Source organism: Amaranthus tricolor, chromosome 12, assembly GCF_026212465.1.
Source record: "Amaranthus tricolor cultivar Red isolate AtriRed21 chromosome 12, ASM2621246v1, whole genome shotgun sequence".
Lineage (NCBI taxonomy): Eukaryota > Viridiplantae > Streptophyta > Magnoliopsida > Caryophyllales > Amaranthaceae > Amaranthus > Amaranthus tricolor.
The window spans coordinates 9,965,304-10,037,392 of NC_080058.1; the positions used below are offsets into that span (position 1 = coordinate 9,965,304).

General features: G+C 32.8%; 5 protein-coding genes across 8 annotated transcripts in view; 3 read left to right on the forward strand and 2 right to left on the reverse strand.

Moving 5' to 3' along the window:
* The first annotated feature begins 8,275 nt into the window (after positions 1-8,275).
* LOC130828549 (uncharacterized) lies at positions 8,276-9,277 on the forward strand. The gene has a single exon (XM_057694515.1). The coding sequence runs from the start codon at positions 8,276-8,278 to the stop codon at positions 9,275-9,277; it is 1,002 nt and encodes a 333-aa protein (XP_057550498.1).
* Positions 9,278-11,441: 2,164 nt separating this feature from the next.
* On the forward strand, positions 11,442-17,586 carry LOC130828550 (uncharacterized). Its single transcript, XM_057694516.1, has 6 exons — positions 11,442-11,661; positions 13,453-13,656; positions 15,123-15,296; positions 15,676-15,782; positions 16,448-16,641; positions 17,073-17,586. The coding sequence occupies exons 1-6, from the start codon at positions 11,488-11,490 to the stop codon at positions 17,381-17,383; spliced, it is 1,164 nt and encodes a 387-aa protein (XP_057550499.1). The 5' UTR covers positions 11,442-11,487; the 3' UTR covers positions 17,384-17,586.
* Positions 17,587-19,608: 2,022 nt separating this feature from the next.
* LOC130828165 (protein PIR) lies at positions 19,609-59,921 on the forward strand. Of its 2 annotated transcripts, XM_057693999.1 has the most exons (31): positions 19,609-19,807; positions 19,928-20,011; positions 24,282-24,354; positions 26,609-26,673; positions 27,151-27,228; positions 27,491-27,610; positions 27,722-27,792; positions 32,868-32,960; positions 36,310-36,379; positions 36,514-36,578; positions 36,717-36,912; positions 37,028-37,176; positions 37,686-37,779; positions 37,914-38,129; positions 38,447-38,658; positions 39,754-39,904; positions 42,136-42,304; positions 42,501-42,577; positions 45,503-45,673; positions 46,467-46,543; positions 46,649-46,751; positions 48,120-48,239; positions 48,327-48,470; positions 50,403-50,552; positions 50,941-51,084; positions 51,337-51,424; positions 51,617-51,744; positions 53,983-54,190; positions 55,603-55,775; positions 58,019-58,222; positions 59,365-59,921. In XM_057693999.1, exons 2-31 carry the CDS (start codon positions 19,958-19,960, stop codon positions 59,557-59,559), a joined length of 3,858 nt encoding a protein of 1,285 aa, XP_057549982.1. In that variant the 5' UTR covers positions 19,609-19,807; positions 19,928-19,957; the 3' UTR covers positions 59,560-59,921. The 2 variants fall into 2 exon arrangements, with proteins under 2 accessions (XP_057549982.1, XP_057549983.1); XM_057694000.1 differs by lacking the exons at positions 55,603-55,775; positions 58,019-58,222; positions 59,365-59,921 and having other exon boundaries at positions 53,968-54,107.
* A 2,051-nt stretch (positions 59,922-61,972) lies between these two features.
* LOC130828168 (uncharacterized) lies at positions 61,973-69,693 on the reverse strand. The gene is made up of 2 exons (XM_057694004.1): positions 67,891-69,693; positions 61,973-62,609 (listed from the first exon to the last, which is right to left on the reverse strand). Exon 1 carries the CDS (start codon positions 69,352-69,354, stop codon positions 67,990-67,992), a length of 1,365 nt encoding a protein of 454 aa, XP_057549987.1. The 5' UTR covers positions 69,355-69,693; the 3' UTR covers positions 61,973-62,609; positions 67,891-67,989.
* A 634-nt stretch (positions 69,694-70,327) lies between these two features.
* LOC130828166 (aldehyde dehydrogenase family 3 member I1, chloroplastic-like) overlaps positions 70,328-72,089 on the reverse strand; it is a 12,056-nt gene continuing 10,294 nt past the window's right edge. For all 3 annotated transcript variants that reach the window (XM_057694001.1, XM_057694002.1, XM_057694003.1), the window contains exons 9-11: positions 71,881-71,971; positions 71,466-71,615; positions 70,328-70,820 (exon numbers count right to left, since the gene is read on the reverse strand). In XM_057694001.1, coding sequence (XP_057549984.1) covers positions 70,581-70,820; positions 71,466-71,615; positions 71,881-71,971 — 481 coding nt within the window. In that variant the 3' untranslated portion in view covers positions 70,328-70,580. The remainder of the gene's footprint in view (positions 70,821-71,465; positions 71,616-71,880; positions 71,972-72,089) is intronic.

Below are 72,089 nucleotides of genomic sequence, written 5' to 3' on the forward strand. Positions count from 1 at the left end.
TTTAATTGTCTCTTTTCTTATTCAGGCAATTCACTCTTATTGTCTCATTTTCATTCTAAGACATACATTTATTGATGACCTTCTCATTTTCTTAATATTAAAAATACTCAATATTGCACATGGGTCTACTATTTTAAATGGTCTCCACCAATTCTTAATATTAAAAATACTCAATTTTACACATAAGTGTACTATTTTAGATGGTCCCTTTATTTTTTTAATATATGTGTCAAAACTAAAAGGAACAACTAAATTAAATTGTAGCGACTAATAATTAATGGAAATGTAAGGCAAATGCATAGTAAAAAAAGGGTTTGTTGCTATTGAGGAAGCTAAAGAGCGAAGATATGATGGGACCAAATTTATGTCATAATTCCACCAAAGCTAAAAATATGAAAGTAACATGTAACTTTGTACCTGATTTAGAAAAGAATAGTAAGCATAAATAAAGCAAATAAAAGAGGGAAAAAATTATGTAGATTTAGTCCATACTATTTTAACGTAAATCTATATAAAAAATAGTAAGTGTTTAACTTGTACTAATAATTATGTTTAATTGTACTCATTCAGTAGAAATGCTTATTATTTTTATAGAAATAGTGCGTTTAAATATTAACTCACGCTAAAATAATGTAAATTAAATTCATACCATATTTTCTCGTAAATAAAAATATATACTAATCCACATGCTAAAAGTTTCCCCTATTTCATCATTACAAGGATATGTTACTTTCGTCAATTCATCACATAAATGATTGGGAGATGTAGATTGGATTGGACTGGATTTTCAAACTGTAAACCACTTTTACTATTCACAAACATTCATTCCATTTTTATTTATTCCTTCTCGCTACTTTATGCGCTTATATATATCATCTTTAATTATTTGTCGACTTTAATATTTCTACACAAAAATTGAAATTAACCTAATTCGATATACTTTCTCTAATTCTTTGAAATTGTTTTATTTGAGTTGGGCACGAATATTAAGAAAGTAAAGAGGACCACCTTGAATAGTATACCCATGTGATATAGTAGATATTTGGGGATTAAACAGAAAAAAAAGGTATTTTATTAATTATATGAATTTTATAAGGATAATTTAGTCTAAAAATTATATTCTAAAATAAAAATAAGACAATTAAATTCAAATAAAAAAATAGAACAATTTCAAAAAATTAAAGAAAATATTATAATTAAAACTCGTCCAAACATCAAAATATGAAGTACACCTCAAATTATAATGATCGTGGATCACTAGTCGCACTCACACGACTATTGTGACTCAGTGTGAATACCAGAAAAAGTGATGGCACGTCGGAGATCTTGAAATAAACTTGAATGGGGGACCCCACTTTATCTTAGTATCTAAATCTGATCTTCTACACGAGTTCTTATTATTTTTATTTAATCTAATGCATTTACACGTTATATATTCTTGTTCTAAGTGATGCTTTATGCATTGATTATCAGATTAGTTTTAATTAATATGGAAAAGCATCTTACGTCACATAACTACTTGTGATAATACAATTACAAGTATGTGTGCATTTAATCCAATCTCAATAATAAGGTATATAGTTTTTTTACTACTGACAAATTTTGAGGAGGTTCAAATTATTTTATGGACTTTTACTAGTAACTCATATTTAAATTAAATAAATTATATATTTTAGATATCCGATTTAATAAAATTGTATTCAATTTGAATATTTAAATTTAATTGAGTATTTGATTTGAAGAATCTAAATTTCAAAATTCAAATTAAGTATTTTGTTTGATTTTCTAAATCAGATTTTTATGCATAAGGTCATCTTAATATCTCATCTATGCGAAGAAAGTGAGATTTTGAAACTTGCATAGTTAAAGGTCAACTAATACTCCCTCCATTGATGATCATTTGGTTTTTATCATTATTTTTTCAATAACTTTAATTTGTATTTGTCTTTAATTTATATGTTAGAACAATGTCAAATGGATTAAATTGATTCGTCTCAATTTGAATTATATTAATATCAAATGTTTTTGTATGAAACGAGGAATACAAAGTCTGAAGTGGAAAATAAATGTTAACCTGATGACTTTGAATAATAATTATGAGTGAGAACAGACCAATGCGAGAAACAACAGTTAAAGAGTTTGTATTGTAGATGAAAATAATGTGTTGAACCAAATGAGATATTTATAGAAAAACAAATATCTTTTAAAGGTTTCATATTTAAGTATTTATCTTTCAAAGGTGCTACCTTTCAAAAATAACCACCTAAAGCCTAATCTCTCATATATCCTAAAAAGGCCGCATCTAAAGGTGAGACCTTTAGAATTAAATGTTTTCTAGGGGGTGTTTGTATTGAAGGTGAGAATGAGACTTTGAGGTTTGAGATTGCTAAAAAGTCTCTTACTCCCTCAGTCTTTCTGTAATAGTATTATTTGACTCAAATATATAAGAACTTTTAAAATTAAATTGCACTATTTCATAGGAATAGAGTGAGTATTCATTTAAAGGGAATGACACTTTTAGAAAGTTGAAGAAAAGGACTTTGGAGAGCTGAAGTCCCACAAAAAATATCTCTAAGAGAGGGTGTGACATATGAGGTTGAAAGTTAAAAGTTACGTATTGACATATTTGCCTTTAATGAAAGCAAAGGAGAAAAGAATGAGTAAAATTAAATTCATAATTTTTAATATTATGTTCAACTTTTTATTTTATTCTCATTTTTACCAAACAAAGACATAAAATATGAAGTATGTTTTTATTAAAGTCTCACGTATTACATTTTATAAAGGTTCTATTTATTTGCTTATTTCCTTAAAACAATCAACTCACTATTACATTTTATAAAGGCTTTGATTTATTTTTCTTAAGTCTTTTAACTATTTTTGCTTTGTATAATTTACAGACTATATCCCTTAAAAGAAGTTTCGTTCCCGAAACTACAACATAAAAGACTCAAAACAAGAAAATTTTCTATCCAATCCTCTCAAGTTGGCACCATTTGGCACACTATGCCGACGACCAATAAGATAACTTTAATTGTCATTAAAACATACACATATGACTTCTTTTTCATTGTTTTCTAAAAGCTAACTTCATTAGCCACATAAAATTGCATTCAAATGCGTAATAGAACTCACATTTTCAATAGCAAGCTTGCTTTAATTGCAATAATACACAATATGAACAACAAAACGCGTAAAAACGCGCAAAATTTTATCGCATTCTATCCCCCTTAAAAGAAAAGTTACGACCCGGTAACTAAACTAACCTCAGTTAATAGGTATGAATGGAATATCTCCCGCATATGAACTTTAACCACATTACTAATTTTTTTTTTTCCAGTACTCACTTTAGTATTCTAGGGCTCGCTAGTTTCTCCTCATATGACAAGTTTTTGTCAAGATTTAACAGTTCTAGATCTAGTAAATGTGAGTTATCAGGATTATATACATTTAATTTGTAAATATGAAATATATCAGGAACTTTCTGCTTTCACTGTGACTTTATACGATTCTATAAACCTTAAGCTCAAGTTATCGTTCTTGCTAAATCTCATAATTAGTTCAATGAGTGAAACCATCAATAGTACATATTAACCCAGATCAAAACTCATATGATCTTCTCTTAGAATCTGCATTAAAATTTCATCGATGTTGGGTTGCCGTAAGCTTTTTACAAATTATTTTCACTATGTTTAGTAATCTCCAATAGCATAGTCGATCTAAAGTGAGAACTCACTAAAATCATCCCAGCATACAAGACTATAATATCAACAGGGTCTCAAAATTGTTTGCTCTACCTCTATAATTAAGTAGTTTCAATATATTGATGATTAATTTCCATTATATTAATTGTGATACTTTCAAAATAGGAGTATATAATAACAAAATAGTTGTTGTTAGACTCCAACAGCTTTAAATAGTAATTCACTCATATAATGATTAAATGAAAAATAAAGTAAAAACCATGAATCGATCAATAAATAGAGAGAACGTATAATAATTAAATTTTAAAAATCATCGTATAACCTTATAACAATTTTAAACTCGTCCAACTAATCAAATTTAAACTCACTTTTAGAATGCAGTCTTACACACCAAGCCGATAATTAATTAATTGCATGTCATTGTTGACTGCCACTTGCTTAAAGCTATCATCATCATCTGATACAAGCATATGATTGAACAAGGTAAAGCTAAGAAATGAAATGATCGATGCTCTCTAACGTTTCATAAAGGTAACAAGGTGTTGATTTTTTAGCATTTTATACGCATAAATCGAAACAATTCGAATTAAATCAGTACTTATTCACCGATTTTCCAAGTGAAATATTTAATGTTTTATAGACGTTGTGATGATTTTTCAGGCATACGAACTTAGAATATATATATAAATATATAAATATATATATATATATATATATATATATATATATATATATATATATATATATATATATATATATATATATATATATATATATATATATATATTTAACGTCATTTTTACATTACCCATGAGATCGTCGCGATCATCCTTATAGAACATGTAGTTTGAAAATTCAGTCGATATATATACTTATTTGCCTATAATTTCGAAAAGCAAATTAGAAAAAATTTGACATTACCCATTGCAACAAATTTTTTGAAAAAAAAGGGTCAATGAGATCGTCATTTAGAAACACAAAGTTAAACAATTCGGTCAAATTTTCAAATTATGTGATCTAAATATCTTCTCAATTTAAATTATTTAAAAATTGAATTTACAATAAATCAAGAAATTCAAAAATTAGATTAAAAAATTAAATACATGAGTTATTTAAAACGTAAATTCTAAATAATGTAAAGTAATAAGAAAACATGAAATAGAAGTAGTTGTGGACACTAGATACATGTACGTGAGTCTCATTAGTTTCTTTTGGCCTTTTATTTATTTAATTTTTAGTGTTGTCTTAATTGTTTTTATCGGCTTATAGTTTGTCTAGTTGTGTTTTTTTGGATCGTGTTGTGTTTGTTTGTCTTTGTGTTTTCTGTCTTCTGTTTTTTGTTCTCTTTTGCAGGATTTTCTTTAATAAGGGTCTTATATTTCAAGCGTTATTTAAGTTAAGGGGCTCTTTTCGAATGCGACCTCCTCATAATGAGGGTATTGTCTGCCTTCTTTCTCATTCGCCCCAAACTCTTCCTCTAGCTGGATATATTGGGATAATAATGATGATGATGATGAAAGTAATAAGTAATCTTAAAATTAATTTAGGGATATCAAAATAAAATTAATATTAAAATAAATAAGTATATATATCAAAATTAAATATAAAATTTAAAAATTTTCATTTAAAAGAATTAATTAAATGACTAATTTAAAAACTCAATTTAAAATAAAATTAAGTGAGCAAGTAATTTTAAAACTAATTTTAAAATGAAATAAAAGGAATAAGAACTTAAAACTTTTACCTTATTAAGGTTGTAGGTTGGGGGAGGCTGATTTTAGTTGAGGTCAATTTCGGATCAGATTAGTTCGGGTTGAGACTTTGCGTTGTATCGGGTTTAGTTCAACCCAACGGGTATAAGGAGTTCCAAATACCTTTTTCTTTCAATTAAATTAAGAAAATATACATCAATTTTTTTGTTCTTATGGTTTAGGGTTACGTTATATAAAGAAATGTTCACTCAAAATTTTAAAAAATGAAAAGAAATAGTGTGGTCCAAATTAAATAAAAACATGGAACTAAAAATGTTGATACGAAGCTGAAATTATAATGCGTCAAAAAGGTCGAATTTGAATTTTGATTTGGTTCAACTTAGTTTTTTCTAGTATTTTTTGATGTCGGATCATTTTCAAATCACATGTCAAAATTTGCGTGTTATTAATTTTCAAAATAATTTTGGAACGCGTTAAAATCTCACATGTGTGTAATTGCAGGTAAAAGAACATATTAAATGAAACTAGTTTAATACTCCCTCCGAATCAATATAGATGTCCCATTTGCTTGGGCACGGTTATTAAGGATGGTGTGGGGTCCATTAAAAAGGGTAAGTAGTAAAAGGTAAGTAGTGAAGGGTAAGTAGTGAAGGGTAGTTAGGTAAGTAAGGTATATGGGGGTATATTTTTTTGTAATTACTTGTATGAACTAAAAAAGATTGACAAAAATAGAAATGAGACAACTAAAAAGACTTTGCCAAATAAAAAAATGGAACAACTAAATTGGTTCGGAGGGACTATTACCATTTGTATCTATTGGATTTTAGCCTAAAGGAGTTTGAGGCAAAACAAATATTGGACCTAGTAAAAATAAATGGAAAACTCTCAAGGATTTAACCATGAGGTGTTTTTTCTGCAAATTTTGCAATTAATATTTTCTCACCTAATTATATTTTTTTGTAAAAATATATCATACAATTGATCTTATTTGGTATATATTTCTCTATGTATATAATATAAAATATAATCAAATAGAATTTTATTTGATTCGTCTTAATACGCATTTTCATAATATTATCTTTTTAAAATTTTTTATCATATAAAATTAAAGATATTAAAACTTAAAATTATACATTATATAACGTAAAAAATAAAAATATAACAAGTATTAAAAATCAGAAAAAACCAGAGAAAGTACTTGAATACGTGTATTTCAAAATAGAAAGTATAAAAGTATTTGTTAGGGATTGGTGCACGAGGTTGACAGCTGCTGTTTGACAGAAGAATGAGTGAATGTGAAGTGATTGTCAGCCGTCATATAGATGGCCAAAAACCCAGCTTCTCCGACTTTCGTGGCTTTGGCTTTGGCTTTATTTTTTGCGTCATTTCTAGTTTTCACTTTGTACTAATACCATTACTCATTCATAGCCAGATGATCTCTATCATTATTACTACTCCAACATTCAACCATGCTAATCATTACCACATATTCATTTGACAACCCATCAATTTTTTGACTGATCAATGACTTTAAAATTGTTTCATTATTGAAAATAAATACTCCCTCCGATCTTATGATATAGTCCCATTTCCTTGGGCACGCATATTAAGGGTTGTGTGGGGTCCATGTAAAAGGTGGTAGTTGTGTATTTTTAAGTAAGTCGATTAATTGTTAATGATTCCCTCTTTTTGATTAATAAAGTATATAGAATGAATTTTGGAGGGAAAATTGGGTTTGACATTGTTTGAGCTTTAATTGAAATTAATACATTTCCGAATTTTTTATAATTAAACAACCATTAAACTAGTTAATTTAAATTACATAAAATTACATCATAAATTACAAAAACCGTCAAAATCATAAAATAAGCTAAGCCTTCAATACTTCCTTGATTTCTTCAACGTTTTTTGAACGGCAATTGAAAACGAGCAACCCTCTCGCCACATGCGCATACGGATATTAAATCTTTCGTTGACTTTAGATTTATAAAAAACAAACACGGCATGCATTTAGTGTTGAAAATTAATTAAATAACTACAAAAAATCTAAATGTTTCATTTTGAAAGGAAGCCATCAATGACACTGGAACAAAAATAAGCTGATCAAAGGAAAACAATGATACTGGAAGATTGCAAAAAATGAAAAGAAGCCAGACATGATTAGAAGATAAATACAGCAAAGGGAAATGGAGACATGATGGATCAAATGAGTTGACAATTAGTAACACAGTGAAGGGAAACCAAAAAATTAATGTCAATGGCGCCAAAAATGAAAAAAATTGCCACCAAAACAGATGAAAATTATGTATATAAGACAGCATTAAGTGAAGATATCAGACACTTCATTTAATTTCCACCAACTTCAACACAGTATATACAATGGGAAAACAAAAGATGTAGATAATTTTACTAAGACTCAAGTAATGCATGAGCTTTTAACGTCAGCAAACAGTAATGGGAAGCTACAACACGGGGTCATCAATGAAATTGCGAAGAAGTACGATTTGCATAGGAGGACAATCGGAAGAATATGGAGACAGATTCGTGATAAAAAAAAAAAAGTTCCAATTAATGTCAACAATAAGAAGTCAGTGAGCAACGGTAAAGCTCCAATCGCCTTTGATGAAAATAAATTCAAATCAATTGAAAAAGCGAAGAAGACAACTTTAAGATCACTTTCAAGGGCCATGGAAGTTAGCTACAGCACAGTATGCAGATGGAAAAAAAAAGAGGTACTTTCGAAAGCACACCAACGCAATCAAACCGTTACTTACAGACAAAAATAAACTCGACAGGTTAATTTGTTGTCTTAGTAGTTGCATTTTAGATGAGCAAACAAACAACTTCACATTTAATGAAATGACAAATGTAGTCCACATTGATGAAAAATTGTTTTACATTACAAGGACACAACAAACATTTTATCTAACTCAAGATGAAATAGAGCCTCATAGAGAAATCCATTTTATCCCCAAGATCATGTTTATGTGTGCCGTTGCAAGACCGATCTTTTCTATTGAAGGTGAGATGATTTTTGATGGAAAGATAGGCATTTTTCCTTTCACACATGAAGTGGCAGCACAAAGGAATTCAAAAAACAGAAAGAGAGGAGAGCCAGAGACCAAACCAATACAATCAATCACTAAAGAACACACAAGAGACATGATTGTGCACAAGATACTACCAGCAATTAGAATTAAATGGCCATCACATTTAAGCAAAACAATTTTCATTCAACAAGACAATGCTAAACCACACATTTTAGATGATGATGAGATGTTTAGAGAGGTGGCTACACTTGATGGATTTAACTTCCACTTAGTGCAACAACCTCCTAACTCACCTGATATGAATGTGCTTGACTTAGGGTTCTTCAGGTCAATACAATCTTTACAACATCAAAAATCACCATACAACTACTCACAATTAGTTAAGGCAGTAACTACAGCATTTGACAATCTGACACCAAATGCACTGAAGAATGTATGGATCACATTGCAAGCATGTAAAATTGAAGTCATTAAGAAACTAGGTGGTATGGATTATGCAATTCCACACATGAGCAAAGCAAAACTTGAAAGGGAAGGGAGACTCCCACATTGTTTGGGGGTACAGCAGGAAACAATTTACCAGACACTAAGATATCTGGAAACAAAGGTGGATAAAACTACATTGGAGGGCATTTTATTTTACTTGGGGATCACAGACGAATCAGTTTTCCATCAACTTCATGAGTATATTCCAGCAACAACAGAAGCAACATCACAAGCAACACCAGAAGCAACAACAGAAGCAACAATAGAAGCAACAGCGTATATTCCAGCAAGAACAGAAGCAACAACAGAAGCAACACCAGCATGAACACCAGAACCATGTAAATATGACACACATGAGTATACTTTTGGGTTACCTTTTGTACTCACTTTTGGGTTACAGTGTAAGGTAAATGTTTAGGTCTAAACATGATGTAGAAATTAAATAGGGGAGATGTTTAGCCGTAAACATTTAGAAGGAAATGTCATGTAACAATTTATTGATGGCTTCAAAAACAAAATGGAAAACAAATTCATCTCAGAGATACAATTTGAACTCATCACAGATAACCCAAATCCCATACTAATTGCCTCCTACATCTGGTAAGAACGTAGCCTCCTAAACATAATGTTTGGTGGCTTATGAACTGAAAACCCTAGATTGGTGGCAAAATGAATGGATTTAGGGATTTTGTAGCTATAATCAATTGTTTACCCTCAAAAAAAAAAATCATAGGGCAACAAAAACAGAACACAAAAGACATGCATACCATCACCAGCACATAAACAAAATCATCATTAGTCATAGAGGAAAGATGTATCCATACGAGAAAATGGGCCTCGAACATCAAAATCAGAAACCAAATCATCATCATCCAACGATTCTTCATCTGAGGAAGGGAACAAGTTCTCAATGTATAGATCTTGAAGATCCAGTTGTAAATCAAACATTCCCTGTATTTCTTCATCTTCAGAAGTTATACTTCTTCCCCAGTTAGGATCCGTTTCATCAGAAGTCGTAGGTAGGCGATTGTAGAAATCGAACCATGGGTTAGGAGATCCAATCGTAGGATCACTTTCTTGGGACGAAGACAAACAAGAAAGACAAGACGTTGGTGAGGCCATGTTCGAAAAATCCCAGAAAAGATGGGTAAAAACCCAGATTTACAAAACCCCTTAAAGCATTAGGGTTTCAAAGAAGACGAAGATGGTGGAAAAAAAATGAAGATGAAGATAATAAACCGTAAACCAAGGTATTCTTGGGGATGAAGATGAAGATTAGTGAAGAACACGAACACAGGATGAAGATGAGAGAGAGGGAGAGAGGGGGAGGGATGGGAAGGGATTCAGAGTAGGTGAGGTTATAAAAGGGAGGGAATGATTAAGGTGAGGTTAGAGTGTTAATTATTTTAGGTTAGTAGGGTTAACGGGGGTAAAATCGTAATTACGTGTGTGAACTAAGGGTATTTGAGTAAAAAAGGATTGCCAAAAATAGAAATGGGACTAATTTAAAGGTTTTGCCAAATAAGGAAATGGGATTAATTCATAAGATCGGAGGGAGTAAAAATTAATACCAATATTTATGTTTTGTTCCTATTCTATTCTTGATATCATATTACTCCCTTTATTTTTTTTCATTTAGAATATTTCATTTTAAGAGAGATTATCTTTATCATTATCTTTAACTTAACATTCTATACAGGTTTAGATGAGGAAAGGTGATAGACACTTTATACCCATCCTCTCTTTAGGAGAGATATTTTAAAAATAATTGAAAGATATATATAGAAACTAACAGATATTCATATGAGAACATGTTAGATATTCATCTTAATATACATTTATTACACACTTTTTTAATGATTTTTTATGATATGTACTTAAAATATTAATGCAGAAAATCGTTTCATAAATGTGTAAAAGGTAAATTAAAAAGAAAAAAGAACAGAGTTGAGAGTATAAAATTTGACTAAAAGAAGTCGATTTTTCTCTACTAATTATAGAAATCAAATAATTTTAAGAAGTACTTCATCCGTTTTGAAATATTAACTACAGTATAGTTTTCGATACTATTAATCATTTTAATTTATTTTATATATTACGGCTAATATATAAAATATATATATATATATAATTAAGTAATTTTTTTAAATTATCCAATTACATAATTTCATAATATTAATTTTTTTTTTATTTTTAGATGTATATAAATTAATCAATATGAGAAAGTATAACACACTCCATTTATTTATGATGTCCCTAATTGTGTACAGTTTATTTTTGGTTTGTTACTGTAAAGAGGATAGAGATACTCAAATCCTATTCAACCACATAACAAAAATACCAAAATCAAAAAAACTAAAAAAACAAAACTTCTTTTAAAAAAAAAACATGCGCCAGCGCCGCAAGGTGATTATAAAAGAAGCAAGTGAATGAACAAAGTCAAGTCATAACTTAGCTTCATATCTATTCTTTATATCTCCTCCCATTGATCAGATCAGACTGTTCTTCGTCATTATAATTATATTATACTTGAAAATGAGTTCAAGTGATAATTGGTATTACTCATCATCTGATCAAACATATCCTTATTTTAATCATGATAATATTATGAGCATTAACACCCAATTATTCCCTTCTTCTGCTCCTATTTTCTCTGATAATATTACTTCCTCTGAACCTCAATCTTATTCGCACCATCATGCTCTTCCGGTATTTTTTTTTTCTTCTTTTTTCTGTGTCTTCATTTCTTTATTTTAATTCGACCGTTTTTTTTTAAATTTTAAGTACTTTGTGTCAATTTTATATTTGTTTTGTAATTTATTGTTTTGTCGATCGCTTAGCATATGGCGGCAGGCATGCAAAAGGCCTCTGTCCCTAAGTTTGGCGATCTAAAAAGTTATAAAAAGCCTGTGTTGCCAATTATCTCTAGTTTCCAACGTTTGCGACAAAAAAATTTTAAAAATTTTTGTCGCCAATGTTGCTATGCAGAAAAAAAAAAGTTCAGTATTAATCCTTATAGAGGTTTTGTATAAAATTTCATTTCAACTTTTGGTAAAAGAATTGCAAATAATATTAAAACAACAATTCTCTTAAATCTATTGTTAAATATAAAATACATGTTATAATAAAAAATATTATTTTCAGTAGCAAATTTAAAATTACAAATAATAAGAGTACCAATATGCTAAGGTTGGAAGACCGAGAGTACAATTAAGGTCCGAAGATCTTGTTTTTTGGATTTATTAAAAGATGGGGAATTAATGATACGACATTTTTGTATTTAATTAATTTATCCTATTATAAGGAAGGACATGCACGAGTGTTTTAAACTTTATTATTATTGTTTAATTTTTGTAAAGTTATTTCTTGATTTGGACTACTTTTTGCTTGATTGGATTACACTAAAGAGATTTTCTTTTGAATTACATCATCAAAAGCAGATTAAAGAACTATATATTTTAATTAAATCTATGATGGTGGCGATGTTTTTCATTTCAATATCACGTCTGCATGGAATCCTTAGCATATACAAAACCTCACCCCCTAAAATGCTCTATCTTATCTTTTGCAAAATAGTTATTCCTTTTAACTTGGTTTTTAAACTTTTAACAGCCCATTTTGTAGATAGTAATAAACGGTGATAATGGAAGTGAAAAACTAGTGTAATTTTAGTTGAAAAATCTCTTAGTTACCTTGATGGCCATGTTTGTCCCATTTCAATTATCTCATTTTCTTTATAAAATTCATTCAAATGCATTACCATTGGAAGAGGTGGTATTAGGTGGTAATAGAAATTTGTAAACAAAAAATTTTTTTTTATTAAAGTTTTATTATCATGGAAATGATATAAAACTTTTGATGAAATTTTACATTATAAATCATTCTCATTACCACAATTTAATACCACTAACCAAACAGGCCGTAAGATTAGTAATTATTCTCTTCATCCCTTTGGAAAAGTACTATTTCATTTAAATATATAAGAGTTTTTAAAATTTATATTATTTTTCATTTTTTCTAGTCATAAAAGGAGAATATGCTCAATAGCTCATATTTATATTCTCATATTCACTTTATAGAATAAGGAAAATAAAGAATGTATAATTCAATTAAAAGTTTATGTTATTAATGAGTGAAGTTCTACAATATTTTATATACTCTATTACACCCCTTTAAAGTTTAAACTAGAATTAGAAAGAAGTATAAACTCTCACATAGTTGACGCATAATATTTTATTTGGAATGAAAAGTTGATTAGATTTAAATCGTGACCTACTATCTTGTTTGCTTTGATACCATATCATGAAAAATCAACTCAACCAAAACTTAATACTAATGATTAAAGTTGGGGTGTATGTTTCATATTACTGATCTATCTCTTGATATTTTTCTAGATTCGCCACTGAATATATCACATGTGTTTTTACATAAGAAGATTATACACAACGAGAAAAAAATTAATGTATTTTGTTTTTTTGATTTTTTGTTGGTTGTTGTTAGGATCTTGACATAGAGACAGTCGAAAAAGGTGAAAGCAGTAAGCTTGGTTTGAAGCTAACAAAAACACCATCACTGATGAATTTATTTAGTAAGAGTAGTAGTAGCATCAGTAATACTAATGTATCAAATGATCGGTTCGGATCTCCAGAAAAGCTCAAGGCAGTTAACTTCCATGCTTTGTCTCTGCAAATTGGCTCTTGGATGGTAATTCTTCTGTTGGGATGATTTATTCCACATCGATAAATTGAATATGGTGTGCACACTTTATAAGTTATTGGAATCTTTCTTCCCATTACCATATGATTTTGGGTGGTATATATCTCCTTGGCTTATGAAGTGTGTGCACCTTGTGTTTACTCGTTGATATTTTGGCATTCACAATAAGTCCAGCCTAATTTAACATAGCATCAGAGCCGATGGTTCGATCAAAAACTAAAAATGGTAGGTTCGAAAAGAATGGCGTTCCTACCCCAATTGATTACTCCCACATACGAACTTGACGGAGGTTTGCATGTGAAAGGGGTGTTGGAATAATTTATCCCGCATCGGCAAATTGAACATGGTGTGCATACTTGATAAGTTACTGGAGTTTTTCTTCCCATTGCCATATGGTTTTGGATGGTATATATATCTCCTTGGCTTATGAAATGGGTGCACCTCGTGTTTACCTGTCGATATGCTGGCATTCACAATAAGTCCAGCCTAATTTAACATCTTCTATATTGTATTTGGACTAAATTTATGATTTCTTAATTTCAAAATTACTCACATTTTTAAAATTAAATATTATCCCCTTTGTTTTTTTAATCACTTTTTAAATAGTTTTCAAAATAATTTTTAAATCTCAATATATATATATATATATATATATATATATATATATATATATATATATATATATATATATATATATATGTATATATATATATATATATGTAATAAATTAAAAGAGTATAAATTAAGACGAATTAAACGAGATCCCATACTGATATATTCAATTTATTATATATCTCCTAAAAACCTTTTAATCACATTTTCGCTCCTTAAAGTGGAATATTCAAAATGAGCATTAGAGAACAAAGAGGGTGTAATGTTTGGTAAATGAAATTCATGTTCACTCTTTGGTTGACTTTGACTTTTATCTTATTAGTTGATCAAAAAAGAAAAAAAAATTGCTAATTAAATAGCGTTAGTACTTTAAAGCCAAAATGAAAAAAAATATTATGATTAACTTTTGATTTTCTAATATGTTTTTTAGCTTGTTTGTCCGCTTTTTCTGGAAGAAACATTCAACGGCCAATATTTGTTTTTACTAAGTGATTTAGCTAGCTAACTTAAAGCTTAACAAAATCGTCCAACACTTATAGCTGGTCATAAATAAGCTGACAAAAAGCTATACATTCTTTGGTACATATAATTAGCTGCTACACTTCTTGTTTATACATTATCTATTACACTATTTGGACCCGACCCATATACCCTTAATTTCACGTTATTAAAAGTACTATCGTAAAATATACATTAAGAAAAATCAATAAAAGTCTTGATTAATTTTTTTTCGTATGCATAAATAATACTAGGAATTAAAATAACATTAATTAATAAATAATAGTTACTATAAGTTGTAGCAACAACTAATTTGAACTCAAATTAATAATTTAATTTGATAGAGAGAATCAAGGCATGAAGGAGATTTGGTAGCAAAGTGTTACTTCAAAAAAAGGCAACTAGTTTGGGAAGTTCTAAATGGGAACCTCAAGAACAAGATTGAGTTTTCATGGTCCAATATTTCAGCCATTAAAGCTAATTTTCACACTAATGGGCCTGGTGTTCTTCATATCTTGGTTAGTATAATTTATTTTCATCTACAATTATATTATTAATTATTAATACTTTATCTGTTTTTATATGTTTTTGTTAAATAGAATTTACGAATTTTAGTATCAAACTTTGACTATAATTTTTCATCGATCTATATATATAAAAAAACATAATCATGTAGGATTTTGTTAGATTCGTCTCAATGTATACTTTCTAAATATCAACTTTTTAGAATTTAAAAAAAACTCACAATTAAAATTATTTGATTTTAAAATTTACATTGAGATCTGTGAAAAAAGTAAATAGAAAGATATTTGAAAATACAGGGAGTATAAACTAGCTATCACTATTATGATTAATAATAATAATAATTTATGTATTGATTTACTTGTTCTTTCATAGTTGGAAAAACCTCCGTTGTTCTACCAAGAAGTTAACCCACAACCTCGGAAGCATACTAATTGGGAACAATCTGGGGATTTCACTAATCAACAAGCTTCCTTGATAAGGTATGTCTATAATACTAGAAGTATATTATTACTTGAAATTTCATCTGATCTATCAGACTATTTCTAAGGTTCGATTTTCATTGCTACTGAAACGATAGCTACTGAAATAATTAACTCTTTGTTTTTTTCCGTAGAGATTCTCTAACTTTACCTGATAAAAAGAATTTCACATGAACAAATTTGTTAATGATACTCTTGCCTCTTTTATGGGTTTTGCTATATTTTTCCCTTTTAATTCGTCCTATAAATACTGCTATTTTATTTTTGGCTATGATTTCATCCATACATATAATTTATTTTTTTTAATCTATCCACCCTCTTTGCAATAAATCACATTTACAACTTTTAACCTTTTCTATTTGTACAAAGATTACTACTTGTAACAAAAGCCATGCATGAGACAAAGAATTAACACAAATTTTTATATATGATGATCTCACGGTGAAACCATTATTATTATCGTGTAGTTTAACATACACTCGTTTTAAAATGACTACTTTTTATAGTATTAGAATGATGATCAGTTACAATCGTAAAGTGATCTAGTTTATATATTAGTCCAATATACTCATTCTAGCTCACTTCAAAACAAAAATAATAACTACACTGATATTCTTTAATTCCTTGATTCGTTTTGACTAATTTCTGTGGATATATATATGCAGGAAACACAGGATAACATTTGGGCCAGGAGTGTTGGAGAAGCATTATAACAAAATAATACAGGCCGATTCCAAGCTGCATCACTTGAGTGAACAACCTTTCCCAGATCAAGCTTCCATCTACTTCCCTGAAATTCATTTTTCCAACCAATTCTGTTTCCAAAATCTTGCTCCCACTCTGCCTACACAATTTCCAGGTATTTTAGATCATCCATAATAACTTCATTTTCGTAAAACGCTATTCTTGTGAGAGACCGTCTCTCAAAGAGATGATCTCAAAAGTCAAAATAAAAAGCCCACATTCTTATTTTTTCTTTAATTTTATCTCTCGATGCGGGGAGTTATTTACGAAATGAAGGCTCTTTTAGATAGCTAACTCCTTGTAATAAGGGTATAATTGATCTATCTACCCACTCTCTAGAGTTTTTTGAGGTTGTGCGAGGTGACTGACCGCATAGGACTCTCTCTTTCTCCTATATATGAAAAAGTTAGTAACAAAAGAAATATATTAAGTTTATTAATTAAATAAATTATTTACTATAAATAAGACGCACAATAAAGGGCCTTAAATTTTTCAAGACGGCTCTGCCACCCTTTCTAAACCCTGACCATTTTGTGAATTTTGCAGGCCATAGTATGAGCTACTCAGAAAACTATTTCCCTACAAGTGGAAATGAAGCAATTAATGAAGATGTTTCAACGGTTAATTATGATTATCAACAATATTATGTGGATAATCAATCGTACTCCAACGTAACAAGTGTTCCAATACCAATGTCAACAAATGCAGGAATTGAAACGACGACGTTAGGCTATGAAGATGATTATATACAACAGCAGATGGCAGCAATGATCAGTACTGGTCTTCCTTCCCACCAATTAAGTTATGATTATCAAAATCAGCATAGTTATGATGTAGCAGGAAATCAATGGCTATGATTTCATTATCTTCTTAGGATCGATCACTGTTAATTTTCATGTAAATAATTTGGTGAAGCCAAGAAAATATTTTAGCTTAATTCCCAACTTCAATGAGTTCATTAGTGTATGAAGTTGTATATTGTATGTTGTTGGGTTTCATTCAATGAATGGCACTGTTATCATTTGGTCTGTTTGGTAATCAATATTAAATGGTAAAAATAATAATGAAAAGTTAGCGTAATTTTAATAGGACTATATCTCTTCACAAGTTCTATATGACGCTCATAATTCTTTCAAAATAGAACATAGCAACGAGTTGTTACTTTTGTCCCTTCGCAAGCAACGAGTTGTTGCAAATCTATGGAAAAAGTCAAACCTCCACAGTCAACATTTGACCCTTGATTCCTCAATACCATGACTTAGACTCAATTTGAGTCACCCAATCATCAACAAATTTTTTCTTTGGGTATAAGAAATAGAGTGTCAATAGGCAAGAGAATTTTCACTTTCCAACCTAATTCAACAAGCGAGATCGTTATCTTAAAAAGATAAACCATGATTAATAGCATTAAAAGGTCTATTAGTATGTATATTCAATTATGTTTTTTAGTTATTTTGAATTTTACTAGATATATTTGAGAGATGTACGACATTTTAAATTTTTATACCATATTTGTATGAGATAACAAAAACTTTCAACAAATAAAGCATACATTGTAGTTATATTTCCTTTCACGTTACAAAGTCATATATATTGTATTATGTTTTTCATTTTTCAATTGATTGAGAAAGTTCATGTCAAATATTTCATAACAAATGACTAAAAATATGATTATATTGATATGTTGAATTATTTGCACTTATCTACATGATTTATTGTTCGTGATTTTGTGCTTATTTTGGAAGATTTAAGTTACTTTACTCATTTGATTATTTATACTGATTTTGAGTGGTTCTAATCGTTTTAGGCATAATTTTTATGATTTTAATGATGATGAAATTTAGCAAGGTGATTGGCTCGGTTGAATAAGTTTGTCAAAGACGAGAAACAAAAGAGTTGAAAAGTGTACATATAGAATTTGAGATGAAATTTGATAGATATTCACGTTTTTTAGCATAAATTTTGATAAGATCATATTCATGTAAGACAAGCGGCATTGGAAACTAGATTTTAAGATCTTTCCAACGGTATATTTAGCAAATGAGTTTGTCTTCTTACCTTTCCAGTTTTGTTGCTTCCGTTTGAATGAAGTAACGTGTGGCTTATGTAGCTTGTCAACTTTGAGGACAATAGTCATGTCCTCGAACATTTAGACCTTGTTTGGATGGAGGAAAATTGAGGGAAAAGATAAGAAAAGTTTTAGAGGGATAGAGATCTCCTTATTTGGATAATAAAAAAGAAAGGAGAGGATTTGGACGCAAGGAATTTGGAGGGATGAAGTCCCCTTCATTCTATTGACATCCAAATCTCTATAAGAGGAAAGATTTAGAAGGAAAATAAATTTTTTTCCCCTTTTCTTCCTTCCTATACAAACAATATAGCCTTTTCGCTTTTTTTCCCTTTCCTTCTCTTCCCCTTCCATTCCTTTCTTTTCTCTCCTAATTTGCTATCCAAACATAATGTTAAGCATCTCCAAAGCATTGTTAAATGTTTGTCCAAAAAGGTTAGGGTTGTATACACCAGTCAAATTTCAATAAGAATTTGGAAATGAACCCTATCTAATCGATCCGACCAGTTTTACTATGTATTTTTGAGTTTTACATTAGTATTTTGAGTTAAAGTGACAATTTTTTCCACAATATTTATATTTTGAGTCATTATTCTATAAATAACCGTAAATATCTTTAAAAAGTTATTTTAATGAAAAAACTATGACATTTATATACTATTGAATAACATTAATAAAAATGGAGTAAATCAATGACCCGTTGGGTCGAATCCGATCGAGTCTAGGGTTTGAAATTGGGACCAAGGTGAACATGAAATTTATTTTAATAAAATTGTCAAATACCACATCAAAAAAGCATATTTTTTGTAGAAATTAAGAAAGGAAAATAGTAGATAAAAACGTGTAATTTATATAAAAGCAAGTAAAATATGTAGATTAAATAAAAAGATAAATCAATTATATGAATAAAAATCTATAAATAGAAATATAACAAATCCTTTTTTTTTTTTTTTTACTACTAAGATGAAAAATGTATCAAAAACTACCATATGAGAAATAGAATAGAATTGTAGAAAATGTATACTAATTTGGAAGGGAGAGGAGCAAGGCGGAAACCGGTTCAAGTGAAGTTGAAGTTACGGAAGCTCAACTAACTTCACCTTACCCAATCCCACCACTTCAAAACCTTCCTAATTCTCTCATTCCTCCCCCCTTTTCTCTATACTACTGTAGATCTTATTTCCTTCACTGCCATTTTGTCGCAATCTTCAAGGTATAGCTTCGATTTTTACTCATTTTCATGTTGACTTCGTTGAATTTAGCTTATTCTCCATTTTTGTGCCAATTCTTCGTTTTGTTTCTTCCAATTATAATGATGATTTTGTAATTGCAGATTGTATAGATATTTTGCAGTACTGATACCATGGCTGTTCCAGTTGAAGAAGCCATTGCTGCTTTATCTACATTTTCACTTGAGGTTCTTATTCTTGCCATGAATTTTTGCTTTATTTATCTATATATCTATTTTTTTAAATTTTGACTACTTGTCAAAGGTAAGTTCAAAACGTATGTATGAGCCAGACAGATCAAGGAGATCATGCTTAATAGTCTTTGAATGAGAAAATGAGGGAAAAAGAAATAAATTAAAGAGGTCATGCTTAATTGGTCTTTCGAGGTTATTCAACAAGATTATGAACTCTTTAATTAGTACTTAGTTTCATTGGTATGTATATTGCATTGTAATATAAAGTAAAATGTATTAAAAGATTAGTATAGTGATATTGTGATTGTGGATTGTGGAATTGTGGGTTGGGAAACTGGGAGTCTGGGAGTATGTATTAAGTGAATATTCTATTTTCTAGCTTTGCGTATTCCTTGTACTTATCTTTTTTTTAATTAGTTTAGATTGTGTACATAACCAATTATTTAGTATCTCATGTACTATGAAAGTCAATTAGAATATCTTGTATTTAGAATAGCAACCTTTAGGTGATTGTGATTTGCATATCACACGAAAGTTTTGTATTCCTATGAATGCTGTAACATTGTTAATGAAAGTAAACAAGTATCAAAATTCTTATATGGTATTAGACTTCCATTTCTCTCCCAATTTTCTTCTCTACCTCCTATTGTAGCTCTTATTTCTTGTCAATCTTTTCACTTATTTTTCCAACTCTTGTGTCCTCTAGTATGGCTCACACAAATGGAACCACTTTTTCTACTCCACGAGCATATACCACGAGCGTTTATTTGCAGTTCACCATGATTGGCTACTAGACAGTGGTGCTTCCCATCATGTAACTAGTGATTTTAATGCTTTGTCTTTCCTTACGTCGGTTATAAAGAGTTGGTGATCGACGATGGTACTTCTCTTCCCATAACTCATATTGGATCTATGTTTTTACACACTCCTTTATTTTCCTTCAAATTATCAAATGTCTTATGTGTTCCCAATATTTCGAGAAATATCATATCTCTCTCTCACTTATGTATGGATAATAATATTTTAATAACATTCTTCTCTTCTTTCTTTATTATTAAGGAACTCTCCACTCACAAAATTATCCTATAGGGCCTTGCTAATAATGGGGTCTATGATAGTCAATTCTCTTCTCCTAGTGCATGTGTTGCTATCAAACTCAATCCCTTGACTTGACACCACAGACTCGGTCACCCTTTAACGCAAATTACACAATTAGTGTCTCATTTTATATCACATTCGCATAAATCTTCACCCCTTTTAGAATCAAGCAATTCCTGCAACATTAATAAAATTCACAAACTCCCTTTTTCTACATCTACTCTCACATTCTTATTTTCTCTGATGTATGGTCATCTCCATTGCTCTCTTATGATGGTTATAAATATTACATTCTGTTTGTTGATCATTTCACAAAGTACACGTGGCTTTATCCCATTAAACACAAATTAGATTCTTTACAAGTTTTTATTCGATTTTAAAATTTAGTTGAAAAATATTCTAACACACCAGTCAAACAACTATACTCTGATAATGGTGGGGAATATATTAAATTGGGGCTCTTAATGTGGTGTTTCATATCTTACCTCCGCTCCCCACACACCTGAACATAATAGATATACCAAACGTCGACATCGTCATATTGTTGAGACTGGACTCACTTTGCTATCCCATGCCAGCATGCTTCTTATTTTTTGGCCACTTGCTTTTTGTACTGCTACTTATCTTATTAATCGGCTTCCTACTCCTACACTACGGAACCAATCCCTTTTTCATATTCTCTTCAATTGCCCCCCTAATTATGCTAAACTTCGGAGTTTTGATTGTTTATGTTACCCTTGGTTACGTCCATATAATAGTCATAAACTCCAACCTAAATCCACCCCTTGTGTTTTTGTGGGCTACTCAGCTACTCAAAGTGCTTATTATTGTCTTGTTCCCTCTACCAACAAAGTTTATGTTTCACGTCATGTATGTCTCTTTGAAAATGAATTCCCATACAATAAACTTCATCTCGATGCTGTTAAATTAGGCTGGACTTATTATGAATGCCAGCATATTAACGGGGGGACACAAGTGCACACACTTCATAAGCCAAGGAGATATATACCATCCCAAAACCATATGGCTATGGGAAGAAGGTCTCTAATAGCTTATAAAGCGTGCACACCATTTTCAATTTATCGATGTGGGATAACTCATCCCAACACCCCCCCTCACATGCGAACCCCCGTCAAGTTCGCATGTGGGAGTAATCAATTAGGGTAGGAATGCCATTTAAATTAGACTGGACTTATTGTGAATGCCAGCATATTAACGGGAAGACACAAGTGCACACACTTCATAAGCTAAGGAGATATATACCATCCCAAAACCATATGGCAATGGGAAGAAGGTCTCTAATAGCTTATAAAGTGTGCACACCAATTTTAATTTATCGATGTGGGATAACTCATCCCAACACCCCCCCTCACATGCGAACCCCCGTCAAGTTCGCATGTGGGAGTAATCAATTAGGGTAGGAACGCCATTCTTTTCGAACCTACCATTTTTAATTTGTTGATCGAACCATTGGCTCGGATACCATGTTAAATTAGGCTGGACTTATTGTGAATGCCAGCATATTAACGGGAAGATACAAGTGCACACCATTTTCAATTTATCGATGTGGGATAACTCAAATAACTTCAATATCCATCTTCTAAAATGCATAATCCTGACTCTTGGATTTCAATATCCATCCCTATATCATCCACCTCGGTACCCCATTCTAACTCAAATAACTCTAATGACACTACAATGCCACTTTCTCTTTCTAATCCTGTTACTCCATCTTCTCATGCTAACATACATAATATAAATGCTAGTAGTTCTCCTCCCACTACAACATCTCATGATAATTTAAATTCTAGTAATTCACCTCCTACCACTTCGACATTTCCTCCATCTACAGGCAATTCATCTCTCTCACAACCTCTTTCATTACATGCTTTTTCTAATGCTGATTGGGTTGGAGACAAGGATAGTTGTCGTAGCACTTCTTGTTATATTGTTTACTTGGGTACGAATCCAATAGCATGGTGCTCAAAACAACAAAAGACTCAAGCTTGATCATCCACTGAGGCTGAGTTCCGAGTTGTCCTTTCTGCTACTACTGAAATTGATTGGATATCTTCTCTACTTTTGGAACTTGGTTATACTTTTACCACTACACCCACTATCTTCTGTGATAATCTCAGTACTAATTATATTGTGAATCCCGTTTTTTACTCACGAATAAAACATCTTGCAATAGATTTTCATTATGTTCGTGACAAAGTACAAAAAGGTTCCTTAAGAGTTATTCATATCTCTGGTGGCGATGAACTAGTCGATGTACTCACTAAGCCACTATCTTGTGCTCGATTCTCGTTCTTGATCTCCAAGATTGGCCTTGTCATTGGACCGTCTATCTTGCGGGGGCGTATTAAGTGAATATTCTATTTTCTATCTTTGCATATTCCTTGTACTTATCTTTTCTTTAATTAGTTTAGATTGTGTACATAACTAATTATTTAGTATCTCATGTATTATGAGTGTCAATATGAATATCTTGTATTTAGAATAGAAATCTTTAGGTGATTGTGATTTGCATATCACACGAAAGTTTTGTATTCCTATAAATTCCGTAACATTGTTAATGAAAGTAATCAAGTATCAAAATTCTTATAGTATGCTAGTAATTCAACATTTCATTATTTCAATTCCATTAATTGACTCTCACCTATGCGAGTTTTGAGGTTACAATGTATGCAACCTTACGTTTTAAATTTTATGATGATAAAAATGTTGTTAGCCCTTGATAGCAAACATCATATGCAGATTCACATAACAAGAAGTGCACTTGATATAGTAAGTCATTTTACTATATTCCAATACATTTTGTAACCAAAATCTTTAAATCTTGGCCTATCGAGAATGTACGAAGAATGTGCCATGTTTTTCTGGGTTCTGTAGGGTGGTTTGAGCAACCTAAAATTGATTTTAAATATTCCTTGTTTAAAATTGATGTGGATGAGTCTCTATTAAAAGCAATATTACTAGTGTTTGTCTTTATTTTCCTATTTCAATGATAAGCAAATAAATGTATCGGTGAATTCCAATTTCCTGTGTGTATCTCTCTTGCATAATGTTTAAGTATTGTAAATTCATAACTTCTGTTTGATTTGTGTTAGCAACTTATCTTCATTTGTGAGTTTGGGTTTATTAGTAATGGTATTATTTTCAGGATGAGCAACCTGAGGTGCAAGGGCCAGCTATATGGGTATCATCTGATAGAGGGGCAACTTCCAGTCCGATTGGTAAGGCTTCGTTCGACATTTTTTTTTATTTACAATTTTGATTCTTGATATATTGAAATCTTGTTTTAATTTTTGTTCTTAGAACTATTAAAACCAACAAAAAATAGCTCATATGTATAAAACAATTTATAATCATCCTAGCTTTCAATTATAAAACATCAATCTAAGAATCAATCCTGCACAAGAATAGTCAATTGTTGTAGAATGCCAAAATTGTAATCACCATTCATCCGATAAAGGACTGAAATATTAGTTCTCAAATTTCAATCAAAAATAATTTAGTTTGAAATGAAAAGAAGAAAATGGTTAAAATGACAACTTTGAGTAGCCACCTTTGCGTATGTATTGAAGGCAAATAATGGAAAATTGACTTACCAACAATCTACTAAGCTGCAAAAACAACTGGACAATGTTATTGATCCATGCCTTATTGACAAATTAACACGCAACAAGATATAAAATGGATTATAAATGATAATGATGAGGGAGAATGAGTGATAAGAAAATAATTAGATTATAAAATTATAAAGTAGAAATGGCTTAAGTCAGATAGCACTTCAATGTAGGCTAGGAAAACTCTTTGTTGGCAGAAATGCAAGATAAAGAAAAGATTGCTTGAAGGATTTTTTCCAAAAATAAAACTCAAAAACCAGAACCATTATGAGTAATTTTCGCTATTCCGCTGTTTTTGACAATAATTAAGAAAATCTAATAAAAAAACAATCAAAAGTTGAAAGTCAAAATCAGGGAGAGGTTTCTCTTGTCTTGGCGCCAACTAGAAAACTTGCGTCATCTACATGAGTATTCTTTGGACTGGGTTTTATCTTCGACTCAGGCTAACCGACTAATATTGAACTAATAATGAAGTTGAATCCATTATGATTGCGCTTGAAAGATCATCGGACAAAACTATCATAATTGGGTCTTGGATAAGATCTTATGACTATTTGGCCTTTTCCCCAAGTTGGATCTTCTTGGATTAAATTTCAATCTTGAGGTTATGTCTTTCTTCTGTGATGTTGTTTGTCTTTTGTGGCCTCTTTCTTCGTACCCCATCTACTTTCACTTTCGGTACAAGAATCTTTCCAAAAGTAGAAAGTTACACTTCTACTTTAATGGGCTTTTAGCCCATGTGGCTTTATTGTAATAACAAATAAATAAAGCTCCCACGAATAAAATGAATAAAAATAAACAGTTAGACTTAATTACGGGATATAAAAATTCTTGAACGTCAAGAACAGCGTTCTCTATGGATGAGAAGATCCTTCTACTTGAGCAGGATCATCATTGTTAGGGCCAAATTACTATCATGAGATGTAGGAAGCATGGAAAAAAATCGCGGACGCGGATGCGTTTGCAAAAACTGTCGTGATGCCGTGGAAAATGGCTATAATGGAGAAATAACGCGAATCGCGGCTGATGCAGTGTGATTTTTGAAAAAGAAATCACATAAGGAGAGTTTTGAATTTATAATTGCATTTTTGTTGTTGAAATACTATTATTATGCAATAATATGCAACTAGCTATTATAATTGTAATATTTAAGATTCTTTAGTGTATCGTTAATTAACTTATTAGCAATTAGTTAATTATTTTGTTTATCAACTATAGTTATGAGTAACTATAATTTAAGTAATTGTAATTTTTAAAGGTAATGGGTATTATGAAATTTTAATAGGAAGATAAATAATGTTGTAATGGTGAAATATTGTTATTACGGTAAAATAACGGGCATTACACGTTACGTAACGGTCAATGCGGCGTTTTGACCATAAAATTTCATGGACTGTTATATAATGGGATTTAACTCGCGGCAACTTTCAAATAGGTTATATAGCGGGCGTTTCGTAAAGTAAGGCGGGAGTTTTTATTTCATGGTAGGATGTGTAGCACGTCACTGAGCTGGGAAGGAGGACGCCTCCACGAGAAATAAACTTTTGTTTCATGATCATGGGATGTGACTAGATTGTAGTGAGGTGGTTGTCACAAACCTTCCGTTCACATGCCTTCTTTTTTTGGGTTTGGGACTTGCAATGAGCAACAAGCATTCCAGGTGGAGTTTATAATTTTCAAAATATGAAGATTTATTGCTAAAGCATAGATTTTACCCAGGTTTTTTAGTTCTATGTTTCAAATTGTGGTCAGAAGTGTTACGTGATGAAAGTTTCTATTGTGCGAAATAATTAAATAGAGGATGTCTTTTCTTCTGTGTGATTTCTCTTTTGATACGAAGTATAATTTGTGTTTTATGCAGAATACAGTGATGTTGCTGCTTATCGCCTGTCTCTATCAGAAGATACCAAAGCTCTCAATCAGCTGGTAGGTATTTTGTCCGCCATCCTCTACTCCTAGGTTTATGAAACATGTAGACTCTAGAGTCTAGATTTACTATTTAGCTTTTTTTAGTATGAATACTCTTTTCAATTCACTATGTTGTATATTTGTGTTGTGTCCCTGTTTGTACATTTAACTAGTCCTGTTGTGATGTATTAATCTAACATATCTTCGCTTTGGAACCTACACACAGAATGTAGAAAATCATAATGCGGAATTCGGTTTGAGTTTAGTCCGGTGAATACTGGATTTGTATTAATTTATTAGTGAGAGGAACACCTCTATTTATACATGAGATTAGGACTAAAAATAAGGAAACAAATTATAAACCTAAACCTAAATAATAGGAAACAAAATAACCTTAATATTCTAAATATTAAAAAAGATCTTAACTTCCTAAAAACATAATATTCTAAAATAATAATATCTTTATTTTATTCTACTTTTTATTTTCCTACACAGAATACTCTGATTCACGAGGGGAAAGAAATGGCGTCTGTGCTCTATACATATCGGAGTTGTATAAAGGCTCTTCCTCAGGTTAGTTTCAGTTTGCTTGTAGAAATACTATAAGCATGATCCTTACTAATTAATTTTCATTAGGAACCAAATATTTGGGTAATTTTTTTAAAATTTAAAACTTGCTCTATTATTTGGACTGTAGCATCAAACCCCTAGAATGAGCAGCCAAACCTGAAATCTTATAACCTTTTGTCTTTGATTCTGATCTGTAATTAGTTTTGCGAAAGACATCATCCCCATATTTATTTATGTTCTGATTCATAGTTATTGACAATCGCAGCTTCCTGATTCCATGAAACATAGCCAAGCTGAATTATATTTGGAGACATATCAAGTTCTAGATTTGGAGATGAGTCGTCTACGTGAAATTCAGCGATGGCAGGCATCAGCAGCATCTAAAGTATAACCACCTTATGTGCTTTTTCTCTGACCTCTAGTGACTTGCACTCTGCCTCCTTTTTACCATCTTATCCAAACATTTTTGTTTAATAATTGTTTGCGTCTAATGCAGCTAGCAGCTGATATGCAACGATTTTCAAGGCCTGAGCGACGTATTAATGGCCCTACAGTAACTCATTTTTGGTGAGTAGTAATGAAGCTGTTGGTAACTTGATCTTGATTGCAAAGAATATATCATTTTAGCTAAGGGTTTGTGGCTCTACGATTCTTTTAGATCAAAATGATATTATATATAATTGTAATATTTGAATTGGTTTAAAATAAAATTTATACTTATTTATTAAATGTAAAAAAAATGTTCTGATTTTCAAACCACCCACTTTCACCTCTCTTAACTTTCACAAATTGGTTTTAAACCACCCACTACACCGTTCTTAACCTTCCTCGACTGTACTACAACCTTTCTTAATAACTTCCCTCAACTATTTCTTATTCAACTATTATATTACTCACCCTATATATTAGTAGTTTCATTTTCATTACTTATAGCATTCTTATTTTCCAATAATTCCTCATTCATTCATTTGTTTTTCTCATCTCTTTATCAAATTCCTTACAATCATATTCATCCTATAAAATTACAAGAAATCTGACATTGAATATGTAGACCAAGAATATTAAGAGTATATATTTAATATTTCTAGGCTCGCTTCAAAAAGTAATATTCAATGTCCACGTATTTAGTATAACCCCTTATTTTCACATGACTTTTATGTCATATGTGAACAAAATACGAATGTGACATATAAATTTGTTATCAGCTTGATGATATTAATCATGCAAGTATTATTTTAAAACTATTACTATTACTTTTCTATTATTAAAGTTATGTTTTTTTTTTTGCTATGTTATTTATGTAAAGATGTTGGTGGCGTAACTTGATAGTTGATATACTTTTAATATTGGTTGATTCTGACAGGAAAAGTCTATGGTTCATTAATGAGAAAAATATGGATGATACAGTGATAAAGATGACAAATTAATATGCTGTTTCCGGTTCAAATTATTATGATTATTGAATATATTAGCAATAAGTTAAAAAAAAGGTACAAATCTGACATTGGGAAATAAGCCTATGAATTGATTGTGTTGAGATTTGATCACATTGATCGGGAAATTATGATGATTAATAGAAATATGTAAATGTATCCTTTGTTACTAATTTGATTATTAATACATATTATCACTTAAAGTGAAGCTATTATGAATGACTTAGGAGGGGTAATTTAGGAATTAAGTAATAAATAGTAATTAGTAATTAGTTGGATAAATAAGATTTAGAGGTAAATTGTATATATAGAGGGGGGAAGAGTAAGAGAAAGGATTGATTCATTTGTAATAGATTTGGCTTGAGTTTCTTGACTCATATTGGAGAGCCACAAGCCTCTCAAAAGCTTGTACTATCATCGTCATCTTTCTAGGTTACAATTTATCTTTCAATTTACATTTAAATTTAATTACACATTCATTGATTGACATTCTTGATTTACCAGTCAAGTTTATCTATTTACACACATTTCTCTATCATTGTTACTATACTTTACTACTATTTCTGCCTATTAGTTATTCTAAATTATTCATGGCTATGACAACCCATAATAATTAGTATCAGAGATGTTTGATTCTTGGTGACTGAATACATGTCAGAGGTCGAAAAATGTTGAATTTTAATTTTGACAGAGTTCTTGAGATCAAGAATAACGAATGTCGAGGTCAGAATCATCTTGCAATAACGTCATAAAACTTCTACAAGCAATATCTTTAATAAGATAGAGGAGATAATTGCAATAATCGACAAATAAAATGAAAATCACTTTATGGACAGCATATTCAAGCAGTCCGCGCTAATCTTTAAAGAATTATAAAGAAGGAAAAATCATAAGAATTTTGGTCGACCTATAAAAAAATGAATGAGAGAATGAAGGAAATTCTTGCAATGCAAATGACAAAGCCAAAATTATAAAAAGCATGATTACAAAGGATGAAGAGCTTGCTACTAGAGTTACTGGAAATGATGAATTGAAAGAAAACAGGATGGAATAGGAGCATCTGTGCAAATTGGAGAATGGACTCCATTTCCGCGATATTTGAAGAATCTGAAATTTTTGGGGAAGTAGTATAGTGAGGGATGTTGTCCTTGAGGAAGGCAAGTTCAAAGTTCAAACTCAGTCATGATGTTTGTGTTTTGGTCCGAAAAAATTGAACAAGGATGAGCACTCAGGGTTTAGAAAATAAAAAAAGAGAGAAGAGAGAAAGAGCAAGACGAAGAAAGACAATGAAGAAGAGGAAATTACTTGGTGGTTAGCCATTCTTTATGGGACTTGGTAGTGGAGAATCTTCGACAAAGGTGTCCCAAGTGTTGGTATAGGAGGATGTCGAGATGCCGAGGAAAAGTACACCGCGTCAATGTTGTGAGCTGCGGGTATGGAGGTGGCTCCGATCAACTTTGGGTTTGTGGAAATGTAGGCGTTAAAATGTTTTAGGGGTGGAGTTCCAAATTAATATAGAAGATGATATGAAAAAAAAGGGGAGAAAGAAGCTTGGAGGTGAAGGGTCTTTGAATGCCGACATTGATGATTGCGGGAATGAAGAAAAACAAAATGGTGGTCATAACAACATAAGGAGTTTGGTTTTTAGATTGTAAAGAGGAAATCAGTAAATAGGCTCAGGAATTTAGGTTAAAGGGTAACGGAGTATATAGCTCAACTGATGACAATATAGCTGATGTCTTAAGCCCGATGTTAACCTTCTAATTTCTTTTTCTTGGCCTGTTTCATCAATTTGACCAATTTTAATTCTAGCCAATTTCCTAAAACCTTCAAATTTTTTGGTCCCAAAAGGGCATTTGGCTTGTCATTATCATGTTTAGAACAACATATCCGTATCTAAATTTTTCTCCCAAGCCAGTTTAGCAACAATTCAACAATCGTCGTGACTTGAGTTGCACTTTATCCACCTTGAGGATATGGTGGTCTTTTGGGGCCAGTATGTAATGAATGGCTTAGAAGGGGTAATTTAGGAATTACCTAATAAAAGGTAACTATTAATTAGTTAGTTGGAGGAATAAGATCTAGAGGTGATTAGTATAAATAGAGGGGGAAGAGTAAGAGAAAGGATTGATTCATTTGTAATAGGTTTGGCGTGAGTTTCTTGACTCATATTCAAGAGCCACCAAGCCTCTTGAAAGCTTGTACTATAATTGTAATCTTTATAGGCTACAATTTATTATGCAATTTACATGTACATTTAATTACACATTCTTTATTGCATTGGCATGAGTTTCTTGTACTATCATTGTAATCTTTATTACTGATTCCGCCTAATTTCTATTCTTAATCATCCATGGCTATGATAGTCTATGAAAAAAACATGAGGAAAATGTAGCCCTTCCACTTTTTGTGATCCAAGTATACCCTGTTCGGTTAATATAGCTACCGACTTGTTTTTTTGATACTTCACACAATGTTTAGTCTTTCTTCTGTTTGTTGTAATCCAAGTAGGTGTGTGCACATCTTCTTATCTGTTGCCCTTGATTATATGAGGAGACGATCCTTTAGTTGAAGTAGGTATAAGCGTAAACCCTCGACCTACTAGTGTTCTCGTTTCCTCAATTTAATAATTAGATTATATGCCTTTCAATGTTACATTTCAAATAAATGAAATGGGCTTGCGTTGTATTACTTTATGTGTGAAAATGATTTGTCAACCTTATTATATTATCTTTCTTAAACTATTTTTAACTTTATTATTTTTAAGGATGGAGTTGGAATTACTCAATTTCCTAATTTTGGGAGTTTATCCCTTGTTTTCTTGCATTCTTATTTGCATGTTCATAATCGCTTGGGGAAAGTGGAGTTAGGCTCACCTAAAAGTAGTTATATTAGTTGCTATGTCTCAGTTTGAACATTTCAATATGAGTATAAGTATTTCTAAGGATTTAGTTTAGGTTTATAATTTTTCTAAGTTCAAATACTTGTTTAGTTGGTTTAAATTTACCAAATTTTTTTATAAGTTTGTTTAATCTTACATTGATTTCTTAGAAATAGATGTGGCGCGGACTCTCCTATGATTAGGACTTGATTCATAATTTTTCTCTTAAAAGTGTTCTTGAAGTTGGACCTAGTTATGTGGGTGTTACAATAGCAATGGAGAAAGTTGTTGAATGTTGTACCAAAAATTTTTGACTTGTTTAATTTAAAATGCCTTGTAGATTCAAGTTGTTAATTTTCTACCTCACAATTATTCATGAAATCAGTATGTTTGATTAAGCACAAAACACTATTGGTAAGAAAGTTAAAATCCTTGCATGGTCAACTTGTTAGGCTAAACAGTATTTTAAAAATTCTGAGATGGCTATTGTGTGTAGTTTTGTGTTTGACTTTTGAGTGGGAATATTGGATCTTTTCATCTATGACATTTGTTTCACCTATTCCTAGAGGAACAGTTTTGTATGATGGCCGACCCCATGGGCTTGTTCACCTCTATCATGTGCCATTTGTAGCTGGCTATGCTAGTTTTAAGAATAGTGTAAACTTTTACGTTAGGTCTTTGATTATTTTCAACTATGTTCACCTTTATCATGTGCCATTTGTATGAACAATTTTGTATGATGGGCGATCCCATGGGCTTGTTCACCTATATCATGTGCAATTTGTTTCTGGCTATGCTAGTTCTAAGAATAATGTAAACTTTTATGTTAGGTCTTCATTATTCTCAACTGTTTTTTCTGTGGTGTTGCATTGTGCCTAGATTCCTCTATGACCTGGATGTTAATAATAGATATTCAAAAGAGGTCACTTTTCTCCTGGGTAAAATCAGTACCCTATTACCTACCACCCAAGCTTGAAAATATATTAATGCCTTACATTCGAAGGGGAAAAATCCAGTACCTAATTATCCTTTAACCTGAATCCTGATCCCTGCTGCCAATTTATTTACCAAATGTACTACTAGCCAAATAAGCTGGGGTATACGATACAAATTCGTCATATGAAGGGTTTGTCTTGCTATTTTGCTAAACTAACTTCTGCTTGTTCTTGCTCTTGTATTGAGGAAATTTTAACATATGTCTTATTTGTCCATTCCTTTTTCAATAAACTGCTTGATGAAGAAAAAGAAATTGCGTGTACCTTCTTTTTGGATAAGTGAATTTGCACATACTTTTTCGAGTTCCTTTAAATCTATTTTCTATACTACAGGTCGATGCTGAAGCTGATTGATGTTTTAGTGCAACTTGACCATCTTAAAAATGCAAAAGCAAGCATACCAAATGATTTTTCTTGGTACAAGAGGTATGATCTTTTATGTTTTCTATGTAGATCTAAATGCTGTGTGTTTACTTGTTGCCTTTCTTTAATAAGTATGTTTTGAGAATAATCCCTTAATCTTTTGGAAGCCTGAACATTAGTAAATCTTTTGAATTTTGTTTGTCTTAATTCGGTCTGGTACGTAATAAAGGATGAATATCATAACGACGCAAGGGTTTGTTACCTGTGTTCACAAGGAGTTATAATGAAGCATTATTCTGTACCAACAAGATCTTGAAGCATCAAATTCCTGGTGAGTGGCCAAAGCTGGAGTCTAGCATACCAAGTCCTCAAAAGAAACACTTGAAACCTTGATAAGGGAAAGCCACATTCTAACCGTGCTAATATTGGTTTCTTTCAAATCCAAACTATAAGAACACCTTTCACACTGTTGATTCCAAATAAGGCCATGTGCCAACAAGTGCCAAAGAGAACTTATGGGCTGAACAGTTAAAAGATGACAAACTGATTTTGTATAGCACAAGCTATTATGGATTTCAATGTAAGCATTTTCTCTTTAGAGCATGTCCAACTTCTGAGGTAAGATAGAGAAAGCTTTAGATGGAACTTTGGTCTTCTAAATATCAATGGATGGAAAAGCTCCTATTAAAAAGTTGTTGCTTTTGTCATGCTTCCAAAACATTTGACCCTTCTCCTTTGCAAAGACATCTTTGAAAGAAAAACGTTCCTAAACACATGAGATTGAGCTTCTTCCCAATCAATAGGAAGTCTTGAAAAGGTAATCTATAATTTCTTTTAAATTAGCATTCCACACCAATATGTCTATGATGTTCCTCCTTTACAAAAGGAAGTCCCAAAAAAATCTAAAAATTGAGCTTTTCGGATTTATTCTTGCACCAACACCCCGAAACAAAGTCTTTGAACCATTCTCTACTTAGAATTTAATGTAGGATTTGACCACGTGCTACTTACCACTAATGATTGCTAGTTGCCTATTCCATGTGAAGATATTATCTTGCTTCTCCATATGAGAATCAACATTGTCTTTTAGCTAGAAGATATTCTTTTCTATGAATCATTTTTATCTCAAACCTCTAATTTACTTTGTCACAAGAGTTTTATACATAACTTTCATTATTCTTTTGCCGGCTTTCTCTTGAAACTCTTGTTGGAACCATTGTTAGTCCTTGCCAAAAGCTTTCATTATTCTTTAGTTGACATTATACATTCCTCTGTGACCCTGTCGAAACCAGCCATTGTTGGCCCATGGCAAAACTTTCATTATTCTGTAGCTGGCATAGCATCCTTGTGACCCTTAGAAACCTTTTTTTGAAGCAATTTTCAGTCCAAAGGAAGTCTCTTCGTTTTATAAGCTTCGAGACCATATTAGTTAGTTCTCAGGATAGTAACCAGGAAGCAAATTTGCTTCTTATGAGTTGTTAATCTACCCCTTGAATTTCTTTTATGATGATTGCATGTCATGAACAATGATTTTCACCCACGAGTTTTCTTTTGGTATCTCTTAAGATAATTCCCCCAAAAAGCATTGCACTTATAAGGAACACCAAATAGATTTAAGGAAGAAATTCCATGCGAGCAACCAAAGAAATGAGCTCTAGATTCGAATTCAGAATCCACCAACAAGAATTAGTGCACTGTTGCGAAAGTTGACCCGCAACCTAATAGTTCTTAGAAAACCTAAAGGCACATATATACATATATCATGTTAACCTAGGAACGTTTGCGAAAAGCTAGATTATGATGATCAAAAAGGGGTGATGATGATTCGGTCGACACTATTATTCTTAATGCATAAGCTATCCGAAAATTGGAGCTTGGCCCATTAGTTTGCTCAAAGATTCTGTTACTAGTTACTACTATGAAAAGTAGCGGAGAGAGGACCGCATGTGCAGTCTACAAGAGCTTGAGAAGAAACCTGCTGGTACCAACCCTAAAGTCTAGGTATATATAGATACACGCTCTCTCCATTTCCAGGAGAACCATTGTTAATTGCTTTGAAAAATATGTCAGGAATCATGATCAGAAGCCTTTTCTAGTCATTTTGCTGAAACCATATGAAGGGTATGCTCTTCCTCTCAAAGCTGCTGGAAAAGTTTATTCCATTCAGATTGCATATAATCTCCTTTTGCAGAGAAGATTAGATGGTCTAAAGGTGTTTGGAATAGAACCTCTCTGCCTTAGCTATATAGAACATGCTAAAAATCAGAGATAGGCTTCGTGTGGTGTTTCAGCTGATACCCTTTGCCCTAGCTGTAGGATCCATGATGAGTCCCTAGACTTTTTTTTTCAATGTCCTTTCAATAGGAATTGTAAACATGATGTCCTAGTTTAGCTTGGAATTGTAAGGATGCAGCCTTCCTGCAGTCAGAAAAGGGCGTAATTTGCAGCCCTTAGTGGTTTTAATTTATTGGAATTGGTTTGCAAAAAATCAGTTATTTGCAAGAGTAAACTTAGTAGCACTCAATTTATTGTGAAGCAAATTCAGACTCAGAGAGAAGTGAAACTTAGGGGGCCCAACCTTAGATGAGTTGAGAATTTGTCAATTTGTAAAGAAATACTAGGTTGGTTAGTGCTTTAAAGGGGGCCCAACCTAGTTGGTTTGTTGTTGGGCATCTTGCTTAGTGTGTAACTTTGTTTTGTTGGGTTAATGGCACTTAGATGCAAAATTTTCATTTTTCTAACAAGAAAAGAAATCATTTTTCTTAGATTTTGAGGTGGCAATTTTCTTCATTGCAATGAGTAATACATTCACAATTTGATGATTGACCGTAGGATGATGGAAAGAAGTTAACCAGTTTAAATGATTTAAATTCAACCTAGAAGTAAGCAACTTTGAGTTTATGGGCACTAATGATCTACCTGGATATTTCTTGAAATTTTGTTGTCCATATAGTAGACATGGTAGATGCTATCTTTTTTTTGGCATATCATAGTCCCAATTTTGTTCTTGAGTTATATGAAATACATCCTTTTGCTCCTATTTATCTGTTGTGTGTCATGTCATGTCGTTGGCGAGTGATTTCTTTTTCTTTATCTATTTTTGTGGACGAAGGGAAACAAAACAATTCTATGACAAGAGTTATACTTTATTTACTGCCTTTTTTTGTTTAATTTGATTGTTGGAATTTCATTCAAGTTAGTGTTCAATTGATGCTATTTTTGTTTGGCATATCAATGTGGCACTTTTGTTCTTGAGTTGTTTGAAATAAACCATTTTTTTCATATTTATCGGTTGAGTGTGGTGTCGTTGGCGAGCTTTTTTTCATTTCTCTTTTGGGGAAGGGAGTCAAAAACAACTATATGACAAGTTCTATACTTTTTTACTGCCATTTTGTGAATGATTTCATTGCAGGACGTTTACTCAAGTTAGTGTTCAATGGCAAGACATCGACTCAATGAGGGAGGAGTTGGATGATTTACAGGTGGGAGGAATTTATGTACAGATATTATGTCTGTTTTTATCTTTATATATTTCAACTCTTCAGTGAATTAGCATTGTGAAATTACTTTAGAAGAACACTTAACTTTGAGTGTACATGTTTTTGGTGGTTGATAGATTTTCTTAAGCTCGAGGTGGGCTATTTTATTGAACTTGCACGTGGAGATGTTCAGGGTGAACAAGTATCCTCTTTTATACAAACAGCCATATTTGTAATTAAGGTGTTTAGACTGTGGCTTTCATGAGTAAGGCTTGTTTTTGTTAGATAGATTTATATATGCTTTCTCTTTCTTCTTGGGACATTTCTTGACCATGGATAGTGTAGAGGATATCCTTCAAGCTTTGATAGTCTTCGCTGTTGAGTCACTGGAGTTGGATTTCGCACTTCTCTTTCCAGAGCGGCATGTTCTCTTGCGTGTCCTTCCTGTTCTTGTGGTCTTAGCAACTACATCAGAAAAAGATACTGAAGCACTCTATAAGAGGGTCAAAATCAATCGACTTATTGGCATATTCAAGGTATTGGTGATTGTATTTTTGTAACTGTTGCTTCACTTTATTTAAATTTGTTAAGAGTTCTCTACTTATGGTGCAACAATAGATGTTTAACATTTCCCATCCTAATGATGTCCAGAGTGACCCAGTTATACCTGCTTTTCCGGACCTCCATCTTTCTCCTGCTGCTATAATGAAAGAGCTGTCATCATATTTCCCGAACTTCGTCAGCCAAACTCGTCTTGCTCTTCCAGCTCCGCATGAACTTCAGCCTCGTGAAGCTCAAGAATATCCTTTATATGTGTTTATTAATTAATTTATTTCCTAAGAGTCCTTTTCTTCTTAAGCAATAATCCCTTCTTACTAATATTTGTGCAACTTAGAATGCAAGCATGGAAGTCACATATAGGTATCCATGTAATGCTTGCACATATATTTGTCTAGTCCATGTATATGATTGTGCCTCGAACTTTCTTGACTTTCTTGGCCTGTTTCTTATGCTGTTTTCTCGGTTCAACTGCCCTTCTGTGATTTAAAGTTTTTCGCTTGCTATTTCAGTTTTCTTCCATGTTTGTACTTCAATATAATCCTGGGATAGCGTAATCATTAGTTTTTAAAAGCAAAGTCCACTTAGCAAACTGTATGTTCACTTGGAAGAATAGTTGATTTTGCTTATTGACTACAAGATGTTGCAAGATGTCACTGGCAGCCTTAGGTACATACAATGTTTGTGTACTTTACAGTTGCAAGTGTATAAGAAATAAGTATATTCCTTGGTGTTTCTTAACTTACATTACTTATCAGCGACAATATCTTATAGTGAACCATATTGGTGCTATACGGGCTGAGCATGATGATTTTACAGTTCGTTTCATTTCATCCATCAATCAGGTATCACGTCATGTTTTTTCTTGTATGTTCATAATCTACCATTTGCAGGTTTTGAGCGCAATAATACATGTGTTTTGATGCGAGGATATGGTGAGATTGAATTTTTTTTTTTTAATATTCTTTCATTTCTGCAGTTAGATTTATTAAAGTCTACTGAGGGTGCAGAAGTTGAGTGGTCCAAAGATGTCAAAGGCAACATGTATGATATGGTTGTTGAAGGATTTCAACTTCTTAGTCGGTGGACAGGCCGCATTTGGGAACAATGTGCTTGGAAATTTTCTCGCCCTTGCAAGGATCTATCTTCTGAAGAATCCAATCATAGTTCGACATTATATTCTGACTATGAGAAGGCACTTTCTATATCAATTATTCTTAGTGTTATTTTCTTACAGATGATAGTGCTCTGCTTGCATCTTCTATTTTTTTCGAGAAAAAAAGATACAGTACTTAAGTTTTTCTTTTGTATCTGTTTTTTGGTTTTGGGGAGGGGGGGTGTTAGGGGGAGTCGGAAGGAATGTTGATTGGCAGGGAATCAGTTCACTGAATGTGTCAATACTAAATCATTCCAATAAAGTGGGTTAACAGATTGGTAGTCCTTTAAAGTTCTTATATTTTTATTCTATGCCAGTATGGTTCTGCTGGTTGTGAATCATTCACTGTGTTGCAGGTGGTGCGGTATAATTACAGTGCTGAGGAGAGAAGAGCATTGGTTGAGCTTGTTGGATATATTAAAAGCATTGGATCAATGATGCACCGTTGCGATACTTTAGTTGCTGATGCCTTGTGGGAAACAATTCATGCTGAAGTTCAAGATTTCGTTCAGAATACCTTGGCAACTATGCTACGTACTACCTTTAGAAAGAAAAAGGATCTTTCGAGGTGGGTATTTGAGTAATTGCATTGATCATTAACAGTCATACTGAGAACTCTTACAATAATATTCACTTATGTAAATAATCCCTATGGGTTAATGGAAAACATATTATGCACTTCATTGGAACGAGTGATGAGCAGCCTCTACCTTGTCGGAATTTCTCCATAAAGGAAAAAAAAAGTTGATTTATTAAGGTTATTATTATTGATGGTATAGGCTTTTAGTCTTGTACTCTTTTGTTCTTAAAGAAAACATCCCACTATAACCCAGTAACCGAATAAATGACATAGTTATTAAGGATTTAAGGTGCAGCTTGGTTTCTGTGTGGAGAGTCTAATTAGTTTCCAAAGAAACTCATTAGGAGACAAGACAGATATTTTTTTGGATTTGATTACACACTGGATCGTCTTTTACATCTTTCCAGTTGCTATCTATAACACAGACACCTCCCCTCCTTGACTGCTGTCCTTAACCTTGTTGTTTGCCTCACCCTCAAGTCCTCATTCTTAAAGAATACATCCCACTATAACCACTCTTTCTCTACCTTTCCTCCCTAACAAAAATTTTTACTTCCTTATCCTCCCTGTGCCTTCTTTTTCAGCGTCGTACTCACCTGTAAGTCTGTAACGCAGCTAAGTGCACTCCTAAATCATTGTATTCTCTCTCTTTAGTGCCTCTTCTTCACATTCACTAGTGCCACTTGCATACTAGGAATGTTTTACTGAAGGCCGCTAGGGCGTTGAGAGTGTTACCCAGCCTTTTTTTTCTAAGGGATGTGTGATCACCTATACGAGGATTTGATGTGGGTTTGAACTGAAGTGCCTAGGTCAGAGAGGTAGCGTAAACTGAAAAAGTTAACTATAAAACTTTTTATCATATAATTGGAGATGATGATGGTCAAAACAGCGTTATGGAGACCGCATAAACCAAAACTCCAAGAACAAAAAAAAAAAAAAAAAAAAGAAGTAGAGTGGTTTGATGCATACTTGACACTGTTATCAACTAGGTCTTCTGTTATTTGTAGCACATTAAATGTTGGTTTTGTGTTGTTTCTTCTATGTGTTCATCCCTCTCTCTCCTAACATGTATTGATTTTTCAGGATTTTGTCTGATATGAGAACCCTTTCAGCGGATTGGATGGCAAATACAAGCAAGCAAGAGAATGAGTTGCAAATGCAATCTTCACAGCATGGTGAAGAAAACAAAGGGAGTTACCTGTATCCCAGACCAGTGGCACCAACAGCAGCTCAGGTCTGCTTACTGTCTGCTACTTTTACTAGCAATATTCATTTTATCTGTGGTAACCCGGGGAATCCTTTGTTCATTTGCTTCATTTTTGTCAACGAAAGAAGACGTCTGATAGTTGATGAATGATTCTACATATTGAAGAGAGTGGTTGGGGGTCATATTATTTGATGCCTACGAAAAAGGTTTCACATCTAGACTTGGTTGCATGGCTTTTGCTTCATCATCTTATTGTACTTGCTGTGGATGAGTAGGAGTCCCTGGAAACTCTTATGTGTTCTTGTTATGTTTTTTGACAATTATGATGAATTCATTACCAAAACAAGAGGTAAAAATTACGAACCTACAGAAAATCAGAGTCGACATCAAAAAAAAAAATTGATAACACGAAAAATCTAGCTGTCACCACTATGGCAAGAACAAAACAGAGGCCATCCAATATTCCCTGGAGTTAACAGCAATTATATGAACTCCCATATTTAGAATAAATAATTCTACTTCCTTCACTTAAGAGTTGAGTGCAATACCCTTCTACCGAAAATTAGCTAAATACCACAGCCACACAACCTCAAAAACTATATCTTTGACGACCATTGCAAGAATTTGACACTTCAATTTTCATCCTCTAATATGCCTTCTTTTAGATCAATATTATCATCCATTTTTGAATACAAAGTGCCCCAAATATGATCAGAAGATCAAGTCAGTTGTTAGGGCTTATCAGGAATATGTAGTTCCATAGGGATAATTACACATGCTACGTTTGCATAATCTAAGTGTTTAGAGTGCTCAAACCATATGTTTGATGACAACCCCTTGCTTCACTCACTAAATGCTCTCATCTCCATAGTGCAAAAATATGGTTTGCTACTAAAACTAGAAACTAATTAAAAATGTTCCTTTATTTGTCGATTTGGCCTCCTTAAGTTTGTTTCTAAATATTCTGCGTGGAAGTGCATGAGTCAATATGTTTTTGCTCAATGTCACACGTCCAACAAACCACCATGTATGCATGTTCTTCTTTATCTTGATTTGGACAATAAGCCATAGTAACATATTGAAGCATGGAATAAAAATGAGATCATTCCGTTACATAACACCCATTATATCGGATTTTGAGCTTACCGTACCTGAAAAACCTGTTATGTAACATATTATTAAAAATCATGGAGTAATAACTATTAGAAGTTGCTTTTCTAATATATTAGCCTTTGTTATCTTTTTTCAAAAGGGTATTAGGTTCTAAAAGATCTATTATATATATATATATATATATATATATATATATATATATATATATATATATATATATATATATATATATATATGTATGTATATATATATATATATATATATATATATATATATATATATATATATATATATATATATGTATATATATATATATGTATATACATATATGTATGTATGTATATATATGTATGTATGTATGTATGTATATATATATATATATATATGTATATATATATATATATGTATATATATATATATATATATATATATATATATATATATATATATATGTATATATATATATATGTATATATATATATATGTATATATATATATATATATATATATATATATATATATATATATATATATATATATGTATGTATATATATATATATATATATGTATGTATATATGTATATATATATATGTATGTGTATATACATATATATATATATATATATATATATATATATATATATATGTATATATATATATGTATGTGTATATATATATATATATATATATATATTTATATATATATAGCCTTTATCATCTTGTTTCAAGTGCAAGCTGTGCTTGAGTGTGAACCGTGCGAACCTATTATTTTATGGCAAAAAAGTGTTACTATTTTTTTCTTTTATTTTTTATGGTTGACAAGTAACACGTTTTTGCCAAAACATAACACTTTTCAAAGTGTTACTTTTGCATCAAAAAATGTTACTTTTCAACCATAAAAGTTACACAAAAAAACCAATAGTAACATTTTTTTTGTCATAAAATAACAGATTTGCAAGGTACACACTTAAGCATAGTTCGTACTTGAACTCAACCTATATATATATCATTGTTTATTGTTCTCTCTATCTTTCTCTAATCATTGTTGATTGAAGTAGCATGTAACATTCAACATTTGATCAAGCATGTGTTGCTATGTTTTCTTCTTTTGATGTTTTGTATCCATTTTTATATGGATTCCTCAGGTCCACTGCTTGCAGTTCCTGATTTACGAGGTTGTCTCCGGGGGAAACATGAGAAAGCCGGGGGGGCTCTTCAGCAATACTGGGTCAGACATACATGTTGAGGATTTGAAACAGTTGGAAACCTTCTTTTACAAGCTTGGCTTCTTTTTACACTTGCTTGACTACACAGGTTCTTCTGCTAGTTTTCAGTCTAATCAGTTGTCCTTTGCATACACTTAATTGCTCATACATAGAATCATGAGCTACCGCTGACTATTTCTGTGATGTTATATCATAGTCTAGAAAGTTTTAGAGGCGGCTACATTTTCTGGCTTCACAATTGCTATCAAAAAAAAGCTAATCTTCGCTCGTGATTTCGTCTGCAGTGACAATATCAACACTCACAGATCTTGGATTCCTTTGGTTTAGAGAATTTTATTTAGAAACATCTCGTGTCATTCAGGTAAAACAGGCCAAAACTCCATGCAACTGAATTTTGATTTGGGAAGTGGTTGATTATCTAGGTCATTCTTTAAAAATGAGTTAGTATTTCCTATCTCAAAACTCCGAAGTTTTTCTGATTTAGTTTCCTTATTCAAAACATATATCAAATTTGTGTCAAATGGTTTACATGTTTTGCATAGAGCTGAGTTGTGTCAAATGGTTTAAACTAGCTTTATATCTAATGCTAACTACAATTGTATTGAAGTTGTATTTCTAAATCACAAGTGAATTAACCATAATAGTACCTCAAGTTCTATAAATTAGAAGCTCAAAAAGCATATCGAGAAGGTTTTTTGAGGGTTATACTAGGGAAGGAAAGACTCTCCTTTCAAGGGAGATTGCTTACTTGATTATAATTCAACAGTTGTTTGATGGATCTTCGTAAGAGTATGGAGCTTAAGAATAAATTAGAGAAAGTTATATATTGATTGAGAAGTAGAGCCAATACCAAAACATTAAGCTTAAGGATACGTGTTTGAGGTTCCTTATGGACATATGAAGAGAAACTATAGAGGAGATAGAGAACATTAAAAGGAAGTTATCTATGCATAAATGCTATTAATAGAGAATTTTTGAGTCAGATATGAATTTATTTTGTAGAGTAAATGGTGGATAGGCTATAATTGAGATATTACTTTCGTACAGGATACCTTTTGAAGGGGGAGATTGGTTAGAGAAAGCCTTTGAGGAATGTAATATGTTGGGTCCTCATAGTTTTATATGGTGTTCTACTAGGAATATTGGTATGTTATTAAGTTTGCCTTTCTTTTTGGAAAATTTATGAGGCCAACAATATTGAGAAGATTATATCCTTAATTTCATTGATTGTATTCTAAAGAATCCATTTTACTAAAGGGACAAATTTTCGTCCTATTTGTTATCATTCAAATGTCTTTATGATTGTGATAGCTATGAATCACAAAAGGTCATATCACGAGCAAGAAAATTCTACATATGGCCAAAAGACCAAGCTAGGTGTCTAGAAAAGTATAAGTTGTTGCGCGGAATACGCAAACAATGCAACCGGTGGTTGAACAATCTTTCAACCAACCAAACGTGATGAGAACACCTTACTTCACTCACAAAAAGCTTGCACCTCTCGCTCCAATCAAGCTTCACTCACTTGATTTGTTTGCAACTTTCTTTCACTTCAATCACGAATAGCGAACACAAGAATTACACAAACTTGCAAAATGAAGTTTTATTGATTATAATTTTTATTCTGAAATCTCTTAGCTTATAAAGCCCGTATTTATAAAAAAAGAAATCCTATTTTGAGTTTAAAAACGAAATCTAATCTAATCACAATTCTAATCACCAATGGATCCACCAAGATAAGAAATAAAACTAAATGAAAAGATATGAATACATAAAAACACGCTTGTTCGTTTCCGAGGTCTGCGAACTTTTGTCAATTTCTATGGGCCACAACTTCTTCGTTACAAGTTTGATTCTCACATTTGAATAGTCATTGTTACTTGGTTTGTACCCTTGGTACCACATATGATTTTCATGAAGCGTTGGTTATTCAATTAGGGGATGTGTATCTATCACTATGGAGGAAAGTCAAATGGTTAAAGAGATATAAAGCGATGGTGGAGCATTATTTAGGGGCTTTTTTATTATATTGTTTTGGCATCTTATATGTTAAGCCAATTGCCACTAAGTTATATTTTATTATCCTTTAGGCTTGTTTGGAATGCTTGGTTGTTCATGTAGTGATTGGTTGTCAAATAGAGTTGTTTGCATTTTTAGATGCTATTGGTGCTTGGAACATGAATGTTAGCTATTAATTTTGGTGTTCTATTTAATTGAAATGTTTAACAAGACTAGTGTTTGTCTTATTAGTTATATGCAAATATGAAACGATTAACCTTTTTCTAGAACTCTTCCCAGCCAAATATTAAAGTGTATTTGGAAAAATTAATCTGAGCTAGTTGGTGTAATAGTTGTTGATTATGATTCTAGGACTTAGTAATTACATTTTAGTTATGAAAGACTACTAATCAAATTAGTATTTATTCCACCAAGAAGAAAATAAAGGTTATGTGGATTTGAATAAGTAATCCAAGTAAAAAATTTCAAGGTGCCTTTATGATTTAGTTTACAAATTGAAGATGATTTTTTCTGTAAGTATTTTTGTAGAATATAAAGACATAAGTAGAGCACTAATTTTTTGGGGTATAATAAAATTCTTTTGGAAAGCCATGTAGAATTTCTTCTCAAAAGTAATTCTTCTATTTTAAAAGGGTTATTTTCTAACCTCAAGCTACAACCAATGTCTCCAGAAGGTGCCTCTTTGGACTATGTGTTTTTTATCAATATTATGGAACTTTACCACATATTTTATCAGTTTGATGAAATAAAAAGGCTGCTTACATAATTTTTAGCCAAATAAAGCCTTAAATTAAGGTAAGTAATCGAAGTTTGGAATGTACTATTTAGTGATTAATAACTGCCCCAAGCACCAGCACGGAAGACTCATTACCATAGTGCAAAAGCAAGGTTGCATTACCATATCACGACTTGTATTGCAAAGAATTTTGAGTTTTCCACGATCAAAATATATGCCGCATTGACCACGAAATCATCCGCATTGGCTCGTTACCGCGACCATGACCGAAACCGTATTTTTGCACTATGCTTCTAACTTAGTTTAGAAGCTTAGTGTCAGTTTTAAATAAACCTCTTAGTTCGCTACCAGTGTGTCTGTTTTGTGGAAACTTTAAGCCTCTTTACTTATCACCTTTTAATTTAAAATGTATGATTGTGGTAGGTTATTACATCTGACTTTAGTTGTCAGATCATTATATATCTATAAACATGCTAAATTACTGTGTACTTTTTTAAAATTAGATGCTATTGACTTGTTTCTTGGATGCAGTTTCCAATCGAATGCTCTCTTCCCTGGATGCTTGTTGATTATGTGCTTGAGTCTCAAAATGCGGGCCTGTTTGAGAGTGTCGTTATGCCTTTTGATATCTACAATGATGCGGCTCAGCATGCATTGACTGTGCTCAAGCAGCGCTTCCTCTATGATGAAATTGAAGCCGAGGTACTTCTGGCAGATGGCCTTTTCCTTTAGTATTGGCTGTATCTGATCCCATATGGTTGGAATTGAGGCTTTGGAATTGTAGTTGTGTTGTTTTACCGGTCATTTTAATATGTGATCCGGTCATGGTTATGGTGATGTATCCGGTCATGGTTGTGTTCTTCTTTTAATGTGGGATATTGGTAAAGTAAATGTTTAATGATTGCTTATATTGAAGAAGGGAAAGCTGTAGCATGGCTTAGACTTTGTTAATGAAATCTATGAATATATTGTGGAGTAAAAGAAATTGGTGTAGGTTGAGGGTTTTTAATTAGGCTAGTAGTTGAGTAGAATCATCTTTAACTGAATGAGTTAAATCACTAAGGAGTTTGTCAGAGAGTTAAAAATTCAATAAGTTCTGGATTATACTAACAATATATGGAGGTTGTTCAACTATAATACGAAGTGGAGGGCTGAGGGCATTTCATCAAAAACCAAGAAAAAAAATATGGATTATTGAATTAAGCATCATCAGTGATAATTGTTATTAACAAATCTTTTAGTGTTGTAAAGAAATTTATTTCTAGAAGCTGTACTTACCTGAAATTGATGAGCATGAGGTTTTCTATTTGCAATCAATATCCGTCTCCTTTTTTCCTTGTTGATATTTGCTGCAACTGCAAGTGAAATTGATGTACTCATAGATGTATATACCTCATTAAAATTAGGGATTTATTTTGTTGCTTTTAGTGCTTGTATATGTTTCCCTTGGATAATCTGGTTTGGGGCTTGAGTAAATCTGTATTTTTGGTTACAGGTGGATCATGGTTTTGATATTTTTGTGTCCAAATTGTGTGAAGTTGTTTTCACATATTACAAGAGCTGGGCAGCAAGGTATGCAAGCAGTAAATCTATCTTCCTTTCATCAATCTGATACTTGTAGTTACTTATAAAAGTTTTAGCTCTAAAAGTTCAATCTGTGTTGCTTTCATCTGTTAGAGAATTGCTGGACTCCTCATTCCTATTTACCGTGGACAATGGAGAAAAGTACTCTGTACAACCTATGAGATTCAATGCGCTATTTAAAATGACCAGAGTTAAGGTGAGCATGGTTTTGCAAGTTGTGGGATGTGTCATCACTAGTAAGGCAATATGATCTTCCATTTATGTTTTTATCATTAAATTACATGTGCCTTCCATTGGCTTAAGTACTTAAGACATCGAAAAGATAACAAAGGGGATATCCACGTAGTAAAAGAGGGCCAAGGTAAAAGAAACCCATTTTCACAAGCTGTCAATTTGGTGTTTATCTATAATCAGGAAACTTGATTCTATACAATAGCTGACCAATTAAGAAAGGATCTGAGTTTTTTTTCTTCAAACAGAATATAAACTCAATTTGATTTTGGTATTCTGTTTATTCTCGTATTTATCTCGAGGCTTAGAGTGTGTCATCTACTCTATCCTCAAATAGATTAAACTAGAGAATTTTTGGAGAAATTTAACTGCAACTATCAAATGTCTTTGTGCTGCTAAAATCCAACAATATCTAAAATCTTCCCACAAGAGGCGCATCAACTGTGTTATGGATCTTGGTTAGCCGAGAACAGGAATAATCCCAGATTGTCATAGGCTTGATTTTCAATATGCCATTGAAGCATCTAAGAAGTGTCTGATCGATTCAGTAAAATCAGTGCCCATTTCTATCTACTGGCCCATTGTTCAAGGACGTGTAGTCCTCTCAGCTTTGCATCTGTTGTTATCCCTTGTTTCTGATTAAGATCACGATCTACCAAAGTTATAATTGCTTCTCTCCCTTCCATAGCGTGAGCTATGTAGTCTTCCTAGCTTTGCATCTGTTTCTTTTTTCTTTTTTCTTATTTATTTATTTTTTTTTGTTGGGGGGGGGGGGGCGGGGGGGTGAGACTTTATTTGTTTCTTATCTTTTATTCACTGGATTACAAAACTACAAAAGAAAAAGCTATTGTATTAATTTATCTTTTTTTTTTCCAGAAAAGTTGAACAAATGACAAGAAATCAAAAAAGGGCGCTTGCTCGCTGCATGATTAAGATTTATGAATATTTAAATAAGACAAACTGTTGCCTTTCACTTGATCAGTCAATCTGTGACCTTTTAGAAGATTTATGAACATTTAATAGATATACTGATATAACTCAAAACTTAGACAGTTAGACGGAATATCTGGCAGTTGTCTTGTTGACATCTGGAAAAGAGTTATACTCAATATATGCTATTACCTGGTCTGCATTTAAGGTGCAGTGTATTTATATTGTGTCATCAATTAAGTTTACTGTATGCAATGCTTCTTGCAGGTGGTTTGGCCCATTGCATCTTTAATTTGACATCTCTCCCTTCCCTACCCAAAAAAGGATAAACAAAAAGTTTTTGCATTCTCCTTGCTTGCTTTCCCCGCATATATTATCTTGACTGTTTATGATGGATGTGTAGTTGCTTGGAAGGACAATTGATTTGAGATGCCTGATTTCACAACGTATGAACAAGGCATTCAGAGAGAACATGGAGTTTTTGTTTGATCGTTTTGAGTCTCAAGATATATGTGCTATCGTTGTAAGTTTCAATTATTCTTTGCTTGGCTTTTGAGAATATCCTGTAATTTTTCATTTTGTTCTGTTTTCTAATTTATTTTTTGTTCAGGAACTGGATAACCTCGTAAGTATATTAAAACATGCCCATAAGCTTCTGTCCGAGGATCTGGCAATAGACGCATTCAATCTCATATTCAGTGAGATGCAAGAGAACTTATCTCTTGTTTCCTATTCAAGTCGACTTGCTTATCAGGTTCAATTTTAATCTTTCAGCATATATATTTATGTGTCACAACTTTTCTTTTTTTGCAATTTATTAAAGATAAGTTAGATGACCATTGATCATAACTTAGGAGGCATTGGGTTCACTGTTTTGAGGTATTAGGTATGGGCTAGGAACATAGTGCAAAAATACGGTTTCGGCAATGGTTGTAGTAATGATCGAACAGCTTTCACTGGTTTCAAGGTCGTTTTTCGCCTATATTTCGGCCAATCTAAGTCTGAAAACCTCTTATGTTACCGTTGCGATACGGTGATGCTTGCAAGATTTGGAATCGCTCAAAGCCTTTCTTTATGTTAGGTGTTAAAACCATGAGCTCATCGGTTTGAGATATCAGGTTCTCATACCGCTGGTTGGGAGGTGGGTTTAGGTGTCATACGAATGAATTAATATTTTATAAATTTTTTATATTTTTATATTTGTCCATTCTCGATGAAGCCAAAAATATATGATTATATTCTTTTGGATTAAAATGGGCTATAATAAAATGGGCTATAGTAAAATGGCTCATCAAAACATGTGCTCTTTAGAAGTTTGTTAGGTGCGTATAAGTAAGGACAAAGTGTGATGAAAAAGGCGTCTTAATTTGTGGGACAGTGACTACAACCATCATGGGTAGCGTTGCCGACCCGAAAAAGGTCTCGGTATTGCACTTTGGCCAACTAAGTCTTGACTTATCGTATGCTTAACTGAAAAATAGTTTGGTAGAAGAGGATGTATTGATGTTGTGTGTGTCCAGTGAGTAGCGACACTGAGTTTCATAATATACTGTTTGGTGGGGTCATTGGGTGTGATGATGATGCTTCTAAATTCCCTAGAGTGTAAGGGATGTCACCCGCATTCATCCCCTTTCATGTCAAACTTTAAAATAGAACCAATAAGTTGAAATGTGAGGTGCTGTGATGTCCTATGTAGAATAATATATGAAATTCGAACTAAGTTAGACCCGTCAAATTTCGGCCCAACCCGAAATTGACTTGGAAATCGACCTAAAATTAGTGCGTCATAACCCGAAAATTTCGACCCATGACCTGAAAATGACCAACCTGAAAAAACTAGAAAAAATTTGGTCAAACCCCACCAAAACCCGAACTCCAGGTTTCCAGCTCCAAATCATCGTTTTTAGTCAGAAACAACTACATTTTTGGTTAATTTAAATATTTTGATTCAACAATATTTTCTTGTAGCTCTAAAATTAGTATATTGGTCTTTTTTAATGGAAAAATATAATCTATGAAAACAAAATAAACTATTCTATATTTTTTTGTAAAAAATTTAATAAGTGGAAAATTTTAAACTCCTTAACCCGTTGGGTTGACTGACCTAATACGACTCGTCCTAGAACCAACCCAAGCTGAAAAAACGGGACCCGGAACCCGACCGACTGACCGTCTAAGTGCACTGATAAAATTGAGAATTTTAGCTCATATAGTAAGTTTGATACTTGGAGAGCAGATTATGTTGGAGCACTTTCCTACAATTTTCTTTATCTTTACTTTACTGTTTTGTTAATGTTGACTAGTCATAACTCTTAAGGTTGTATATTTGGATGTGACAAACCGAAATATACAAGTTCAATGAAATAGATATAAAATTGATGATTAATGAAGATTAGGTTTAGGTGCTCAATGGAATAGAGATAGAATTTTAGAAGTGGAAGAAGAGATAAAAAAAGGTGTGTGAACGTGAATTAAGAGTGAAAGTTGTCTTTGTTCTACAGAGAGGTTCGTCCTGAGAAGAAACTTTTTAGAGTTGTTAATTTTCCACTATTCTTTCATTAGTTGACAATCGGTCTTGCATCATGAGAGGAGGATACTGTAGAAAAATCTTTTTGCTTGCTCATGGCATCTTGTTTGTATTCAGCACCAACATTTCACTGAATACATATTTTTCCGCGTTTTGCAGATATGGTCAGAGATGCAAAATGATTTCCTTCCAAACTTTATATTATGTAATACTACTCAAAGATTTGTCCGATCACCGAAAATGTCCAGTGCTCGAGTTCAGAAGCCATCAATGCCATATGGCAAGCCAAATTTCTACTGTGGTAACCAAGTGAGATTTAGTTTGCAAAGCTCTCCGTGGCTGAACTTAACTTGATTTCTTCCATACTGTTTAAGCAATTCAAAGCTTAGTTCTCACTAGTTTATATTTTCATTTGGGATTCTAACACTGGTATTTATGCACTTCACAATCAACTTCAGTTATGACGTATCAACCTTTATTTTATTATTTATTTTTGATTTGTTAAACAATATAATCATGCCATTCTGCTTCCAATAGCATAATCTGAAGATTGAAGTCTCACTTTCTTTTGTCCTACCATCTATTTGCTTGCAATTTACCCATCCCTCTCTTCTCGCATTATTGCTCAATGACAGGGATATCTTGAGGAAAAATTTTGCTTAAGCTTATTTTTGTTTTGGTGAAAATTATTGTTCAGGATTTGAATTCTGCACACCAAAGCTATACAAGATTGCACAATGGTTTCTTTGGAATGCCTCACATGTTTTCCATCGTCCGCCTTTTGGGGACCCGGTCTTTGCCATGGCTGATCCGTGCTCTACTTGATCACATATCGAATAAGGTATAATCAAGCCCATGGGTATTGTGCTACAGTGTCTCCCATTATAAAAATATTAGCCTAGTGTTTGTCATGGTTATCAGTAAGGCTTAGGGTCTTTGGGAGAGAAGATATGATCACTTACTGTATTACTAGAGATTGTAAAAAAGACAAAGTATGCGTCATACTTTTACTTGAATCGATTTACTCTGTCCGCCTTTTGATGCCCCCTGCCCCAAAAACCAATTGCTTATGTGGTGTAACTCTGTGAAACAGATAAGTTCCCTTGAAGCAATGATTACAGGATTGCAAGAAGCATTGCCCAAATCTATAGGTCTGCTTCCCTTTGATGGTGGTGTGACAGGTATATTCTATTGCAGGATTAGTCTTTTTGAGGGGTGTGGTGTGGGTATGGGGAAGGAGGTGTCTGCACCCGCCCTGCCTAACTGCATCCCTATACTTGTCTCCATACTGGAAGATGAGGAGTGTGGTGTCGGACTGTTGGTTTCTGTTATTCCATCCATTCAGATTAAGAATATCAACACTACATACACAGGTTGTATGCGACACATAAAAGAGCAGCTTAACTGGACCTCAAAGACAGAGCTCAAGCAGGAAGTTCTTCAGGGAATAAAGGAGATAGGAAGCATACTGTATTGGATGGGCCTGCTTGATATTGTATTAGTAAGTACTGTAATTTTCTTTGTTATAAATAAATTCAGATGCAAAAAGTGATTTCACATCAAATTAGTATATTTCAGGAACATACGAAAATAAATAACATGAATTTCAGAACAAGATGACCCTTCCAAAATTATTGTAACATTATTGGATTTGCTCCTTTGGATGAGACCACAACAGAAGTCATTAAAAGAATGACCACTTTATTTTAAAAATCTGACAGTTTTTAGCTGTCTTTTCGTTTCCTCATTTCTTACGCTTTGAATTGATACGATATATAACTAGCATAAATGATGTGATTTGGGAGGGATAAAGAATCCATCTTGCAAGAGCTTAGAACCATCAGATAGTTTGGATAGATTGAAAGCAATTTAACCTTTGCCTCTGCGACACGCCTAGGAAAAAAATTTGAGCTACACAACGTTTTGCTCTAAAATTCATTTAAAAGGATTTATTCAACTCAACATATGCTTACAGTGAAGTTTACATCTCCTATTTATGGAAGAGTTGGACTTACTATTATCAACCGATATGTCCATTCTCTATTTGACTTCATAACATCTTAACTCCTAACTTAATGACTGCCATAACTTTCACCTATTTAACTTAAGTAAAAGCAATTGAAACTCCCCTTAATTCCACTAGTATACACTTCCGAGAGAAATATTACAAATTCTTAAGTGAGCTTGACCATCCATCACCATGCAAGGATGACATACATACTGACTCTTTAATTAACTATGACTAATTACCCCAATTACCTTAAGAGTTAAATGTATAACTCTTTGCATCGACCTAGTAAAAGAATCTACTTAATCTAGCTCATAAAACCGTCTAAATTAGTTGATTTATTTCAAAGAACTATTATTATACGACTTATTACTCTAGTTAGTGGAATGATTTGAAATCTTTTTGTAACTAGCCTCAATCAAGCTTTGAGGGGGCGTTGAATTCTCCTCTTTATTCCACTTCAATACATTGTAATGTGTAATTTCTTTCTTTATATTTTGCATTAAACTTGATCTTCCCATGTGTTTTATTTTTTCTTGGATTGCATATTTGATGATAAATTAAGGAGTTAACTCTTGCTTTTAAAACTCCAACTGACCATAGGTTCAAGATTATGATCAACTTCACACCTTCACTTCATTTCTCAACATTAAACTTCTTCCCTTTGATGCTTTCTTAATCTCATGTACATTTGTAACATTAGAACGTCCTTGTTTTTCTGTGATGTTGCAATGTATCTCTTCATACATATTAGCTTAGCTTTGATTATTCTTGGGCCTTCATGAATTTATTCCTTGGCGCATATGGAAGGAATTTTGGATGACTTGAGAGTTGAGACTAGGGATTTCATTATAAAAACAATATCATGAATTTTCGCCTAGACTTTTTATTAGATCCTTGATCATTGTTATTGAAAGAACTAACTATTTTGTCTTTATAATCTTTTTGCTTCGACATTTGACTATCTTCTAGGACTTCTTTGTTGCTTGGCTTATAAGGTGTTTGATCCATATCAGTTGCTTGACTTCTAAGGTGTTTGATCCATTTTAATAAGTTAACTCTTAAACATCCCCATTATTAGCTGGAACATGGAGACAAGATACCTAGAATCACTTTGCCCATTGTGTAAAAATGCAAAAAGTGGCCACTGTGGTAACGGAATAATGATGTCATGATGAGAGTGATGCGGTTATAGTAATGCCTAATTATTGGTTAAATCATAGGATATCCTGTGATACAGTCCAAAACGCGGTTTTTTACACCTTTACAATTCGAGAAATATTGGTTTGTTTGCTTTTGAAAATCCTTACAATGCGGCCGATGTGACGCGATGTGGCCTTTTTTTCACACTATGACTTTGCCGCACTTAAACTATAGAATTTTGTTACGTGATGTTTGATTTCCATAGTTCCATGTTGTGTCCTCTCCACCGAATACAAAGCTTTTTGCTTTTCCGAAGTAAGTAGTTGAATCAAAGCTCTAAAACATTTGACATTATGTTCACTGCAATCAATTAAGCTTTTTAATATGATAATGTTAATGCTTCAAGCCTGCGATCTTTGATAACTAAAAAGTAAATGAGAGAAGACGTGTTGATTGTTTTAATCAAATATTTTGTTGTCATTACTTCCAAACGGTATGTGACATATGAGAAAATGAACTAACTAACTGATAACCAAATAGTGAGAGTATTTATTTTAGTTTTTGTTAATATAGCTATGATTCCTTCAGAGGGAAGTGGACACAAAACGCTTTATGCAACTTGCACCCTGGCTTGGCTTTATACCTGGCACGGATGGACAAATCATGCTATCACAAGGAGACGAGGAAAGCCCTCTCGTGAACTTACTGAAGTCAACAACTACCGCAATTGTGTCAAATCCAAATTGCTCAAATCCAGCTTCCTTCTACACCATGTCAAAACAGGCAGAAGCAGCAGGTAAAATCAAAATTTTGAGTCAATCTATAATTTCTAGTGTTGGCCAACCAAGAAATATACTTGCAGCAACATGGTGTTCTTTTGAAGATAGACTTACGAGCACCAATTTTTATGCTTGTAACTTGATTATTCTTTTTCCAAAAGCACACTATTTAATGCATTATGACTATAACTCTTTGCTGATGATATTTTGATGCATAATCAACGAGTAATTGCTTTCCAACTAAAATTTTACCAATTATTCTTTGATAATGAGTGATAACCCCTTCTTACACAATAAGAATATCAAATCACCTCTTTTTGCTTCTCGGTAGATATTATGGGCCTTTTGTATCTAAAAAATTTTCTGTCTGCATCAAAGCTCAATACTTGTAATACCCTCTGTTCCCTAATGCTGTTTACACTTACCATTTTAGTCATTCCGTTCCATAAAGTTTTTACACTTTCCTCTAAACCTTTCGATAAGTGCTTCCACCCTCTCCTTGTCACTATGTTTCCGGACAATATATGTAAATATCATAACGGAACGGATGGAAATTCCCTCCGTTCTGTTATGATTTTTACATATACTGTCCATAGTTAGTGACTCTTGGGCTCTTACAGTCAACTCTTCGATTAACAATGGGCAGTAACTGTCAAAACTTAATATTCATTACTCAGTTTTCAATTACTCGATATGTTTTTTTATTTTAAAAATAATTTCCAACCTATTTAAGAACGGTAACCGGTTTGGTCTGGTGTGTGATTTTATAAAATGGACCAAAACGGGAAACTGTAATTTATAAAATTTAAAAACTAGACCGAACCAAGTAAATTACGTTTGGTCCAGTTTGGTTTGAGGTTTCGACCAAATTTTGTTCAACTAGAGGAAATACTTGATGACCAAACATTTTTTGCCCTTGATTATACTATTTGATGTAATTTTTCATGGCATGCCATCAAAAAGCAATCACCATTGTGATATAGAAGTTCTGAACGTACACTGATGTCTAGCCTTTTGGTTGCATTTTAAGCTTTGATCACTGATCATTTAAAAAAGAAATTGTCAAGCAACAACAAACTAAAAGTAACAAGCTGCTCCAATTTTGTTACGTTACCCTTCAATGCTCCTGCTGCATGATCCTTATTAGGAAGCTAAAAGCTTGATCAAGAGACAATCAGCTTGTAGTCCATTCTTATTAACAGTATAAAGTCACGAATTTTATTTTTAATGAGATAAAAATAGCAAAAATAGAGTTGCAAGGGATGCATCATATTGATTAATAACTAATATAGTGTGTACTATCTCGTGATGTTGTGCCATTTTATTTTGAAGTAACTCTTGCAGACTATTTTCATTGCTTTTTTGACAAAGGACATTTAAAGACAACCCAGTAAATGGAAATGTTAACTATTAAATTACCTGGTTGCAGATCTCTTATATAAAGCCAATCTGAATACTGGAAGTGTTCTGGAGTATGCTCTTGCATTTACTAGTGCCGCACTGGACAAGTACTGTAACAAATGGAGTGCAACTCCAAAGACAGGATTCATAGACATTACTACTTCAAAAGACTTCTACCGGATATTTAGTGGTCTCCAAATAGTAAGTGATAAACTCCTAGTTTCTTATGTCATTCAAGCATTGCATGTCAAGATTGCCTTTCTTCGTAGTTTTATGATGTATGTTCGTGTTCATCATCCCCTTTTGCTTTTGCATGCTCTGGAACATGATTAAGAAATATTACTCTGTTTCTGCGTGATCTGTAACTGGTGAGCCATGACCTAGATTGCGATCACTATGGATTTTCTTCATGAAATGTGCTTTATAGGATCAGACTCTCATTTAATGAACCAAACTAAATTTGCTTGTCCTGTTATAAATGTCTATGTGGGCATACTTTCAGCCTCACACTTTTAATAATCAAACACCCCCTGTCCAAAGTAGTTCTTGACATTTCTTCCTTAACAGTAATACCGCAAAGTGCACGGCATTGGTGAGTACGCACGGCAAGTATAGGTTGTGAACCACAGTGAGAGAGTGATGTAAATCAAGAGTTTCTCAATTAGCTTGTTGATTAAAAACTATAACAAACAATTTCGAGCTTAAACTAAAACTAAGCATCAAAACTAGCAAAATGCAATTGAAATTAAGTGTAGGTCTCTTCACCAAAATAGTTGTCACTTAACTTTAACCAAACGACATGAACTTGGATTATGAGGAAAAATGTTTGATAAATACTAATGCTCTCTATCGAACAACATTAACTTTCTAAAAAATGCTAAAGTATCTATTTTCATGGAGCTAAACACATTAAAGGACATGGAGCACCCATTTATCACATCCAATTAAATTATCCCTATTCTCATGGAGATGACTCAAATTCTAAGCATGGATTATCATTGAAAATCGATTCTCTCCTTCAAATCAATGACGCTTAGACAATTAACAAAATTTATGTTACATCATAGACCACATATTTATGCCAAAAGGAAAAGCAAACAATTAAATTACATCGCAAGGTGAAAAATCCTAACCTAAGCCACAAAACAAAAACTCACTCATGACTTGAGGGATACCCAAGCATGATGAAAAACATGGATTCATAACTAAAACATGAAAGATCAAAGACAAGAATAATATTGAAAGAATAAAGCAAGTGATGAAGAAATTACTATCTAGGATTCAATCCAACGAAGACTAATTAGATGATGATAAATCAATGAACTCCAATGAAGACATCATCTTCATATAAATGCTGGCAAGAAATGAAGATACTACTTTTACCTAAAAGGATTAGTAGTTAGATTAGGTGCCAAAACAAAGCTGGAAAAGGGAATAATGAAATCAGTCACACTTTAGTTTATGAAGTTTAGGGTTTTTAGGGGGAGGTGGTTTGTGATTAAAGGGTTAGTGTTTATGATTTTTTGTGAGGTTTGTTTAAAAGGTTTGATCAATTAATATGTTTTGGATGGAAGGTAAATGTCGAGTGAGATGAAGTTGAGATGGATGCCTCACGCCACTAAAGTAAGCCTAAGGTCTCCAAGAATACAATCAACTTGCTTAAGATTGATAAGCATAGACAAATTCCATACTCCCAATCATAAAGAGAGTAAGAGGCAAACAAGAAGCTTTGTTTATCGCGTTTCCATTCATTTTTTCATTCACACGAAATGAATATCAATAGTACATTGAATGATCATTTTTCGGCTAAAAGAAATACAAAAAAGATAGATCTAATTTTTATGACTTAGTCTAATTAGATTGAAATGATAAAATTCTAGCTTAATGAGAATAGGTAGCTGGCCATGTGCTTAACCCCAAAGGTATGTCTTCACATGTGGCCTCCTTGTTGCACGTCCTGCATGGGCTTTCGATCAATGTTTTATCCTTTACTTGCTCATTAACCAATCAAAGATATCAAAACTAGTTCATCTTTGACCATTTGTTCAAAACTTCATTCTTTTTCTCGATTAAGTTAACATTTGACCATTAATCTGTCATCCTGTCGTTGAAAACAACTTTTACTTATCTTTTTCCAAATCAAATTTAATATGTTTATCATTCAATTTAGACGCCATTTGCACATTTCTTCCATGTTGACTTTCTTCTTGACGTTGATCTTGGGTCCCTTGATTTAGGCTGGTTTACTTAAATCCATCCTGAGTAGGGCTCGAAAGATCAATCAACTAAACTGGAATCCATTATGGGCTGGGAGGTGGGACTTTAGAATTAGTCAAATGCTCGCTTGGGAGGTGGGACTATCAGTGGTTAGGCATATAGGAACTTGAAAGTGTATTGTAGAAGGGTTTTCGGCGCCCACATTTTTAAAAACCTTTGACCCGCAGGAACATTTAGAGGAAACTGTTCAAGGAGTTCCTAATATTCATGAGGTGCTCGGAGATTCAGTAGCTTGGGGAGGCTGCACAATCATATATTTACTTGGCCAGCAGCTGCACTTTGAACTTTTTGATTTCTCATATCAAGTCCTTAACGCTGCTGAAGTCGAGGCTACAGAACTTTCGCAAATTCATAAAACTGTTCAGGGGCAGGTAAAAGTTTTTGGTTATTTTATTGCTTATTTCGTTGAAATCTTATGTGGATTTCAAATTTTTTGTGGATCTTTTGAATTATATGCGGAAGACTTGTAATGTGGATGATACATATTCCTTTAAGTTTGTTGATGCATCTATAAGACCTAATGCAAAACGTTTTTTAATGTATCTTTAACTTGTTAATTACATCCGATCTTTACCTGAGAATTCTCTTGGATCTGCATGTCTCTCCTCTTTAAAAATGTAGGATTATATTAGTTTGGATTATCTAACACTCAATATTCGCATCGCAATGATAATAGCATAGGAATTAAAAATTGCAATTAGATTATTACCTTAAGGTGCGACTTGACAGATCCGAAGGGATTGAATACTTCAAAGTATAATCTGGTCTATTGATCTCTACACATATGACCAATTAGGACTTCAATCATAGTCCCTATTATCAGTCCACATACACCGAATTGATCACATGTATGCTAGTACGAAAAAAATTAGTGATTTACCTTTTGCGTTTAGCGATAACTTAATAGTTAATATTAAAGTAATAGGAAAGGACTTATCTAGTTTTCTTCGTGTGGCTTTTATCAATTCCCTAGCCCTCTTTATATAAGGAGAAAAAAGTTTATATCAATAGGAAGTAGGAAACCATTATTGTATCCGTAATAGCCTAGCCCACTTGTAGTTCTATTAGGACTTATAGTTTTTAATCCAATTTAATGAAATAATGTGTGACATCTTAGGAATTGGGTTCTTTACTTCAGTCCAATCTAATTTACCTTACAATAATACATATTATCTAGCATGTTTCCCTATCAGTGATCTTGGTGCTATCAATGAGATGATGTGGGTGTGGTATTGGTGCTATGAAAATTGCGGACAACAGTGATCTTGGGAGAAATACCCTTATTTTGGGCAAAATGGGGAAAGCATGTTTCCCAATCAGTAGTTTAGCTTCACTCTTAAGGCTTGAAATCATGTCCACTATTAGGTTAGAATTTCATCATCTTTTCGTCGAGAAGCTAACACAATAACTGAAATTTGAAACCTATGCTACCCTAAAATGTTTCAGAATGTTATGTTACGTATGCATTTCTATTACTCATAATGATATGATTTTTTTGTTTCTGTGCTGGAAGGGATGGGATTCCTTAATAGAAGTCATGAAGAAAGCAAGGAGGCTTAACAATCACGTGTTTTCAATGCTAAAAGCACGTTGCCCGCTTGAAGACAAGGTAGCATGTGCAATAAAGCAAAGTGGAACGCCTCTGCATCGAATCAAGTTCGAAAACACGGTCTCAGCTTTTGAAACACTTCCACAGAAGAGCAGCTAATTTCTTCCATTTTAATATAGCTAGTATGGCATAAGATTAGTGTAGATTGTAACTTCTACAGAAGAGGGTAGTGAATTGTGAGAGCATCGGGTATTGTCTGTAATATAAATTACTAAAGAAAATGTGTCAGCCAGAGAGCTATCGGAATATGGGATGGATCTTGTGTTCTTGCATAATCAATTATATATTTAAGAAACTACAATTACTTGTAAGAATTGCCCATAATGTGGCTAAGAGTGAACAGAGCATTTCACAGTTTGGGCGTCATGCTGTAAAAGATCTGCACCTAAACTCATGTACATGTTTTTATGTTAACTGTTAAGTGCTTTCTATTCTGTTAGGAAGCAATGTTGACCATATTACGTCAATTTTTTGTTACATGTTGCATTAACCTAATTCTTTCTAATTTTAATTTATTAAAGTCAAAATGTTTATCAAATAAACCCTACAAGTTCTAGATCGGTGTTACCCTAGTGTAAGTTTGTGTAATCCTAACAAAATAGAGAAATCTACGTATTATTGAGCTAACTTCAAAAACTCTACTTATCTAAAAACGAAACTTGTGACTAGAAAAAAAAAACCATATGTTATATCAATAGATACAAAAATTATTTGCCAATTATAGCTATCAAATACTATGTTTAATAGTTTCATTTGAAAATTTAAAATTAGCTTAAATTTAATGTTTGTTAACCCAAAACAATTCAAATTTGAATTGGAGCCAATTCCAACATTGTTATTTAAGTAGTTAAAATTGTAAACTTGAGAATGATTTTTCAAAGCTTGTCATTTTCAAATTCTTTTTTGTGATTTTATAATTGCAAAAAACAATTTAAACTGAAATATTTGTTTCTAAACATAACCTAAAGTATTTAAATTTAACTACTCGAAAGAAATATATATCAATTAATTTGAGGCATTTACAACCCTCAAATTTAGTATGTGCTTTATGGGATGAAAAATGCAAACTCGTGTGGATAAGAGTAATAATGACAAGTAACACGAAAAAAGGTCCTTTTGGAGGTAGTCATCATCATCACAACCAGCATATCTGCTTATGGAAGTTATGATTAGGATCTGAGTACGGATGAAAGACAATTTGCCATATGTTATCAAACAAGATAAGGAGTTGTTGCTAATAAGACCCTCGTTCGGATAAAGACCTGCAAATGAAAATAAACAGCAAGATAAGACAAGCAACAAAATAAGGCAAAGATATATATATATATATATATATATATATATATATATATATATATATACACACACACACACACACGCACACACATGTATTAGTGCTAATAACATAAACCAATGAAAAATAAATATAAATATTAATAAAAAATGACAAATAATAATCATTGTAAAGATAACTACGGATTTTCTATGACTTGAATTCAACAACGTCAACTAGATTTATCCCCCCAATCAAGTTTTCAAAGGGTGCAACTTGCTCATATCATTTATAATTTTCTCCTCCCACTTTTTCTTAATTCTACCACAACTTTTCTTTCTATCAATCATGGTGTTTTTCACCTTTTCTTTCTAAATCATCTCAATCTACTTTTAAGCATCTTTGCAGAAATAAGAGCAACATCTAGCCTCTCTCTCCCAAAATATGATTCCTAGTCTTATCCGTTTTGGTGTTCTCACACATTTTCTAAACACTCTCATCTTTGCAACTTTCATATTATGCTCAATGCCCTCTTAACTAGCCAACACTATGTTACAACGAGACAAGTCAAACTACAACTCGATAGATATTAAATTTTAATCTAGTGGGGAATCTCTTAAATTTGGTGCATTTGATCTTCATCAATCTCTACATTATTCTGAACTACTGAACCTTAATATTTAAACTTAGTCGTTTGTACAACATCTTCTTCAACGGTCACTTGAAGTTCTACTGCTAACTTAACCTTTCAAAAAATACAACTTAAATTTTTTGTTTTAAAAAAAGTATAAAGTTCAAACAAAGAGGGTTGCTTAGCGTTTTTCTATTTAAGAATATGAATCTTTAAAACATTTAAACACATTTTTTCTATCAGAATATCAGGATTCACATAAAAATCACTAAAAAGGTAATTACTGCTCTTCCAATTACCCTATTACAAGGCCGATAAAAAAACTTTAATACACAAGGACAAATCTACTAATCTCAGCAAAAATTTCATGTCATTATTTTATTTCTTCATACTTGTATTGACAAGTATTTATATATAAATAAAAATCAAAATAAGAAAACAAGATTAGTACAGTAGATAATTAAGAAAATATTGTTGTCATTTGTAAGAAATAGTTTTAAGGTGATCTAGAAGAAGAGATAGTAGAATTAGTCCCCTCATTCGAGAGTAAATATTTATCCTATCATGATAAAGGGGCAATATTTCCCTCTTTATCCCCAAAATAAGATTAATCATCTTTAATTCCTTTGTTTTCCACACATTATTATATTCTTTATCCTTTATCTTTCTTTAAATTCACCTTTACTTACCTTCATTTGTACCAATCTTATTTCATTTTTTGGTGTTTCAATTCTATATTATTCAAAAAAGTCTTCCCAAAAATGCATCTCCTTTCAAAGCCAAACAGAGTCGACTCCAATCAAACAATCAATAAATTGTAAATGTGCCCCAATTTTCTAAATGCAATAGAACAATTAATAGTATCATACATTAGTAGTAGAAGAATGCCTTACCCTTCCCTAGTTTACCCTATAATCCAAAAAATATATATATACTAGTAGCAGACAACAGTCCAAACACTTGAGAAATGATTAGCTTGATATGTACTGGAAACGTTCAGTGTTGCTCAGTGTTGTTTGAGCAAATCGTCAGGATTAAGAATAGGCATGTATCAGAATTACATACAACGTATTTCCCAAAAGCTATATTCTGAAAGCTCTATGTTAATCATCAGTTAAATACAAACAAAGTGGCGTACTAATTCACAGTGTTTTGCAATGCAAGCCATCATCCTCAAAATTTTGCCTTCTGCTTTGCCATGAAACTACTTTCGAAGATCCAAAGGAGCTTGAGACTTGAGTCACCCTGGAAAATTAAACTGATCTTAGATCCAAATAAAGAACCAGCAGTTAAGAAAGATAGCAACATCCAAGTCCAACTCACTCATAAAATCATCAGAAATACTACTCAAATGAAATCACTTTTACATTATCTAAAATTCAAATGAATATTAACTCGCATTTAAGAAGTTCGTACAAGAAAAGACATCTGTCAAAATATTATGGTGATAATTTTTTTATTCGGAGAGTCCAATATAAATGATGGATAATATTGAGGTATATAGAAGGATATTTCTGAATTAAAAAATAAAAAAATAAAAAAATAAAAACCCAACTTTACGTATTTATATTAATAACACATCAACCCGATTCCTTCACCAAACTCTTCTTTGGCATGTAAGCCAAGGAAGAGCTGTACCAAGTACCAACAACTGATTAGAAAAATACTATATGAGAATCAATAAATCAAAAATTAAGTTTAGAGGCTTGACCTAACCCCGCAAAACTACAATATTAGAGCAGCAGCAGAATGTGATGCAACTTATACCTCAAGCAAGAGGATCCACTAAATTCCCTTGTCCTAAGGTCCCTCCCTAGATATTTTTGGGGTAGTTACTTTATGAGAAAAATATGATGCTTTAATAAGATAGGAGACAGTTATTTCGGGATGAAGGGAGTACAAAATGTCCACCGAATGAAACCAGCAGGCAATAGATCAAGTCGTGTGGCATCTCTGGCAATCCTGGAGAGACAAGTATCATTCCAATCCAAGGATTACACCTATCTAAATTCAAAGAAAGAAATACAGGGAGGCGCTAAAAGAAATACAGTTCCTCTTCTGATTTTAGGACAATTGCTTATTGCAACACCATTTACAAATGTTGTAATTCTTTTATACACTTCAAGAGAATGACACAAGCATGAACAAGAAAGAACAACCTACTACAACAACTAGAGAAAGACATTTGTTAAACTAAAACTACACTTTCACTTACTAATCCAACACTATACCGAAGATCATTTAGACCAAGTCTTTTTAAATCTTGATACTAAACCGAGTCACAAAAATGTTTTCCTAAAAGAGTTATTTTGCCCACACGGTGCTTGGGTTTAAACTCGCGAATACGCTTTTGAGATACAACGATTTACACTTAGATATTAGCACTAAATACCAAAGCAAGGTAAAGAAATAAGAAAGCAAGTAAGATGTGAAAACAGAAATACGATAATGGAGTTTGCAAGATTCTATCACCATATTCATGTAGAGAGAAAAGGGAGGAAACAAGGACAAGGATAATCACAAAATTAGAAAAATGATTATATGCAACTTCCTTATCCATAATACAAACACCACTATTGATAATAGTGTATGCATGCTTTTAATACCACACATTCGATATTTGACTGATGTTTCAGCTTTCATGAAAGAACACAACCTTACATATTTTTTGCAACGGACAACGCAAACAGAAAACGCGAAAAATGCTTCAAGATGAAAACAAGTTGTCATTTTTCTAGCGACGAGTCGTCACCAAAAAGTCAAGTCGGCTTTTGCCTTGGTGATGAGTCGGCTTTACAACATGACAAAAAATGGCTTTCCAGAGATAAGCGACGAGTCGGTTTAAATAAGCGACAAGTTGTCGCTTATCCCTGTTTTGAGAACTCGTTGCTTTTTGTTTGCCTTTTCTTTTGGACTCAAGTTTTGACACTTATTTGTTCCACTATTTTGATAGTACGTGATATTAACCTATACACTTATTATACCTAATTATCCAACAACAAATGTATCACTAAAGTAATTTGTTTGAGATTGAATCATGTTTTGCCTTCTCAAATCTTTGAATCACAAGGTGCTTTTATTTAGGGGAGGAGTATCTTGCATAGTGTTTGTGTTAATCAGAAATTGGTCAGAAGTTACAATAGAAGAAACTGTTCCTCTAGTTGCTTGATCAAAGGTAACCTTATAAACGCCTAAAATACAGTTAAATGAGGCCTTTTCATGATATGTTGAACTTTGGAATAGAATTGCTGTTTGTAAATTGGTTATGCAAAATGCAGAGTAAAGAGTCCTTATGGGTTAAATGCATTCATGGCCGATACTTAAAAATAGGAGAATTGGCGAGATTTCAAGCCTAAGATGGATATAAGTTGGTGCTTCAGGCAGTTATGTAGGATGAAGAAAGAGATCAAACACTTGGTTCCTCCTGGAAATCAGGCAGTTATGTAGGATTGCTCTATAGTTCCCAGGGCTAGAGCAGTTTGAAATAGGGCTTCTGCCCCCAAGCATAGATTTTTTGTTTGGTTGGTTAGGCAGAATCGTTTGACGAGAAGAGACAGACTTGCTCTTTTGGGTGTTACTAATGCGTCTACCTGTCCTATTTTATGTGTGCAACATGAGAAGTGCACATATTTGGCCCCTTTGAAATAAGAAGTGCAAATGTTTCAGATTAGCCTATACTAACAGAATATGGTTATCTAGAGTAGATAATATGTGGATAAACAGTTGTGCTTTCTCTTTAGTCTGTTTCCTTGAAAAAGTTTTAGCGGGTTTATCCTATATCCTGGCCCCTGGCTTTGTTTTGGTGCAATAAAAATTTTAATTAGCTAAAGAGACAAAGAACCCAGATTCATAGAGCAGCCAAAGACTTAAATTCTTCAAGTGCTACTAAACAAGGTTTATTTCGTATTAGAGATTTTCTATTCCCTTTTATCTCCTTAATTACTGGCCATACATCCAGATGAAAATATGGACCCAAAAATCACACCTAAAAACAAAACAAAAAAGCCTACACTATTCATATGTTGAGATGTAGTACTTTTGAGAAGACCTTGTCCTTGTCCTCTTCTCTTGTATAGTAATCATTCTGATTGACGCATTATCTATTATCCATAGTGCAGAAACACGGCCACATCCTAGCGTAGCAACCACATCGTAGAAGTTTTCAAAATTTTGAAACCAATATTACCACCATCATAAAGGTGTAGAAAAACGCATTTTAGGCTGTTTCACGTGATATTTCATGGTTTTGACTGCTGGGACAATCGCATCACCCCTTTACCGCATCATTGTATCCGTTAGTTACCACATTTTTAGACTATGCTATCATCCACATTGTCATGAATAAATTTTATCCTAAGGCAGCAAGAACATCAACAAGACCCTTTGTAAAAGCATGTATTCTGCAATCTTCATGCAAACTATTCATATGTTGGGATGTAGTATTACGTCTATAAAAAGAATTTTGGGATGTGCTACCATTAGACATACCTAAAGGACTACCCCTTGAATTTTGAACCAAACTCACATTCCAAAACTCAAGCATTTAGTTCTACTTCAACTTAAGCTCTGATCCTTAAATTTCAAAGTGGCTCAAGTGTCATGCCATATTATCTTGCCATGTACCTAACTAGATCAACTCGAGTGCTTGACCCACAGCCTTTCTCATGCCTGAAGCCGAGCCGTGCTACTTCCCCCATTTCTATCCTAGCTGTTGATGAAGGTGTATTCCTCATATGCAAAATTTTGTGTTCCCCTCTTTGTGTTTAAGTTGCCGTTCACAATACTAATCACTAATTTAATAGAAACAAGTATTGGATTGTCATGTGTATCATTTATGCATGCAAAGTACGAGTTCTAACCTTTACTGTTTGCATACCAATTAGAAAACCATAATATTGGGTCCTAGAAGAGTTCATGATGAATAAACACCTTTTCCAGAAGTTCTAAGCCGGTTATGGGCCTATGGCATTGGGATAATAGAGTATGATTGTGGAAATTCTTTTGTTTAAGACTTAGAACTATATCGCCAATATCTTTTTGTTTTACAGAGAACGATATACCTAGAAACTACTTTGCTAACCCTTTTTATTGATTATGTTAATCAGATGGTTGTGAGGAATCCTTTGTAAAGTTTGCTTTACTTTTGGTTTGAAGGATGAGAATAGTAGGATTGACATGGAAATTTTTTGCTCCTTGACGTTTGGCTTTGGCACTTATTGATGGTTATATCAGCTTAGTGAGATGTAAAAAGGAAATCAGTATGTTGGAGTTCATTCAAGATGATTATTTATAACAAGAGGGTCAAACTGCTACGCTTCTTTATGTTTAGGTAAACTATTAGATGATGAAAGAAACACTCCTTTCAATTGAAATGTTCAGTTGAATTTTTTGCATAGACCTACAGCATTAAGCACTTCTGATAGCCTAGGCCCTAGATACCCACATGCATATATTATAATAAAATTAATGCAATAAGACTTGAGTTTCCCATTATGTAGAATTGTGGAATCGTTGGACGGTAGAACTATATGGGTTCAAGCATCATCTACGACATTCCACTACCCCAATGCCATTAAGTGGTTCCCACCTAAGATGGGTTTGAGGGATCGGATGTATGTAAGCTTACCCTTATAAAAACAATAGGTTGTTTCAAATTTGGCCTTTGATTGGAATCAATCATCATCTAATTTGCCAAAAAAAAAAAAAAAAAAAAAAAAAAAACTAGTTGATAAAGTACTATTCACACCTAGAATGTAGTAAAAAAAAGGCCTTCAAAGAGGGCATGTAACTTCACTCACAAACACCGGAATCTATTCAGATGGGCTCCTGTCAATTATTGATGGCAGTAAGTACATCCTTATCCTCACAGAAGCAATGGCCTCCTGTGATTGACACAAGACAGTGACTACCAAATGCAACTCTCAGGTGAGTAATATAATGCAGAGGGAAGATTCCCTGCATTAAAGAATTTTGGAAGAGAACTACTTCAACATGGAGTAAAAAAAGGGCCTTCAAAGAGGCCATGTAACTTCACTCACAAACACTGGAGTCTGAGATTCAGATGGGCTCCTGTCAATCATTGATGGCAAAAGTACATCCTTATCCTCACAGAAGCTATGGTCTACTGTGATAGACAGTTTGACAAATGACAATGACTACCAAATGCATCTCTCAGGTGAGCAATATAATGCAGAGGGAACATTCCCTGCATTAAAGAATTTTGGATGGCACTACTTCAAATCTTATTCACAGACAGCCTTTAAGACCCAAATACATTAACAGCCAAAACGATGAAGACTTGACTCGTAAAACAAGTGAAGAGCAAAAACAAGTAAAATCTTATGAAAACATCTCTTATTTCCCTTAAGGCAGTTTCAAACAATCACTCTAACCTACCCCAATCATGTTCTTTGACGCTAGCAAAAGGTCATTGATTTAACAAAATAAAAGACTTAAAATGAATATGTCATAGTACATGCAAAAGTAGCATCAAGCACAGTAATTTAAAAAGGAAAGAAAATCTCACCAATAAAAAGAATACTTCAGCTGTGCAGCAAGAACTAGGGAGTAGGAAGACTAAAATCCAGATCTTCCACAAGAGTAGAGTTAGACAGATGGAACCAGGCTACAAAGCGGCAGTGAATGGTAGTGATTCCTCACGATGATTCAGAGCAAAAGATGGAGTAAGAGTTCCATTATCCAAGGTAGGACTGCCATACAATTTGCTTTTGCCATGTATTGAGCGCTTCCTGCTATAAGTTTTATAGCAATGACCAATCTCAAGTTTGTATCGTTTATTTTTTGACAGTTTCCTTCTATATGTCCTCAAAGGACAAGCAGCTTCCTCTTTGACACCCGAAACTCTAGATGACCAGCCCTCGCTATATATCTTCCCAGAACAACTATGTTCTTCCTTGACCTCTAAAGATGCCCGCGCTTTCCTGCTATATGTAATTAACATAGCACCTGACCCCTCACCGCACTTCTCATTTTGTGCTCTAGTACAATTCTGTTCACATTCTTGTCTAGTTTCACATAATCTATTCTGTTCATCACCGCCAATATTCACCAATTTACCAGCACAGCTAGTTTCAACACCTACCCATGATTCCAAACCACCCACATTGCCATTCGCCTCAGGGATATCAACAGACTGAGTATTCAACAAGCACGAATACCGTGAAATCCTAGGCGAACTATTAATTGCTCTATGCAGCCTAATAGCCAACTGTGCATCATCATCAACCACAGAACCAGCCCGTTGACCATTTTTATCCTTATCCATGGAAACAATCCCCACCCCACTACTTGTAAACGCTACCACCTTCTTGGCAGCCATAGCTTTATTTATAGCCTTCTCATTTGCTTCAAGAACCACACCAATCTTCATCTGCGCTACAACATTAACATCATTTGCAGCATCCTCTAAACCTTTTCCCTTATCCTGTGAATCACAAACCCCAGAACTCCCTAATGAATTTGTCGTTTCACCCCCAATCTTTTCACCACCAATTTTCACCGGCCTTTTCTTATTTATAATTTTAGAGACCCTAATATTATACTCATTCTCAAGCAATTTTGGCATCCAACAATCAAAACAAAGAAAGAAATTATTACTACAACTATAACCATTAATGTTACCTGAACCAAGCGGAACCATCGAAATGCAATCCTTGTGAATCCTACGATGACATCTCTTGCACTCTTTGAAAGACTCTATTGATGAAATTAAAACCCTAGATAAACAATATGAACAATATTGCGCCGATTCGACAAGATTATAACAACGCTTACAGAGAAGAACGATTCTCCATTCACTTCCGAGGATGAGAAGTCGATTTTTAGGGTTTGAGCTATTGATCCGATGATTACAGCAATGACAATCTGATAGATTTGGCAAATCCCTAGTTTTCTTCTTCCAATTATTTGGATGTGCCGGTGGAAGAAACTCCGTTGAATCCATCATTAATGCTGATGAAGACCTCTTCATCGGAATTTGTTGAATTAGGGTTTTACACAGAGAGAGAATAATTTAGGTATTATGGATGCTCAGCAGTTAGCAGTTTAGCACATTGTTTTTCTTGGGTTTTGACAGCAGAGAAAAAGGGTTCAAAATTACTCAATTCTTTTCAGTTTCAGTTTCTGTTTCTTTTCTGTTTATTTGACAGTAGTTGTAGAAATTAGAAACCCTAATTGATTTGATTTGCCAATGTTATACAGTAGCAATTGAGTAGGTTCACATATCTAAATGTTGCAATTGAAGTTAGTGGAAAGCGGTGTCTATTCGGGTCATCAAGTTAGTTTTGGGTCGGGTTTTGTGTCCATATTGATTTTTATATTGTTTTAAATACATTTTAAAGTTGAGTTAAGTCGAGTTCGATTTTAAGGTCGAGTAAATATCAGGTAATCGAATCTATTTTGAACACCTCTAAGGCATGAAAATAGGGTAACAATTTAGATTTTTGTCAACTTTGTTGGATTTCAAAGCAAATCTATATTAGACTGTTATATGTAACTAACATAGTTATTTTTGCTTGTTGATTTATTTTTTGTGTGTGTGACCTCTTGGCTCTTGATGCACTAATATGTCAATAGTGGGTTTTTTACAAAATTTTAGACAGTGGCATAGGTTTTAGATGTTAGACCCTTATGTGCTTGTATGATGAGGTAATACCTAATTTATCATTGAACTTCTACAAAAATTGGAAATTTGGTAAAAGCACACAGATTTGTGTATAGCTTCTTCCATCCATGAGAAAAGAGTCTAGAAGTGATTATATAAGACACTTATACTTCACTTGAAATTGTCAAAAGAAATTAGGATATATTTACTGATATGTAACCTTTCATAATGCAATATTTACGAAAAAAATCTCGAATTGTCTTATTGGCCGTAACATCCTTATTTATTTGATAAAAGTATGGTATATTATCATCTAACCCTACCTAGACCCTTATCATAGTTTTTATAAACAGAATATATTAGGTATTGTAATGATTATGTACGAGCATAAAAGGTCAGACATATAGCTAATAAATGCCAAAAAAATAGACTAAACATGTGTGCATGTCAGGCTGCACCAAAGCCAACTTTGATAGTGATATAATACATCCTTCCATGAACTTAAAAGGGTATTATCAATTATGTATTTTTCCCATAACTCAACATATTCTATACATATCAAAATTATTGTTTGTGTTTTCTATTTACATACTTCAATCTTTGGAGAATCCCATTAAAGAAAGAATGATTTGAAAAAAGTTGCCACTCAACAAAGTCTTCAACGTATTCAGCTTCTTTGCCGTGTATGGCGGATATCTAATCGACGAATCTCCGTCAAAACTTCTGTACATAACCGCTTTCTTATGGCTGAAAGCTTCGAACGAGAATTTTCCATGATACGAGCCTATCCCGCTCTCACCAACTCCTCCAAATGGTAAAGAAGAAACAGTAAGCTGCATCATCAGAAACAACGGATAATCAGTAAAACATCTAAATTAACGCGTTTTTCAGACGTTTATTATTATTTTGCAAGACATATAAGCATAATATAGAATGAAAATCCTACATGGTAGCAGCATGTATGGTAGCATTGAACTTTCATGAAACGTCAGTGGTAACACTTTTGTAAGATTTTTCACATGGTAGCATACAGTTTATGCCTTATCTAACTGTCATAGTAGCATTCAGTTTATGCCTTATCTAACTGTCATGGTATTTTCCGTTAAATTCTTATTGATTTCTATTTAATTCACCATTTTGATATTTCTACTTTTATTATGTATTGGTTCTTGTCTTTATAATTTACCCTAAACATTTAAGAGCTTTGATGAATTAAACGGTGAATTAAACGTCGAAATGGTGAATTAAATATTTTAGAGCATAAAAATGGTTTAGGGCAAATTATAAAGATAACAACAGCACTTAATAAGAGAAATGTCAAAATGGTGAATTTAACGGAAAATACTACGGCAGTTAGATAAGGTATAAACTAAATGCTACCATATGAAAAAATCTTATAAAAATGCTACCACTAGCGTTTTATGAAATTTCGATGCTACCGCATAAAATTTCCGAATATAGAAAATGAGGGTAATTACATGTAAAATTGTATCATTGATTAGCATTCCTCCTGCAGAAATTTCACTGACAAAAACATTTTTCAGCTGCTCATTGTTGGTGAAAAGATATGCTGCTAACGGCTTTGATTTGGACTTTATCACTTGCAACCCGTCTTCCATTTTCTCAACCTAAAGATATTGCGATGTAACGTTAAGTTATAGATACACAATAGTACTTCTTCCGTTCTATTATATTTGCTACATCTAATTTTTTACGTAATTTTACGTGTTATTTTGTTGAATTATACACATCCAAAAATTGTAAAAAATTAATATTATGAAAGTATGCGATTAGACAGGAAGTATTTAACTAGGTTAAGCAATACTAATCGAAATGACAAATAATGCAACAAATAAAAATTGGATTAATACATTAAACACTGATTATACTCACAGTAACAATCGGTAGCAAGGGTCCGAATATCTCTTCTTTCATCAATGATGATTCTTCTGGCGCGTCTAGCAAGATGGTTGGAGCAATTCTCCTTCATTGTAAAAGGTAAGATATTGTAAAAAGAAGCAGAATTATGTGTAAAGTAATGCAAGCTAGCTATATAGACCATTGAATTAAGAAACTAAGAATAAAATCATGAAGGGTGTGTT

Coding starts and splice junctions, on each gene's coding strand:
- LOC130828549 (XM_057694515.1), top strand. CDS start 8,276: ATGACAAATGTAGTCCACATTGATGAAAAATTGTTTTACATTACAAGG.
- LOC130828165 (XM_057693999.1), top strand. CDS start 19,958: ATGGCTGTTCCAGTTGAAGAAGCCATTGCTGCTTTATCTACATTTTCA. Junction 38,659..39,753: donor AAGAAAAAGGATCTTTCGAG/GTGGGTATTTGA, acceptor TTGATTTTTCAG/GATTTTGTCTGATATGAGAA. Junction 45,674..46,466: donor ATGATGAAATTGAAGCCGAG/GTACTTCTGGCA, acceptor TTTTGGTTACAG/GTGGATCATGGTTTTGATAT.
- LOC130828168 (XM_057694004.1), bottom strand. CDS start 69,354: ATGAAGAGGTCTTCATCAGCATTAATGATGGATTCAACGGAGTTTCTT.
- LOC130828550 (XM_057694516.1), top strand. CDS start 11,488: ATGAGTTCAAGTGATAATTGGTATTACTCATCATCTGATCAAACATAT. Junction 11,662..13,452: donor CGCACCATCATGCTCTTCCG/GTATTTTTTTTT, acceptor GGTTGTTGTTAG/GATCTTGACATAGAGACAGT. Junction 15,297..15,675: donor CTGGTGTTCTTCATATCTTG/GTTAGTATAATT, acceptor GTTCTTTCATAG/TTGGAAAAACCTCCGTTGTT.